Consider the following 72,089-nt stretch of genomic DNA (forward strand, 5'->3'; position numbering starts at 1 on the left):
CTGTATTTGGTTCCATCCATCTTCCATCAACTCTGCCCAGTTTATCTGCCTCTGATGAAGACAACCATTTCCACAGGATAACGCTGCCACCGCCATGCCTTTCATGGGAATGGTGACACATTACTTAGAAAGGTGAATGAGTTTAACATCTTCTACCAACTCAACAAAGAGAGTTTGTCCTGGCAAAACACAAATACACAGATCATAACAGCTCCAAAACTGTCTTTTATTAATTGATAGAGTATGACAGCTTTCAAATCATACAGCAAAAGATGCATTAGGCAATGAGTACTACAATTATTTCGTGTGATAAACAAAAAAAACAAAAAAAAAAAAAAAGAAATCACCAAGAGTTTGAAAATCAAAGTTTCTATGAGGTTAACAGAGTTTCAGGTATGGTAATGAGATAACAAGCAAAAACTTTAGTAGAGGCACCTGCATATCAGTAGCAATGCAGTTAATCCTGCAAATTAATATTAAAGTTTTCATTTGTCACATCAACTGATAAGATGTGTGGGCAGTGGCTTTACTAGAGTGCCAAATGTTCAGATGGTGTCATAAGTGTAACATTGGAGGGAAATGATATGAAATTTATAGGACCGGAACAGAAATAATAGAAATTTTTTAAAGCTGACATCAACAACCAAAAACAATTAAGACCGGTGCTCCCCTGTCTGATTGTCGACCTTTTCTTCTGTGCTTCTTCTATACAATGGGGATGTTGCTACAAGTTAAATAATAGCTTCTGACAAGTGGAAAAATATTTTTGTGGAACAAGTGTGTCTCAACTAATGCGTGTCACAGTGTGTGAAAAGGCAGCAGAGTACAAAGTCTTCACCACCCACTTCCCCCTCTGCTGGAGGAGGGGCCGCAGACAGAGACAGAGCTCCGGATAAAAATCTTGTTCCATCGCATCGCTCAGGAAGCGTCCAATTTTCTTCTGTAGCACCTCCACACTCTCAGTAAATAAGTGCCATATAGAGAGACAGGCAGAAAATGCCATCCAACCTGAAGCTTGCTTTTGCTGTGATCTCAGCACAGACTGGGGTTTTCTCTTTCCTGAGCGTCACATCTAAGTACAAGAGCTGCAATTTATTGGCTTATATATATTTTTGTTTTATTTTTATTTTAATTTTTTGCATAATGTCTTTCATTGGAAGCCACTCTGTGTTTCTCTTTGTCCTTTCGGTAGTTTGGATGGAATTCTAGAATTGTAAAAGGAAAAAATAAATAATGTTTCAGCAGTTCAAGCTGACAAAATATAGGGAGTCTAACAGCATATCCTTCAGTCTTGCATTAGCATTTCCCTCCAGTTGAAACTGTGATTGGGTCCATGTGTCAGAGGCAAGATGGGCGGGTCGACCAGCTGCCACACGCCTGTCTCCCCCAATTCTTCACAAGCACAAAAACCCAAGTAGGGAATCTGCAAGCAGGAGAAGACAGATGTGCATGTTATGAATGCACATCTAGAGGAGGGCACAGTAAGGGGATGAAAGCGACATGAGATAAAGCAGAACTGACCTTTCGGACAACTTGGACAAAGTCCTTTGAGTTTTGGGGGCTGAGGCCCTGTATTTGGCGAGTGCAGGCCTCCAGGGAGGAAGCATGAGCCACAATCAGGACCGTGTTTCCTGTGTGACAGAGGTAAAAAAAAAACAAAAAAAACAATACATATGGATGTACTGTAACTGGTAACCCTCTGGGCTTTTTCAAGTTTTGTCTTACAGAAAAACATCTATATTTTTCAGCAGTATTTTATCGGATACAGTAACAAGAACTGCTGCATAATTGTATAAAGTTTTGCACAAAAAAAATCATTGCAAAAAAAATATTAATTTCAAGTCTTTCAACTGACTTTAGGCCTGGACTTTAGCTGGGCCATTTTAAAATAAATCACCATGTTTTGACCTACTATAAGAGCTCTAACTGCATGTTTGGGTTCATCGTTTCCAAAGTCGGTCCTGCATGTTTTAATTCTCTCCCTGGTTCAACGCACCTGAATCAAATGATGACTAGTTAGCATACCTCTGCAGAACATTGACATGCTGAGGAGGTTGTTACAACCAAGGTGTTGAACTAAAGCATCTCCAAAGTTAAACCTCCACCCATCCTTTAGCAGCCTCTAACAGTTTTCCTTCATGATGGCTCTGTCTATAACTCCACCCATCTTCCTGTCAACTCTGACCAGCATCCAGGCCCAAGAATTTATTTAAGAATAATAGATGAAAGGGGCTTGAATAAAAATGCATGCCACACTTATTTTTACTTATAAAACATGTTGCCAACTATGTGTGATTGTCTTTTCTTCTCACATTTATGCATTACATTATGTTGGTGTATGAGACAAAACCTCTCCAAAAATAAAATGTGAAAAAGTTTAAAAGGTTTACCCAGACTTTTGCACTCTGTCAGAATCTCTCTGGTCACTTGGAAGCTCCTGCTGATGTAGGTGTCGTAGGACTCCGACACGGTCAGTTTGCTTACAGGATGATGAGGTCTGCAGCAAGAAAACCAATTAAAAAAAAAATGTCAAAGTTGATGAAGATTTAACCATACCGCAACATAAAATTTAAAATGATCCAACATCTGTGTTGCTTTGTACTTGTATGTTGTGTCCACACTCAGGTTTGCGGCCACTAGGTCAGCCGGGGGGATCCAAGCCGGGAGGCTGGTGCCGGAAACCCATTTGGTCCATTCAAACAAACCGGGCTCCACGCGGATTTTTGTCTTGGCCTCCAGCTGGAGACCTGAAACAGATTAAAACAGAGAATGTAGCTGAGAAGCAGAGAGGTTAATTAGACAAAATGTGTAATTTTTTTCATGCAGAAAAGACACCAAAACTCTCCAATGATTGAACAAGTTGATAAAAGCTTCACATTTTAACTCCTACTGAGTCTCTTGGCGCCAAGCAGTGTTGTCGTAACACACTGAAGCCATTCTCCAGTCTAACTTGTTTGATATAAGAGCCTGGAAAAAAAGATTTTAGACCCAACACTAAAACTCCCTCACCACCAGACAGTAACATTTATAAATACACGTAAAAAAATATCATCCAAAGTGCATGTTTATATGGTGTTTGACACCAGCCTGTGGCCAGTCTACTGACGAGTCGAATGAGGATGAGCTCCCACCTTGGAGGATGTGCTGAGCAGTCTGGATGCAGCGGAGAGAAGGAGAGCAGTAAACAAAGTCTATTGTTGTGTGGCTTTCCAACAGGGCTTCACCTGAGATGGGCCAAAACACACAGTCATCCATAATGAATCCTAACAACACCATGCATGTGTGAATAACTTGCAAATAACACACACACACAGACCTACTAGACGGGCCTGTGTGGAGCCAAACACAGTAATTGGACAGTCTTTTTCATAGTCCCGGTGACCTCCGCTCCTGCTTGGTAGGCTGCACGGCATGTTCAGATTAGAACGAACGTATCCACCTGTGCAGCACAGATGAAAGTCTTAGAAGAGAAGAAAACACTGGGATTTTAAAGATCGCCTCACAACTCTGCAACCCCCACCTTTGGAATCAAAACACTGGGCGACCCAGTGTTTGCCGAACACCACGTCCATCCTCTCGCCATGGCGACACACAAACAGCCTCATCTTGGACGAGGACGAGTGAGCGGTCGCCCTCGATACCTGAGATGAAAACGTTGTAGGCATTTACCGAGCTTTCCAAATGTGTTCCTCTCACTTCTTCACATTTTGCCACGTTGCATGCATAAACTAATGTATTATATTGGGATTTTTGTGACAGACTCACAAAAAGCACTAAATAACTGCAAAAGAGGAAAAAAAGTCATGTATGTTAAAAATCCATAAAATGTGGTATACATTTATATTCAGCCCTCTTTACTCTGTTTCCTCTATATAAATCCCAGTCCCAAGAGCTGACTTCAGAAGACATCCAATCTGAGTAAATTAATCTCAGTTTAAATCCAATTGTGCAGATCTACAGCTGGGTTTTTTTTCAGAATGCCAGTGATAAAGCACGGGAGTGGAAGCATTATGCTGTGGTCAACAAATAAAATAATTTAAGAAACTTTGAATGAGGTTGAATTCATAAATGTGCTACAGACAAACAAGCTAAGGTTGAGGTATTTTGCAAGAAAAACAGGTGAAAACATCAGTCTGGTGGATACATTTTGCAAAGGTTAGCATCCATAAGTACATTGATAGAAAATCTTTCCTTTTCTTTTCATTTGTGTTGACCTAATACAAACACTGAACTTTGTGGTTTTAATAGGACAAGATGTGGAAAAAGATCCAGGGGGATTATAAGTTATCTCAAACATATGGAAGTAAATATGTGCCATCAGAATTTGAATAAAAAATACCTCTGAAATTTGAATGTTGTATATTAGTGCTTACTTTTTCAGTATTAAAATAAATTCAGAATATATTTTTAACCTAAAAAAAAATTCAATGTCATTATTTTTGCAGTAAAAAAATTCGTGTAATTTTTTTACATGGTTGCAATAATAAAAGCCCTCCCATGAGGCTACCAGGGGCAGATGGAGAGGCACAATTGAGAAAGGAGTGAGACCTGTGAATCACACAAGAACAAACTCAGCTTTATTTATTCGCTGTACTTAGAAAATCACACAGCAAGTCTACAGCAGTATACTCGTCAGGAATGTGTACTTTTCCCATCCTTACCCATGGACAACCCACGTGTCTGACTCATCGGCACGGCTCACGTAGTTCTCAGGCAGCAGGCCGGACAACCCGGTGCCCAGCGAAGTGCCGTACAGCCAGCCCTCACTGGCTGTGCTCTGCTCCACTGGAGACATGAAGATGAAGTCCCCCTGCAGCAGCTCCAGCTCGTCGTCGTTCTGAGGCACATACGGGTACATGACTTGAAGCGTCTGCAGGAGGAGAAGAAGAGTCGTTGGGAGAGATACTTTCATCAGAGGAGCTACTGGCTTGGTGGACGGAGGGCTACCTCGTGGTTAGCAAAGCGAATATCCCTGGAGAGGAGCACAGCCAGCCAATCACAGCCTGCGGTCACCTCTATGCTTTTAGCCAACTTCTCCAGAACTGGAAGATGGCTGGCATTAAAGTGGTACGCCATGGTGACATGGAGCTGCTTTTTATGGGGCTCAACATGGACGTCTGTAAAAGAAAAACAAAAAACACACACACATTGATAAAATATCAAGAACGATACGATTTTCTCACGGATAGAAACTCATTTCCTCAATATTTATCTGTGCCTAAAAGTGATTTTAATGCTTCCTTTAACAAATTAGAATAGGTCTCTTGGCTATATTGAACATGTCGCAATTTTTTTTTCTCACAAAATTGTACTTAGGTGATGACATTTTAGCTTAGTTAGTACTGCATATTGTGAGATTCTATTAGAATGACATGTTTTAGGGAGTCCTGTCACTTTAAAACTAAATAAGCTTTATACTCGCACATAAAAATGGCTGCATACAGATGCACAATTATACAACCGTAAATCTTTGAAAAGCAAAAGTAGAGCCTCCTGCACAGTAAAACAAGAATGGAGTAAGTGATTTCCAAATGTGGAGTCAACAACAAAACACTTGTCTTTTCCAGCAGCCATTGTACAGAGCATACAGCAGTAAAACAAGCTGACCAAACGTGATGGTCTGCTGCCTTGCTAGCTTAAGTTGCTAGGTAATGGCACAGCATGTTACTTAACAATTGAAAGGTCATTGATGCAGCTCATTTTCCATACACCAAAACACATTGACTTATTGTTCAAAAACTGTCTTTTAAACTCTTTTTACAACACGTCAGACCCAATCGAAGTACAGAAATGTGTAAGATGTGAATTTACTCCCATAATAATTCTCCATTCAGTGATGATAACCTTTAGCACAGTATCTGCAACTTGGTACCAAAAGGACTTGATGAAGTGAAATCAACACAGTCAGTCGGGGCTGACGACTTAAGAGCCCCAATAAGAGCAACTTCACAGAGAAGGAATCAACGCTCTGCCCTCATCTGAAGGGACAAACCTGCTTTAGATGTCGCCTCGGTTGCAAAGTCAGCAGCGAAACTCTTCAGAACCTCAGCCATCTGCTCCTCCACAAAAAGCCCAATGAAGCTGGAGGAGATGTAGAGCTCCAGAGGCAGAGGCATGGGGATGCGACCTTTCCATTTGGCCACGGTGGTCTGCAGGGCGTCAGTCAGAGCCTCTACCTTCTCATCAGCACACTGATGGGTGCAGAAGAGTATTGGTGATCACAGAAGAAGAAAACGCAGGTAAAACGGCAACAGTAACTACAATGCCTTAAGCTTGATAGTTGTCTGCTTATTCTGAACTGGAAGGAAAATGATACAACACGATGTCAACACTTTTTACTAACAGCAACTTTCCTTATAGCAGAATTTAAAAATTGCATTTATTTGAACTGTATTCAGTCTTTCTACAGTCACATTTCACAGCAGAAACAGCTTTTCAGCTTCTATCAGTTTCACATATCAAGAGGCCGAATGGAGAGGATCTTGAACAACAATCTTCAAGATTTATCAAAGATTCTCAATTGGTTATATATATATATATCTATATATATATAGATATATATATTTCTTTTGCCTAGGTTTGTTTTTTCAGAAAGGAAATGGTCTCCAAGCAAATGTAGAGTCAGACAATCTGTCTCCACAAAAGAGGAACTTTGGTCTTAGGCTAAACTGAACACCAGGGGATTGAAGACAAAAAACATGAGGTTACAAGTTAATGTTAACAAAAAGTAAGCATAAAGTTACCATGAAGAACTGGCAGAGGGTGATGTGAGGGAAGATGTTGTGGGCCTTGTTCTTCCCGCAGGTGAGGCGGGACTGCTTCCAGAAGTGTGTGAGCTGCTGGAGCAGAGGTCCGCTGGGCCGCAGGTACAACACATACTCTCTGGGCAGAGGGTCATCCAGGAAAGGGTCGTCCAAATGGGAGAACAGCCTGAGAACAGCCAGAAACAAGGGGAGGACAGGAAGAACGGTTTCTATCCAGCAGAGGGCGGTAATGAGAAGCCGCAGAGATTCAAAACATTTTCTTTGAAGTAAGGACTGCAAATTTTTATCTCCAAAATATTTATTTTCCTGTTCTGTGCTAAACAGAACGTGGACAGATGCGTTTGGGTTGCTCTCACCAGTCGCAAGCCGCCTGGACGTTTTTGCCTCCAGTTGAAACCAGAGCTTTCAACCTGCAACGGGAACCAGAACAGAGGAGGGGATCAAAGGACGATCACAGAATCAATACTCTCTCTCCTGTGGGATCAGATGCATTCAGAGCAGCTTGTTTCATATCATTTATGACCCAACTTTAATGCTTAAAGCAGAGGGTTCATGAAACTAATGAAGCTATTCTGATTTAATAAACCTGCTTTGTTTTTTCTTAGGAAAGCGTTGTGGGGGTTTCATTGTCATAAAAGCAAACGTGTTGGTTTAATTCATGAAGCTCAGTCTATGAATAAGTAATGAGCACTTATGTGCTTGAGAATATTTAGGCCAAACCTTCTCTAAGTCTTGTTTAACAATTTATTTCCTCAGCTGCTTTATGTAATGCAATTTGCAAGCATGATTAATGGTTTTTGTTGTACACAAGATTCACTTTAAAATAGATTTCACTAGTGAAAGGCACAAGGGCCTCTGTGTATTTTTTTTATATGCTTCCAGTCATCGTCTTGTTGAAACTCCAGAGATCCTGTGCACCCTGGAAAAGGTTTCGACATCAATCCACATGGAGCCTTTCAAAGCATGACATTCATACCGAGTTTCACTTGGGATCCCGATTGCTCAGTCATTTCATCAGACCAGAGGCTTTTATTTGTGACGGCTTAAGAAGAAACTAAAGTAAGATATTATTCCTCGCTGAAAAGAACGTAGTGTGCTTTTAGTCACTCTTTAAGCCATAAAACATTTTTTTAAAAACTTTAGATTTTTGTAAAACAGAGTTTCTTGCGTGTTGATAATTAGACTTTTTGACAGTTATCCTCTCCGGTGTATCCTTGAATCCTGTTCACATTTTTTCCATTACTGCATCGCTGAGCTTTTATTGACTGACAGCGTCTCTCTGGTCACGCTCATAGGAAAGACCCGTGAGCGTGTCCCTTTAGAAGCCTCTACAAATTACTAACCCTGAATGGAATTTTTTAAAAATATGTGCTATTCTTATAACTTGCCCTTGCTGTTCTGGACAAATAAAACTTTTTTTGTTTTTAATTCTTGCTTTTTTGTGCTCCTTGAAGAGGAAAAGGGCAAAAAGCAGAAGTATGCACAACCCATGTATGAACACTTTTGGTCCATGAGGTCAGACTGGTAGTCAAAGTTCTTAACTAAACTTGTTAAGAATCAGCAAAAGTCTGAACACTAGGTTGGAGGTTGAATGGTCTAAATCAAAGCATATTCATACATTTGAATGGCCCAGTTAAAGTCTGGAGTTATGTCTTAACTGGCAAGATTAGAGATATATACCAGTAGTTTTATTGGAAAAAATATATTAATTTCTAACAGCCGTGCCTATGTGGTATGAATACTTTTGCAATAGAAAAACCAAGAGGTTCTCCTTTTACATTAAACCTCCACACACCACAGGGAAATTCTGGTCTGTGGGAAGGATTTGCTTGTTGGTGAAGATAACACAAGGTACCAAAATGTGACTTCATGTTATCTCATCAGGAAACCATTATCCATCGTATTTGCATCCATGCATGCAAACAACCAGCAACCTTCTGTTCTGTCACACTATTGCTGCTTGAATCCACCCAAACGAGCCGTACGGGACAGCATAATTCTCTTTCCCCCTTTCATCCATGATTCATATTTAGATTTTTTGCTTTTTATCCAGATGTGAGCGACTGCTAAATAACCAACGACAGTGATGAAGACTATAGCTAAACTCTAAGCCTTGTTACTCCATCTCCTTTCAGCCGGAGTTCTTTGTGCATTGTGTGAGAACAAGGCACGGGCCCAAGCCAATAAATGGCTTATTCATTGCATCAGCAAACAAGAACACAAAACGGTTGTAATACCGCCACGCTTTTAACTAAATGATAACTCCACTGTAACATAGACAGCACTGCTTTTTACCCCTCTGTGCAGACATTATGACCGTCTCTAAATACCAAATTAGTTTTCTGTGCCACTGCGAAGCCTTCTGACTTCTTTTTGGAACGTGATTCAGACTCGCTGCAGCTCCTCTGTGTGTGACGGCGCCGATGGTGCTTACTGTGCCCCCGTTTGTGTTCAAACTCAATGAGCTATTTTTATATTCGTCCCACAGAGAGGGTCCTAGATACGGCGACGTCCCCGGACCCTGAGGCAGAGCGCCCTGACACACGGCAGGGTGGGATGACCTGGTCGGCGGGGTCGTGAAAGACTGCCGGGTCCAAACGGTGCGCCCCCTTTACACACAACTTATGAGAACACATGCAGAGCAAAAACAAACCCCTGGACTGGTCTACCAGATCCACATACAACATTTCATCTAACTGACCCAGTTCCTGATAATACAAGCCATGGCTGGGTGGAGAAGGCTTAACACGCAGAGCCGTTTGTGTGCTACAATCGTCTTATACGAAGATTCCACCTGGTACTGTGTGGAGGAGGATTTTTGTTTTTTCCCCCCGTCTTTTTTTATTTCAGAAGGGATGATGGGATTACAAGCAGATGTGACTGAGGCTTCATAAAATCCAATCTGAGCTGGAACATAAGATTGCATGCTTCTCATCTTTGCACAAAGAGACCCCTCGTGACAAGAAATATTACTAAAGTTCTTATGCAGGTTTGCTGAGCAAATATACAAACATCGTGCAACACGGTGAATTTGACCTGTTCTTTTTTTAATGCTATAAAACCCTGTTGTGCGCATAAACATTAATATCGGTGGAAATATGTAGATAAATTTAACATAAAGTGTGATGCAGAAGAAAATAGTCCGAGAACAGCATAATTAGACGCAGCTCAAACCTACACAGAAAGAATAAATAAGATGTTTTCTTCTATCAGAGCAAAAGATCAGGTGCAGATTTTCACAAGCAGACTGCCAGTCACGCTTGCAGAGGATGCTGTGTTAGGGGGACACACGCTTCTCTGAATGCAGACCATCAATGTCAACATAATCTTTGATGTCTTGACAGCTGCAGAAAAAAGTGCATCAAGCAAAAAAAATCTAAGTGACGGAGAGCAACGGCAACCAAGTTAGGACTGCCGGCTACTGCATCCTGTCGCGCCTCGGAGGCTAGACTCAACCTTCTGCCGCCACTCTGCCTTTCAGACACAGAAGATCTCAAATCTGCCATTCTTAAAACGTTCAGTCATTTCACAAAATAGTGATGCATACCCATGACTTTATGCAACTTTAAATTGTTTACTTTCTCTAATGAGGCTTCACAAAGGAGGAAAAGGAATGCATATTTGTTTAGTGGTCAAAATGACCTTGTTTCTGTGAAATCGGTTGACATGTATCTATAATTAAATCATGTATCTTTTAACACTCGGCCACGTAAATGTAAAGATTTCCCTACAAACTAGCCCTGGTCCTTTTACAGCTTATGTGAGAATCACAAACCTCTGTGTTTTTGGTGGATTTCATAAACTGACACAAAACATAACTTGCCTTATATTTGTATTTAGCACCACTTAAATAAATTTGTTCATTTACTTGAGGTGGGGGAAAAAAACAACAAAATCTTTCAGGATATTTCATATACGTCAAAAGAACTCTTGTGGTATTTTCATAATTCCTTCGTTCTGCAGTATTTGCATATATATTTTATATTTTAGAAACCAGTCAAGGCAAAATTTCTGCCCAAAACAAAAACAAACAATTTTTTTAAAATCAGGGTTTTAAGTACAGAATGATGTCACCTTGATGTTGCAGAACAAGGAGAGACAACACATTTCTCTGTTCTTGCAGAATGTGTGACCTTCACATACAACTGGAACTACAATGAAGTAGTTTAACTTTTCAAATATTCATATGTGCAGATCAGTATTTAATTAAAAGTCAATGACAGACCTTACTATGCAGATCCCAAGCATTCTCCATCCAATCTCACTCACACTCTGACCTGAGAGTTGACAAATATTTTGGTCTCTAGATTTGCAAAGCTGGTGGAGACAGACACCCCCCCCCCAAAAACTCACACCGAATTCAAACAGCAGTGATTTGGAGGGGAAGTCACTATCTTTGTTCCAGTTCACAATTAGGCGTCATTTTTTTTAGCGTCTATAACATAAAATCACATCAAAAAACTCTGATTGTAATTGTAACAAAATGTGGAAAAATTCCAGTAGGAATATTTTTCATTGAATAATGTATAAAAGTTTTTCCGTACCGATATTAAAAAGTCAAAGCTTATTGAAAATGACCAATTACACCATTAACCAGAAAAAAACCTAAAGAAGAGATGAAGAAACTGCTCTGACTGAGTTACACTGAATACAAATGTGATCAAATCTGGACTCATTAAATAATGAGTCAAATACATCCAAGCAATTCACAGAAATCCTCATCAGAACTCATCCCTGTTAAACTCAATTTCAATGCTTTGGATGTTTTCTGTTGGAGTAAAACAACAAACTGTCCTCAACATTTAACTTGTTCTCATCAAACACTGAGCAAGTTATTTTTAAACTGAATTTGTTTTTGAAAGCCAAACAAAGATGAAAACGATTAAAGACGGTGCAAAAGTGAACTCTGCCCTGAGTAAGAGCTATTTCAAACCACCAATGGAAAGGTGATATCGTCAGATTTTTAATATATTTTTTCGCATGCACCTGTGTAGCAGGAAATATCAAAAATATCCCTGCAGTTTCCTCACATATGATAAGGCATTGCCGCAGTCTGGTTTCTCACATGTTTAAACATTTTTGGGCTGTTTATTACGTTCTAGTCATTTTCCAGTCTGCTTGGCAAGCTGGAAGTGACAAACCTCCACTATGTAAACATCATGCTTTTCATGCAGGCAAATTAACCATGAAAGAATAGCAGAAAAGATAAACTACATTACATGCAAATATAAACAAACGCTATAACATTTGCAGCTAGTTGCTCCCAAGGGCCCCTCCCCGACTCGACTCCACCAGCGAAACAGAATTTCCTGTTTATAAGCTGACGGCAAACAGACAGCTCCAAATACTTATCACACCAGCATTGCTGGGATCTCAGTTTGCTGCCTGACACTCAACTGCGCCCAAAGGAGAGCTTCCATCAGCTGAAAAAATATGCTCCACTTGCAACAGCATGTCCAGCTACATCCACAATCAGTCAGCCGGCAGCAAGGCAAGCATTCAATGAAATGGGAATTTACTTGTTTACAGACAAAATGTTATATTTACAGTACAGATAGTAGTTGTTATTCACTCCTAATTAGGCTTCATATGCATGAGAACACCATTGGTTAACTATCATTTTTATAATTTTTATCTGAAAAAAATGCCAGCACTCTGGGTTTGCACTGAATGAAGGGGGAAAAATGCAGTTTATAATTTGTGTAGAGAGCACTTTAGACTTGCTAACACATATACTTCTATTTGTGAAGTATGTGAAATAACTAGCTACTCCTGGAACATTTATCCTACATGGAATAATTTGCCTCCATCATTTAGTTGTACCGCCTCGTTTCATATTTTTAAACTGTCTTTGCTCCTGTATTCAGCAAGAACAAAGTATCATTTATTTACTCCTCACATGGACATGGACACATTTCTGTCTTATTTTGTGTCATGAAAATAAGACAATACACCATACAACTGGTATGGTACTACCATACCAGTTGTATGGCACTAGCAACTGTACCATACAGTTGCTAGTATGAATTTATATGTACATGTATTTTTTTATAAGCTAGCTTTAGATTAGGGGGAAGCATTGAGTATGCATGCTTGTGTTTAAATGTCTTGAATTATATTTTGGATTTACTCATTAAGATTTGCCTCAGCGTTGTTCATATGAAAAGGAGATGATCCAGATTTACTCATTAAGATTTGCCTCAGCGTTGTTCATATGAAAAGGAGATGATCCATCTCAAGGGATTATCTTTGAAAGTAACAAATAAAACATATTTATTCAGCTAGCTATTAGCTTAGCCAGCTGAGCTGTTAGCATGTCTCTTAAAATTGTCCAAAATTCACCTACAACTTGTTAGCCTTTTTTGAAAGGTTTGTTAATCTTATGTAAATGAGAATGATAAAAATTTTGTATTTTTTAATTAGGGTTTTTTTTTCTGTAACTAGCCAAAGTTCTAAGCTAACATGAAGAAACTGTAGCTTAAAGGGCCTCAAAGCCAAGCTGTCTCAAACTGTACAACATTTTTGTGTTTCAAATTTAAAAGTTGAAACACCTTTTTTTTTTTTTTTTTGCTTATATAACTCAATTAGAAATTTGCTACAATAATTCACAACATTTTGATAAGTATCTGATAGTTGTCGGTATCTTCATGCCTATTTCAGTTTGAATACTTTTTTCCAAACTGAACCTAACACTCCCCTTGGCTATGAATGTAACCTCCAATCATACACCCCAAGCCAAACACAAACTACATTTAGAAGATGTTGAATTACAGGGTTGGAATGTTATTTGCACATGCATTAACTGGAAAAGGAGAAAGACATGCTTTCCTCAGTGCAAAAAACCCAGAAGAACGACATCCATGAACAAGACGGGATCTTAGACTGTCCAGGCTTAGAGAGGGCGAAGGGTGTTGTGAGTCTGCAGGAAGTGGAAATTAAATTTTCCATCACTAAGTGTAACATTAGGAGTAAGTATCTGCTGTGTATTTACTACCAGATTGCAAATAATGTTAAGAAACTAGACGTATCCAGCACTATAGAAAGATTTTATATTTTAGCATTATATCTGTAATTCTAGGAAAAGACGGCAACACATCTGTCACAACTGCTGTGTAAACGTACGTATAACTCCAAACTTAGTGCAACTTTGTTGTCGTAAACATACAAGCAGTCTTTAGCTAATTTGCAATAAAAACATTTAACTATGCTAATTTCCATGTGTAGCCCCCTTACTTTCAACAGAGCCACACATGCCATACTTTTATGCATTTATGGTAAGCTGTGCTAATTTGCTAATTGCTCATTTAAATTAACCCCTAATTTGCCCTATGGGTTAGTGACATATTTGATTCACAGACAGGCCTGCTTTGGTGTTACATACTCACTTCATTCAGCAAACCAGGAACCGCAAATTGAACAAAAGTATCTGTGGACAGCTGAGGTTGTTTCTTACCGTCATTTATCCTAATGATATTGATGGGAGGTTCACCAGGTCAGACAGAGCAAATAAGAAATTGACTCAAGTAAAGTTGTGAAGGAGAGAAAAAGGTTTAAAAGGACGCCGTGGTTTTAGAGGGCTATTTTTAGTACTCTGACGTCAGTGAAACAAGTTAAAGTGTAAACAGAGCAAATTATTCACTGTGAATACTTTGTTTAAGGCCTGGTGCCAAAATCCTAATGCATCACTGCATTAGGAAAGTCCCACGGCTGCTATACAGGCAGCGGAAACAGAAAGTGCTTGGGAGTGGCGGCCATAGTTGGGTTGGCAGCCACATGCATGTTGTCTTAAGATGCATGATCAAAAGCGTCTGGCATTAATTAAGGCCACAAATTAAATTTAGATTTCACACAGGTCAGTTGAAAAGCTGCATATAAAGAGGATACACAAGGCCGGAGCCTTGACATTAGGGTTTTTGGAACATGCATTTGTCTTATCAGCTGAAAATTCACTTTTTGCCAAATGTAGGAATGATTTAAGGGAAAAAAAAAAATCACGATAGCTCACTGAGTACAGAACACCATCGCTCAGTACGACCGCAACCGACTCCTCGCTGCTTCAGCCTCCCTCCAACTACCAACTCAACAGTGCTCTGCAAAAGGTCACAAGCCACTTCCGGAAATGAGCGACTTCCTCTTGGCTGTCTTGAACACAGGCTCAGAGCTTGTTTTAGTTTGCACGCAGCGGCACTATTCCTGATATGTTAATACAGAAGTTATTTCGCTGTAATTCTGTCCGAGATTTGCCTACATATCAAATAATTTTACTTGATGTTATTTCACGTGTTGTACTAAAGCGGCATTCTGGGTAGGGAAGAGGTTTTGAAAGTGTGCTAGGTAAGGGGAACAATGTGCTGTATTCAGCGTGCACTCTGACTTCCTCCTACACTCAAAAAGACTTCACAGGCAGACAGGGTGGGGGAAAAAATGAAGTTAGAGCATATAATCTCCACACGGCTATAAGCGCAATGGCTCAGAAACCACGCTGGCTTTGATGTTGAGAAGTTGTCAGAGAACATGTTGCACAGGAGACATTTGTATCTGTAAAACGAATCTGACAAGAAAACAGAATAGAAGATGCAAAAATGGACAGGCCACCCAGAGAGGGGGAAGTTATCACTCCAAAAGCAACATAAAAACCAGGTTATAGTTTACAAATACGCCCGGGAACCAAAAATCCCACATTCTTTGTTCTGATAAAGCTAAAAATAAAGTGTTTGGTAACGAGGACCAGCGTTGGATCTTTTGGGGAAAAAATGGGAAGCTTTGCAGGTCTGAGCCATCCCAAATGTGAAGTATGTGAGTGGCAGTATCATCTTGTGAAGCCATCACTTTACAGAATATATGGCAAAACGATTAAATATTTACAGGAAATCTCAAGAAATGGATCAGGAAGTTAAAGCTGAGGGAAAATTGGGTCTTCCAAAAATGGGCAAAGACTGTAAACATGCCTTTAAATTTATTAAAAACTGACTTAAAGACAACAAAGTCACAGTTTTGGAGAGGTCAACACAGATACATGAAGGTTGTGTGGGCTGAGCTGAAAAGGTGTGTGCAAGCCTGACTCTCTAAATCCAGTTTCATCAGAAGAAACGAGCCAAATCTCCAGCTACTTATTTTTTTATAAGACGTTCCTTAGGGAAGAATACCCAAGATGTTTGTCCCAAACATACATTTTAAAAAGGCACTTATACTAAATAACAAAGTGGAAATTACAATGTAAACTTCGGAATATAAATATTTCTTTAAAATGTTTTCTCATTATTCTTGCAGTTAGCAAACAGAAATAATTTTGTTGATTCCTAACTTGCATAAAACTAAGTATATTAATAAACATGGGTTTTGATTGTGGTTTCGATACATATACCAAGAGATAATCTTGGTCTTTCGCAACTTCTCTGCACACAAGTAAATATGTTTTTAAAAAAGTACTGGAGCAAATGAACATTGTCAAGCGTCCTTAGCGTCGCTATAATTGATGCAAGGTTTGTACTTAAGCAAACTGCATATGATGGGGTGATGTATGGATCTAGAGGAGAGTGTTGGTCCTCGATGGAGCCTCCATGTTGCGATTCCTGAAATTTCCCTGTTTTCTCTTTAAATACGGCAATAAAGGCAACTAGTGCCATAAAAACGTAACATGAATATTCAAAGGTGCATCACAAAGTGTTCTTTTGCAACCAGTTTATTGTGCTTTTCGTACAGGTTGTGTGTCACATTAAAGGTGGAAAAAGAATTCAAAAGTGACTTACCAAGGATTTGAACAAGTTGTTTCTATATAGCTTTGAATTTTAGGCAATACAGATTTTAAAATTTCAAAGAACAATAGACTTAAGCCTAAATAGTCGTATAAAATGTAAAGCAGAAAGCATTTAATAAATTAGTGGAGGTATAAGTAGTACCTGTACTTGTTATCCATTAGGCAATCCTGAGCACATTCATTTAAAGGGAATCCATAATTCTTTAAAAAAAAAAAAAAGTTGGAGAACCAGCCCTCTGTCCAAGGATGGAAAGTAAAAAGTCAACACAGATGTCCAATCTCTCTGCAGTAGGACATGTCTTGTTTACGCTCACAGTTCAACACAGAGTAAGACCAGTTCTCTTCATGTCTGTCTTTGGACTTTATCACTGCAGTTATCATGATGTTTGTTTTTTTTTTATCTGCTTCCTGCCAACTCAGAAACTGCCACCTTCGTCTCAGGGTGGCTAACCAAAATGAAGTGGGGGGTATCTGACTACATTTCACATCACATCATTTATAAATCACCACTATTTATAGCTTCTTACTAATGTGAGGGGAAAAAAGATGGTTATTGGGATTTTAATGGCATAGCATGTCTGAATTCGCCTTGTCACTTTGTTACAAGTAAAATTAGCTTACTCTGATCCCTAACCCTGCTTCTGTGCTTAAATGTATGACAAAAGAAGTCTTAAGGTGTTTTTATTTTTTATTTTTTGCAGGCTGTTTTCAGACAGATCTGCTTTCGCTGAAATGTTTACTACAACGCAATAAAAATGCTGCCTTCAGAATATAACGGGACTTAGCCTCAAAATCTAAACAAACACACCATCATAGCTAAAAAAATTATTATTAATGGACTTTGAATGCCCTGGTTTGATTCCATATAGACATTATAAAAAGAAGAAAGGGCAATGTTTACCAGGAAATACAGGACAACAAGAAGTTAAAATTAACATTAAAGTGTTATAAGGAAGTGCTTCTAAAGAAGTTGGATGATTTACAAGTGTAGTACAGAAACAAAAGCAAACTACAGGATGCAACATGGAACAGAAAATGGTTCACCGAAGCTTTAAAAGACGGTTTTGGACTAAAACTAACAACTGACCATTTGATTTAGTCGCTTTCCAGCAACACTCATGTTTTCCTGAACCCATTTCTTCCACGTCCTACCAAACCTGTACGACAAAAATGGACAGCGACACGTCGCTGTCGTGTCTGCGCTGATGTGTCTGCTCATTCAGCCAGGGTCACGTCACATCTTTGCTTCCACACAATCAGGAGAGCAACAACCTTCCAGGCAGCTCCAAGCTGATTACTCAGGTCAAATCTGGATGAATCAGCACAAAAAAAAAAATCATTTTGTTTCACTTTAGTTGACTTTTCTTCATAACCATAACTTCTTGTTTCTCTGTTTCTCTTGACACACCCTTCAAAATGGAAAACAAAATAAAACACCACGGAGGCAAAAATGTTCGTTGGTCTCAGAAGATTTATTTGCCGAAACGTTCTGCTTCTGTGAGGCACAATAGTCGATGTGGCACAGAGGTAGATTTGTTTTAGTCACTCTTCAAAATGGGAAAGACAAGAAACTACGTTGTAAAAGTAAGGCAGAGGCTTGTTGACCTCAGACTTCTCTCTGTTTGCCAGTGGTAAGAAAGTGTGACAGAGGCACACTTATTTTGGCCACTAGCCTCCAGGCTGCGCAAGGAGCCATATTTACCTCACCACAACCTGCAGTGAGGAGGATGGTAAGACATGAAGAAAAACCCCAAATAGCTCTTTGTGAAAGAGCTGCAGCAAGAAGTGAAGGCTGACACATAGGATAGACAACTATGCACCCAACCAATTAACCTAACGAGCATTTCCTTATAAAGCACTAGAGCACAGCTTTACGTGGGGTACTAATAATTGCTGATGGAGGAGTTCCTGCTTGCAACAATAAAAAACTTTTGTTTTTCAGTTGCATTCTTTAGTTTTTGTTTCAGTTTTTGCAACCACACTAAAACTTGCTTAACTTGCCAAATCATCAACGAACAGAAAACAATCAAGCCAGAGTCGTGAGCACAAAACAACTGACCGCTTCACCGGAGTGGCAGTCAGAGGGCTCACTGGCGCGCGTTAATATTTAACAACAATATTAATTGTTACAGAGATCAATTATTAAATCAGAGCGACAATGGATGTCAGAGATAATGGATGTGCGTGTATGCAAACATACGAATCACAGTCACTTGACGGCGTTGGACAGAAAACCATCAAACCTTTGCCAGTTTTAAAAACCTAGCATTTAAAAAAAAATGTTTTCAAAAGGGAACAGCTCGACCCGGTGAAAAGAAAAGGCTATTCACCACTTTTAACCTCACTAGTCCGAGTCGCTGCTAAAATTTCTGCCTTCATTTTTTACAAAGGAAAATGGAATCTAATTACAACGTTCACGAGAGAATTGTTTCTTCGGTACCTGGGAGATAATTTTTGGGCACGTAGAAAAAAGGCCCTGTGTGGGACGGGACAGTTTCAACATGTTAGGTTAATAATTTATGTGGGAGTATCTGACAGTACTTACAATGAAAAAGGACAAAATAATAACACTTCCTGTGACAGGGAAGACATTGCACAGTGAGAGGAAGGAGAGAAATTAAGAAGCGCTCGTTCATGCTTACAATTAGATGTCATTATTTGGCAGAACAAAATTATAGCATGGCTCGTTAAGCTAATATATAAGATTCAATATTTAAACCTAAATGTAGTTTCGTTATCTGTAGTTTTATTATTTTATCTGTTTATATATATATATATATTGTAGTTATACTTAAATCACAATTCTGCTTCTAATGGATTTCTTCTGTTGTTTTGCATCTACTAATTGCAAACGGCAAATCATTTGTTTAAAAACCGTAAAACACATGCAGAGCACACGTTTTCATATTCTTAGCTAATCTAGAAACTACTGTCTGGAATCAATAATGCTTGTTTCCTGGCAACCGCTGTGCTTAAAGGATGAATGAAAAGACGTATTGACGGGCACAACCAGGAAACACCCATAAGATTATGTTGACACTGAGAGACAGTGAGAAACAAAGCCCTCCTCAGACTACATTGAGGAAACCATGATTAACCCTTAGCCAGCCCAAGGAATAAGCAAGCCAAGCTTCTCATGCAGAACATTTTTAAATCACTTCTACCAGTTTCCACATGAGAACATTTCAGCTTTTAAAATTTTTTAATGTAGTCAACATCTAAAACAACAATGTCTTCTTTCTTGTGGTACAAAGACGATCTTTAGAGTATAAGTGATGTTTACATCCATAACTTGAGAGCACTTTTCATCATGCTGCTGCTCATGAGAGTCGCGTTTCATTGAACTGAAACGTTCATTGAACAGCACTGGACTGTTTTGCATAAAACCCAATTGAGATAACCTGTCTTCCTGTCTCTGTGATCCGTACCGCTTAAGTCCACATTTCATTTAAAGCTCACACTCTAAAATGTTTCATCTTAAATAATATTTAAAGGATTTAAGACATAACACCTTCAAAGCTGCTAAAAAAAAAAGTTGTTTTAAAGTTTTTAAAGTTGTTGAAGTTCTTTAAAAGAGATGACGAATGCTATTCATGGGCTGTGTAGAGAATGGAGTAAAGAAGAGTAGCTTCTTCTTCTGCACTGGTCAAAAAGTATATATATAAATCAACATTATGTTCTAAATAAAACTGGATAATTTGTGTATGTAGGAAGACGCTACAATGTATAAATGCTCGTCTAAAAATGAACCCAAAATGAATATTACATTTATTTTTTCCCCTGCTGTGGGAAAACCCAGGTTGGAGACTGTTAAGCAAACACCTGAGTTTAAATAGGGTCATTATGAAAGACCCCAAGGGTGTAAGTTGACATCATCAGCAGCAAAGTTGCCAAGATTTATAAAAATTTGCAGATGAATATGAGAAAGTTTTTCACCAGAATACCAGAATTATTGGATACTGGCTGGTTCAACCTAGCTATAACTGCAGAACATTATTTTATTTTACATCAGTATGAATAATAGTTGTAATCTTGTTAGAATCTCAACCGGTCGTTAGGATTAAAAAGAAAAAGAAAACGTCGTTGGTGTTAAACTGGCTGTCGGGTTATGAAATTCTGAACTGGCTTTATATAATCTTGGGCTGGGTCTGGATTCTTTGGTGTTGGGCAAAAATAATTTTGAATTACTTGGCAATTTAACTCCTTTATTATAGTTTGAAGGTACTATATAATCAGTCTTAGTAGTGCAATGTAACCTTGATATTAACATGTATCTGGTACTTTTCTCACCAATGTAAAAAATTTTTAAAAAAAGCTCCAACTATTTAACAACTAGATCCAAAGTGCTTGAGTTTTCATACGTGTACAATTTGAAATGGACAGTTTAATATGTACTGTCAAATTCTAGCAAACACTTTAAAACAGTTATAAGTTGGCAACATGGACACACCAGAACCAAGCAGCATCAGCAGAAGAAATGCTGCAGAGATGAACGTAAATGAAACTTTTGACCAGGATACTAGAATTAGTGGAAGCAGCGTGGATTCAGCCTAGTTGTTACTGTGAGTGTGAGACAGAGTTGTGACAGAGCAGCCGTCCACTTACGCCCTGGTCCTGGGGAAGCCCATGGACAGCAGCACGTCCAAAGTAGAGCCATGTTTGATGGTGTTGGGTCGGTTCTGGCGCTGCCTTCGCGGTGTCACTTTGGCGTACAGGTCCTCCTTCGCTGCCATAACTCACAGCCCCATCGGTACGTCAGGTCCACAGCTCCGCTAGTGTGTTTTCATTTATCAGCAGATAAAAAAGAAGGGGAGAAAAAAGGAAGACGGAACCAGAGAACTATTTAACTCAGAGTGACTCGGTCTGGACGGAAGCACGTAAATATCACGAAACTCTGCGAGGAAACGAGCATGTTTGACTGTGAGCCTGAACGAGCTGCCTCCTCCTCCTCCGGCTGCTGCTCCTGACGGCTCGCAACATGAAGTCAAAACCATCAGCAGGGGGCTCGGCCATGGGAAGTCACTCCTGCGCTCTCAGCCGTGTCCCCGACAGCGGTGAACACATCTGGCTGCTGCCTGCCCCTCGCATCCGGTCCGCTGAGCGAAAAATCAGACACGACAGCACAAGTTTCCCCCTCCGAATGTTGTCTTATTCATGAATGGACCCTGATGAGCGAGCGGAGGATCGGCCGCGACCCCTTCAGTTAAAGAGACAGCATAGCAGCAGCATGCAGGAGGGGGACAGGAAGTCAATTTTAAAGCCTTTAAACCGAAGGCGTATTAAACTGTGACAGCGACACAGTCCGCCTACTCAGGGGCGCTGTTTGAACACGTAGACAGACTGTATGGAGAGCTGCTGTGATTATTTCAGTGACAGTCTCATGATGGAGGTGAATGGTGGAAAATGCTGCTCACACTTCCCGTCTGCGAGAAAAAGTTCGACATTACTGCGCGCATGCGCAGTGCGGGGGTATGAGGACGGTCCGTCATCCTCAGTTGTCATAGCAACATCGGCATTAATCCGTACATTTTTAATTTTTTACTCGGTTGTAAATATTTCACTGAAACTAGAACATTTTCCCAGCATATATTATTTAATAAGAAAATGTTCCAGTTAAAACTTTATACTTTAGTTTATTTATATATATATATATATATATATATATATATATATATATATATATATATATATATATATATATATGGCATAATCTTGCTGATAATAGGTTTTTGGTACATCAATTTGTAGTGTTATAGTTGTTTTCACCTTCACCAAATTAAAAATTTTGACCTCTTTAAGTAAGCTACTATCATCATATCACATCAGTGATAACCAAATCCTTCTACATTTTTTTTACTTGAATTGCAGACTCAAACCACCTGTATTTGTCAGGTGGTTTATTGAGTCTGACTTATGAGGAAAAAAAGAGAATAAACTATAAACCAGATGACAATTTATTAACTTTTATTTTATTCATAAACAGACAAATCGATAATTGCAAAATATCTAAATAAAAAACAAACAAAAACAAACTGTTCCCCTATACAAATATTGACTGTTGTGTGTTGACTGCCTTCAGATCACTTTTACTTCAAAACCTGAGTAGTATTAAAGCAAAACATTGTAATTTCAGTTTCCACAGATAGAAAATAATGAAATATAAATGTTCAATTTAAGTGACAGCTTTAGGTTAAACCGTGATCCATATACACAATGGTCAAAAATTAAAAGTGAGATAATTAAACCACAGGACAAACTAATGAACATTTTCTAGCTATAAACACAAAGCAGGTTTTGTAATTACTATAGAAATCTCTAATAAAAAGTATTGTTGCAGAAAAGTTGAGATGAAAATACAAAAACCCTAACAGCACAGCTACATTGTTATAATTTAGCAGTATTAAACAGTAATTGCCAGGAAATGTACTAAGGGAGTTCAGCTTATTTGTGAGTTTAAATAGACTCCAAGCCTTTGTTCTTTAATCAGTACGTGGTGATAGTTTAAAAGGAAAATTACTAATGGAAAAAAATAATTTAGTAGCTGGAAGATAAAAAGAACACAAACAGTAGCTTTAATCAGTAGCAGAAACATGCTGGCAGACAAAAAAAAAAAAGCAGATACAAACCACATTTAATCTAAAACTATAAATGTACAAAACACTTTCTTAAAAATCGCAAAATCTTACATGGGTGACAGCAAAATTATTATCTGAGGGGAATCAAGATGGTTCATAAAAACAGCACTGAAAGCACAAGTAAAAAAAAAAAAAAAAAAAAATTAACAAAGACAAATATTTAACAGAGGTTTCTGATTGCCACCTGCTACACCACAAACGATGACTTCTGTTTGAACTCCCCCTGCGGAACACAGCAAAACTCAATATACTTATTTTCATCCTGTGAAAATGACTTATTTTTAAAATAAAGATGAATTTTACTTACATCTTCTTCATCACCACCGCCACCATACATTGATGGAGGCTTGTAGGCCGCATTTTGCTGCTTGCTGCTGAGGGTAAACAAGAAAATGTAAAACAGAGGAATCAAATTAATAGTTGTGTTGGAATCTGAAGCTCAGTGTGGGGGGATAAAAATAAAAATATATATGAAATACATGAATTGTATAAAACTTTCTTAGAAAAAAACAACCTAAAGTCTAGCTGTACTTCGTATTCCATGCAGACATGGCATATGTCTGCATGGAATATGCCATGTAGACATATGGCATATTCTACATGGCATATGTAGAATATGCCATGTAGATAATGCAGTTGATTTGTGCGTTATCTCACACAAATCAACTGAACGGTTTTCTTCAAAATAGGGTCAAGTCATTTTCAGTGTCTTTCAAAAATATTCAGTGCCATCAACATTTTTATATTCTGTAACACTGCAACAGGAAAAAATTTGATTTACTGGGATTTCAAAAATGTACATGGGAAAGGACAGAGCATTGATTTCCAAGCTGTCCGTTGTGTTCAGAGGTTTTCATGACTAATATTCTCCAACAGACCTTAAACTGCACACACATTTATGGCATGCTGAGTCTGAATACGTCTGCATACCACTCTTATTTTTTTTTTTTTTATAAATAAATAAATGAAAAACATATTGTCTTTACAGTTGACAATTTGCAGTACTTGGTGGATGTGTTCAATAAAATCCCAATGACACACACTGAAGTTTGTAGTTGGAGTGTGAAAGAAAGTAAAAAGTTAAATCACTCTGGACACTTTTGCAAGGCACAATGTAGAGAACACATGTTCCTAAATGAGTAGTTTAAATCCAAATTGAACTGTAATTTTTTAAAATGTTCTGATCTCCCTTGACTCTATCATTAAAATATAATAGCCTAAAAACCAGACCAGTGTAGGTAACTGGTTTGCAGTAATTCAAACTAATAATTAACTGTCTGAAAATAGAAAACAGATGAAGAAAAATCTCTTACCTTTCACTTTTCACTGCAATAGAGGGAGGAAGGGTACAAAAGTCAATTTAGTAAAATACTTGGTAAATTATGAAAGCATAAATGTATAACCTGTGTTTCACAGACTACATCTAACATATACCATACCATACCATACCAGCTTTATTTATAAAGCACTTTAAAACAACCACAGTTGATACAAAGTGCTGTACAATCCAAAAACACAACAAAATAAGAATAATTATAATTAAAAGTAGTTTAAAAACAAAGACATACACTTTAAACTAGATCTCACTGGTGTTGAAAGCCAAGTTAAATAGATGGGTTTTAAGACGAGCTTTAAAAATGGACAGAGAAGGGGCCTCTCTGACCTGCAAAGGTAAGTCATTCCATAATTTGGGGCCCATAACAGAGAAAGCCCTGTCCCCTCTGAGCTTCCTTTTTGTTCTCGGTATGATAAGTTAATTACAACTGTGGCAAAAAGTGCGAAATGAAAACTCAACTCTAACTTGCTAAACTAAAAAGACACTTGTGTGTTTGTGTCAGCTGCTAATTTTGTTACTTTCCATTTCTGCTTAGGCATCTTCAGATATCCTCTTACTAATAAATAAACATAATAAACTTCTGAACACCAAAAGGTTTTAGATTAGAATATTACTGAAAACTTACTGGGAAGATATCCTTTCTTGTTGGCATACCAAAGGCCGGCTATCAAAAGGCCCAACAACAGAAGGCCAAAGATTACCCCGGCAACAATTCCTCCGGTGTTTATGTCACCTTGAAGAAAACATCACATTGAAAATCATTAAGATAAATACATTTTTGAAAAATGAGCTAACATTTCCACATTTTGCTGAATCACTTCACTGAACTTTCTAACTCTGTCGAACCAGAGCTACAGAGAAAGGGGAGAACTTACGGACTTCCATTTTTACACTTTGGCAGCGCTGGGAAGGACCGGCATCGTTGCTGACCTCGCAGGAGTATTCCCCAGTGTCCATCTTGGTAACAGAAGGAAACACCTACATCCACACAAGTCATTTCATTACACAGCAAGTCCACCAAAAGAATGTAAAAGATGGGCAAATGTAATGCAGCGTAATGGAGCAGAGCCGACCAGCATTCCTGTTTTCGAATCCAGCTTGTAGGTGGCGTTCTTGAAGGCAACATTCTTGCTCGGGTCAACAGGAAGGAGGGTGGTGCCTTTGTACCAGTTGTATGTTGGTGGTGGAGAACTGTCAGGATCATGGCAGGTAAGGATGACTTGTGAATTCGTTGTCACTGTTTGGGGGATTCCACACTTTGGTACAGATGGCGGCACTGCGAAATACCAAACAAAATAAATAAAATACAAAGACAGAGATGGAGCATTTTTATGTATTTTGCACGCTTGAGTTAAAACTGATAATGCTGGTAGTAATTTTCCAAATTAGCGATAATTTTTATCCTTGGTAGCTTATTGTGAGCCTACCTTCTGTTCTCAGTATGTTTTTGTATAGCATCTAGAATTTTGCAGAATTTTACTTTGATTCCTCTACATTTCAATAAAATGACATGAAACTAAGTTAAAATGTGTTTTTCCTCCTTACTGGATCAGCTGTAGTTCTCAGAAACATGCAATTTCTGGATCTTTCATTCTGTCACAATTTCAAAATTGTATTTGCCAAGTAAATCAAACTACATTGGAAGAATGTTGAAGCTGTAAAAAGACTGGATTTAAGCTAAATGGGATTATTAGAGATAAAACAGACGGTTTGTACAAATTTGCATAACTCCTTGTAGTAGCACAACGCAGTTTCAAAGTTCAGAAAAATGTAATTTACTAGGTAATATTTGACACTTTGTGGGGCACACTATTAGTTATTCCTGTCTTAGAAAACATGCAATGAGATTTAGAAATAAATGTAAAATAACTATGTTGAAGCAATGCTGTATTCTGTGTAAACTACACAATAAATCAATTAATCACATGATAAATTAAAACGAGTTCAGCTTCATTTAAAGGACAATCTTGTTTACAAAGACTTCATAATTTATTTCATTTGTTTATTTTGGATATTTAAATGTCTTCCAGTTCCAGTGTTAAATGTTCACATAGAATTTAAAGTTTGTTCATCTTTGAGAATGTGTTCTTGCATTATATTGCTTGAAAATTGTCTCAAAGCAACATTATTATTGTTTATCGCAGTAACTTCTGAGACAATTTATCATCCAGTGGAATTCGTTATTGTGACTGCTCAAAAACCTTGTCACTGTAACTAAAAATCAACAAATACATTTGCATCAATGAACAAAGTGCTACACCTATCATTTTATTTAGGATAATAATAATAATAAATCCATTTCGATAATTGATAACTAGTTCATTTCAACAGATTTCAAACTTCTGCACATTATATTTACTCCGCCTTGTGATTATTGTCTCCTAAACTAACGAAGTGAGGAAGGGCGTGGATTGAAATTAGAAAAGGGGACAAAATTATTAGTGCCTACAATAATGACACAAATGTGTTGTTTCAGGAATGCTTACCCAGAACAGTCAGAACCACCTTGGAATTCTTAGTCGGGCTACTGGAGCTGGACACATCGCAGAAATACTCGCCGTTATCCTGACGAGTCACTTTGCTGAATCTCAAATTTGTGTCACTGAATATATTTACGCGATTGGCATAAGTATCTGTGGAGAAGAAGCACAAGTACAGCCTTAAGAAACTGAATGCATTCATCAAAGCACTAGAGCGTAGGTTTCTTAGCTCCAATTTTAAGCTGAACTGGATCGATAAAAAATGCATTCATGTAAATTCTATGTCTCATCAATTTGTGACAATTTTTCATTAATTTTTCATTAATTTGTGAGATATATTCTTGTAGTTATCAATAAAATTATTCTTTTAGTACAATTATTTTTACTTTGAATACATGCAATGTTCAGGATTGTGTAAACAAAATTGATAAATTCAGTTAGTGTTGGTTTAAATAAAAAAATCTTTTTTAATAAATTGCATTAGTAAATAGTTGAATGTGACTATATGTATGCGTTGCTCACTGCAGCTGGCATTGGTAAAGTTTTCTAAATCCTACTGAGAGAAGTCAATCCACTTACCTGTTATTTTTTTGTCAAACAACACATAGTGTGTTGAGCCTTTTGAGTTTACGAATCTCCACTCCATCCTGACATCTGCACCGAAGTCTGCTGTGTAGGAGCAGGACATGTCCACACCTGGAAAAAAGAAAATTCACAAAACTAAAGCTGTGAAAGAAACAAATTGTGAAGCACAAGACTGGCTGTTTATGCTAAACCTAAGTCACTACTTTTATTATTTTCTAAAAATAATAATAATTTTAGAACTAAATACCGGTCTGAGAACAGCCAGGGAGAAAACAAAGATTTCTGAAGTGTTAAAACAACTCTAGTCTTCTTACATTTTATAAACCAGAAAGTCACCAAGAAGTTTACACTAAAAGGCTGTAATACTCAACACTGATTTTTCCAAGTGAAACATATTCAAAAAAGCTAAATTTAGTGAAACAAAAGCAATCAAAGATAAAGTCAACAGGGATTCTGATAACTCGACATCAACTGATGTAATTTTTTAACATATTGCTCCAATAAATAAACATGGCTGAGATTAAAAAGCACAGGATTATGTGATGTTTAGCAGAAGCAGAAAAACAGTGTGATTGCTTTCACACAGTGTGGCGTCACACACACATAAATATCAACCCCAGTTTTCATATCAGTATATCCCTAAAAAGATTTGCTTTTTTGCTTTGTTTGAATGTCTTGTACAATCCGTTTGTCCCACTGCTACTGTGACCTAAATCAGCATAGAAACATCAGTTCACCACCGATCCAAAGCAAACTAAGCAATTAACAACATGAGGTTTGGTCTGCTGCTTTTTATAAGTTACAACAGGAAACTGATTTGTGTCCCTCTGTTGGTGGTGGGAGGTATTGGGTCTTTAGAAAAGACCAACTATGTGTATGCATAGCTCACTAAAGCTGGTCAGTGAGCTAGTATCTTGATTTATACTATCAAAATAATGTCAAACATTATTTAAATGCAGCAATGAACTGAACATTATTGCTGAGTTTAGCATCAAGTCAAACAAAACTTGCTATGTGGTCGTAAAAGGCGACCGCATGGAGATTTTGTCACATTTAAAGCGGCAGTAACACGATGCAGTCAAGTGTATTCACAAATATATTTAGGCTCACCTTCATTTTCTTTTACTCTCAGAGTTGCAGGTTGAGTTGTGACCTCAAAACTGTTTCCACCTAGGCAGAAAAAGGTCAAATAATATTTAAAAAACATTACATCTGACATACACCTAAATGCAGACTGCAGACTAAAAAACTGCAATTTTGTTATGCTGTTCATTTAAAACATACAATTGTATGTTTTATTTGTATACAAGTACATAAGATACATTGCATCTTTGTGGTTGGGCTGCCAAGTACATAAGATACAAACATTTTGAAAAAGCAATAAATGAAATGCAAAGTGCAGAAATGCCTCCCTTTAAAGTTATTCAACACTATTCTATGTACTAAATGACAGACATTAATATACTTAACGAATATATGAAAAGAATCCTTATAAATTAATAAAATCTAAAAAATTGCAAGCAATACATTTTCTCTGGACAGTCATTGTAATGTTAAAAACCTCACTGTGACTCAACACTCCCTTTCCAATTCCCATTACAACTTTACATGCTGTTACAGAAACCAAACAATGCAATGAGGATGAAAGATCACACCCATGTACTTTTGGAGCATGCTCTGTGGCAGCCACGCTCCACCGGAAGAGAAAAAAAAATTTGAATCCCGTCATTCCTTTGTGCTGAGAGAGAAGCTTTCGGTGAAACCGTCAGCTGCCTGGGTGAAACTGGCTCCGTTCAGCCACGGATCTACTTCCAAGACAGCCAAGTTATGAATACTGATTAATACATCACTTTACTTTATATTAATACTATTACTTTAGGAAAGATTGTAAACATGTTCCAACTTCTTCACCGCAAACATGAAGCGCTCAGCTGAAACTGAGCGCTGCAGGACTCATTTACTTATTAACCAGGTGCAAATTGATGCTGCTCTCCTCAAATGAAAGGTATTAGGAGAGCAATTACAGTTTCATCCGCATCCTGGGTGTAGTATTTTGAATGTTACATCATGGATTTGCTATTGCTGGCATTTCAGCGGCAGACATCTTTGAAGCCTGCAGGCGCTCCTCACAGGGAGACTCGACTGAGATAATCGCACAGTCATAGTTTTGGTTTAGGGAGATAACGCTCCAAACAGAAACGACAGCAGCTCTCCCCCGCTTCCTTGTTTGTACAACTTGTGCGTTTCAGTGTGGGGACAATCTGTGTGTTTCAAAATAAAGCACAAAGAGTGCATTCAGGGTAGAGAGCAACCTAAAAGGCAGACATGATGAAACTGATTTAATAAGAGGCATGCAATCCTTCAATAGAGCAGACTTAAGGTCACTGGGTTTCAGGTTCAGACATACTGGATTGAATCATGTGAATTAGCCGGACACTCATTTTAGTGTTACAACAACAAACCACCTCGCGGCTCTGCCCGATTTTTAATAATAATAATAATTTATTGATCACATGAGTTGTAGAGGCTGCAGGACATGACAGTTCCTGGGCAGTTTGGTGAGAATTTGATTTAAGATTTATGAGAATAAATTGAGACATCGCTGCAAAACATGATACACTTTACAAGAAGTGTATTTTTTTTAAATGATGAAAGTTCCCAAATCTTTCAGAGTCCAGCCCACAAAACAACCAGTGAAAGAAACATGTTACCTTGACTATCAGCTGACAATACCAGAAATAATATACAAAATAACATCAAATACCAGATTACTATCTCTCTCTTGTGCTGTTTTTGTAATTTTCTTTTACATTTACAACATAAATAAAGACGAGAATTCATTCATTTTATTTGCTGGTGAATTTTCCACTCATTCATGTCATTTTGGTGAAAGTTGTCAGAATACTTAAGAGAATCTCAAGACCAAGTATTTGTTCATTGGTGATTAAAGGTAGAGTCCCTAAATCCTCAAGTTTGAGAACATGTGTAAAGAATTAAATGTCTTGTTCTGTTAACAATATGTCATTGTAAAAATATATATTTTTAATCTGTATTTTTACCAGAATTTTCTATTAAATCAGTTTAGTCCATAAATGGTGTAATGCTTGATATCATTCCAGTATTCATAAATATATTATCAAATTTTTTCTATTACGTTTACTACTATCTGATTTTATTTTTTACACTTACGTTTATTATTACCATGATCTTTAACACTGTTGACTTTATCATCCAAAAAATTTTCAGAGTTATCTTTTATTTTTACCAATGACGTCATTATGATCTTGTATATTTTTTTTTCTTCATCCTCAACTTAATTTTTTAATTTTTTCCCAATTTTGTTTAGGTTGTCATTTTAATTAGAATTGTAATTTTTACTTTTCTCATCATAAACATTGTTTTTCGATACACTTTTATTGAATTGCTTGATATTTGATAGCAAACGTCTCCACAACTCAAAAATTTTAAAACTTTTTTATCTTCTAATTTGTTTGCATTTATCTTATCTTCATATACTGAATAAATTTTACATCCATTTCTTCAACTTGTAAATTGATTATGATAATAATACCAGTTATCAGTTTTGAATCGTGTTTGTTTGTTTGATCAACTTTGCAACAACAAAAAAATAAGGAAAAAACAAAGCACTGTTTGGCGTTTGCCCATACATCTCAATAAGGGCGTTGGTTGTACACTTTCCAGAAATTGTTATTGGTACAAGCAACGCACTGTTATATTAAAGAGCATCCGCTTTTGGAATATACATTTCGACTTACCATCTACATAAATTAAACAAAAACTACTCTCAATGAAAGTGAAGGAAACAAAAACTGGACCTTTTTAGTACAATCGGCCAAGCTTTCGCTACTCTTTGTGTATTGTAGTAATACAGACAAGTTAGGGCCACCGCTTCACAATAAAACTTATTAACCCTCGACTAACTTTAAACCAGAAAAAGGCTGAAAGCAACTCACCTGTCGCGGCGCACAGAAGCAAAAGCAGTGAAGCGAGGCGTCCCATGTTTCTTCGCTGTTTTCTTTCACACACTCGGTCCTCTCCCGTATTTCCGCCTAAAATATGAAGCTAAAGTTCCACAAAATAATCTTCACGTCGAGTAAATAACTTAGTTTCGCTCTTTTGCTGTTTCTTTTCCAAGAACTTCACCAGCTCGAGCTGTTTGCCTCTCACCTGTAAGGTTCCTACCTAAGGTGACAACAAGAGCGCTCACTTCCGGGTTATCAGATCTCAACAGGTGACGTGACGACAGAGTGGAAAAACAGGTCAGGACTGAAACGAAGCCACCCCATTTACACACAGGGGCAGGGAAAAGAGAAGAGAGCAGGACGAAGAAGAAAAAGAGGAAGAAAACAGAATCCTGTTTGAATTGTCCAGCTGCGTGGCGTGGGGGGTTCACTTCCACTGAATTTTCTGTTTGTGTGTTGAAGGTGTGTAGCTTCCTTCCTTCCTCCCTTTCTCATTCTTGACACGATAGAGGTTGTTATTCTTTTTGTGAGGTTTCCTCTCCTCCAAAGTGATGTTTGATCCCACATGTGCACTGTTTGTGTCCACTAACATGTGGTGAAGGGTTTGTATTTGCATAACCTAGACACGACTTTTTCCATTAAGAGTTAAAAATTTCACAATACAGCCATGTCAGCTGAATACTGCTCATTCTCTCCGACTCCCTATATAATTCTAAATTGCAACAGTTTAATCTAAAATGAGCTAATTTTAAGAATTGTGTAACAATTTAACAGCTGTTTTCTAGAAACTGACATACTGCTACAATTAAAGCTCATACTAACCTTCTGCAGCTTACATAACCATGTTTATGTATGACAGCCTAGACTGAAACTGATTAGACCATTCTGTAGGGAGTGTACAGATTGCAGAGAAGAATAAAAAGCTAAACTCGCGCTACAATCTTTAAATCACTTGGTTACATCCATAATTGAGTTCAGTGTGGTGCAGCGCTGGACGGTGAATGTAACTCTGTGTCTATTCCATTTGTATGACACGTATGGCTTTTAACGTTTGATCATTTTTTGGCATAAAAGCCAGTTTTATATATATAACCAAATCTCATTATTTCTCAAGGTAATTTACACTGAGGGGTTCTGGTCGGGTCCCGAAACTGGTAAACAAACCCGGGTGGTGCACAAAGTCAAAAATAAATAAACTCCAACAAGTCGTGCCAATTTTTAAAATTAATATACATATTTTAGCACTCTATAAAGAGCCAGCTGTAGTTACACTGGATAAGATCAGCTTCACATTGAAATATTGGTTGCTCACCAATCACCCAAAATTAAGAAAATCAGGGTAGATTTATTGTTTAGCCTATTTACAGCTGCACCCTAGTTCAAGTCCATCCATTGGTACAAAGGTAAGGGGTCAACTGGTAGAGGTCAAAACGTAAGAAAAAGTTATGCCAAACTGAAAACTAATGTAACTTTCAGAATAATACAACATGGCGCTTTTCAGGGAGCACAAAATAGATTAACAATTTATTTATGTATTTCTACAAAAATGACAAGAAAAAGGCAATTAACAATAGAAGAGAGGCAGACCATCATACCACTTAAAATGTTGGCTTTTCCTACAAAGAAATGGCAAAGAAAGTCAAGATGTCATTGAGTTCCCTTCACCGTCAAAAAGCCAGTTCTGAGCCAGGGGACACGTTTCTGAGAAATTAAGTTTCTGAATACGCTGAAGTTTGTTGAGACGCGACAAAATGCGTAAGAGCTCAAGGGGTGTGAATGCTTTTCAAGTTCTTTTTGTTTACAGGGAAGTGAAAGAGTTGTTCCGATAAACATCATGGAATCCAGTGTGAGATATCTGAGGTGTGATGCAAAGGGAAGAAACAAGAGAGCAAGCTCCTCAAACCTGAATAGCAGCTTTTTTGATAGACATGAATGTTTAAGCAGCTCTCTGAGGGTTGCTTCATTCGTAATGCAGAGGCCTGCTAAATGTTTAATTGCACGTGTAGTGCATATTTAAGTAGTTCTGCTCTTTCCTCTTTTTCAAGACAATCATCTGTACCTGAGAACTACAGTGCTGCAATCTCTCTGGATTATCCAAAGTCCTGGGTTTTTTCCTATACATTCCTCTCTTCATATTACTACAAGTTTGCGGGAATAAGTTTTGGGGTAAAGCATGACCATGTAGGAAGGTTGATTTTGTGTATTTTGATATGTTTCTGTGCTGAATTGGCCACATGATATACTGTCCTATCTTACTTTTTTCTAAAACTTCCCCAAGTATTTAAAGGAGTTGTTATTGTAACAATGTTCACTACAAGAGTCTTTAGGAAAAAAAGACTCTTGTAGACCCACCACCACCCAGTGGACAGCTGTGTTTTTACACATCCTCATTGTTTCAGTCATGTTTGTTGAAAAAAATCTTAACTTTTGTTTTATCTGGCCAAAGCACACAAATCCACTGAAGTCTTTTTTAAAACATTTTTTTTTTAATCACATTATAAAATATGTTTGTAAACAGATAGAAAAGGCTTCATGTCAGCATCACTCTCAGTAGTTTGCATGGCAGCACATTTTGCTGCAGTCGTAGATTAGTAGTTGGGATTTTCTGAACTTATTTTTAATCGGGTAAACAATCCATTTAAAATATGCTAGTTACATTCATTTTTTGTGAACTTTTCTATTTCATGTTTACAGTAATTTCTGTTTACAAACAGGTTGAATTTTGGGGGGGGAAAAAAATTCAAAGAAACGTGTCCCACGTTTGCTCACAGGATTATAAAGTAATCAGTAACAGAATCAAATGTACTGAGATACTTTTGCAAAGCAGAGACTGTCATTCCTCTTTTTCACTTCAGTTTATTGTCAGTATACAGTTCATTGTACAATAGTGCTTTTCAGTGCATTGATATGATTGTGCTTTTGCTACACACCGCCTATTTAACTATACATGAGTAAAAACACTTTACATTATTAGTTCCTCTTAAATGAAATAACTGCTAATTAAACTTGTAGCATCTAAGTTGCATTCAACAAGCCTTGGCCAAACATGGGAGTCTCAGGCACAAATGTGAGGCAAAATAACAACCTACTTTTGGTTTTTCCTTGTAATCCCATTACAGAAGTCAACAGAACACCAGAGAGAAATTATTGCTCATGCATGCATATCTGTGCTCCAACACTAAAAGCCTCTGAAGTTCAGTTTTGATCTCCATCGGTGTTCTTTGTAGCCCTATTTCGATTCCTATCGACAAACAACTGCTCCCTCCCGGCTGCTTGACCTGCGTGGCTTGAGGTCACCACGGTCTGCCCTTGGTGTTTGACAGCCAGCCAAGAAGAGACACATGGGACAGATTTCCGTCAGCGGGATAAAGACGTTGCCTACCTTTAAAAGAGGTGAAACTCAGCAATAATTCATTATTGCGGAGCGCCAAGTTGCATAACTTTGGAGCTGGATAGGATTTTTAGCTGAGATATGGCATAGCTAAAGAAGTTGTCACACTTTGTTTAAAACCCCTGTATAACTGCGTCATAGATATAGATAAATATTATCTTAATAACAAGACTAGAGGCTAAAGCTTTATATCTTCCAGGTATAACTGCAGCTAAAACTGTTTTCAGATATTAAACAGGCTGAAATTTGGGTCGTATTCATGCATTTTGCTCAGTAAAGTCTCTCAGGACCTAATAAGCCCCATCACTCTCCTACACGTGAAAGTATTGTAGAGTACAAAGAGTATGCAGCAGTTTCTGTGCTTAGTATCGAGTGTATATAATGCAGAGGATACAGCCCTATGACAAAACCAACATTCGTTATACATACATTCAGTTTGAACTATTGCACTTTGTGCATACACACAACTTGAAGAGAGTCCAGTATTCGTCACCAAGTGATTGTGGAAGCAAGTGTTAGCATATGCAGCTGTATGGCGCCCGCTTCACAGCAGCGTAGGAAGAGTCATCAAGGTCAGCAGTAGGCCACTGCAGCTTTGTAACAGGACACTCCATGCTGAGCAGGGAAGCAGGAGCTCTGTAAAGTTTTAAAAAAAGGGGGGAAAATATTAACATTTCAGAAGAATGACGGCTTCCCTTGATTTTTTTTTTGCACGTAAAATAACAGGAAGCGCACAGCTGCAGAGAACAATGACCGTGACGGGCGAGCAGCTTACTTTTCTCCACCACTGAGGTTTTGGTGACTGCGGCTGAGTCGCCCAGCCTGATGTTGCAGGTGAAGTTGGACTTGCCTTTGGGCAGGTTCTTGAACAGCAGGCGGCAGACGTTGCCTGGAAAGATACGGGCTTTGGCGCGGTTCTTGTAGGGGGCGTGCTGCTCCTCGTCCGGGTCGGTGGTGTCGAGGAGCCTCTCGCCCTGCGTGTATTTGCAGAAGGGTTCCGGTGACTCAGCTGGAAGTGCGTACTTGCAGTCCATCCTGAGGTTGTTCTCGGCCACGGAGCAGTAGGACAACTGAACCACCTTCTGAGCCGACGCAAAGCCTGGCGCCAGAGGATGTTAGAAGACACGCTTTATGTGTACTTGGGAAAACTTGTAACGTCAGGAAAGGCACAATTTGCAGATCATCTTACCAAAGAGTAACACTGTGATCAGTAGGAACATTCTCCCAAGATTCCTGGAGAAACACACCAAATAAATCATCCAATTAAACCAGCGCAAACACACACATAATGCTTTTCTTTTTTGCTTTGGAGTCTCTGCATCAGAGATGCTCCAAACAAATAAAGCTGACTGTGCTGTAAAGATCAGATTCAAATACAGGAGGCATGAATATCACATTTCTTGTAGCTCTGCAGAAAAAGTACAGTAACACCCATCTGATCACAAAACAGCCTCACTGTTTACGCTGCAAAGACACGGAGCTGCAAACTTCACTGGTGAGTTGCCAATATTGACGCATTCCTTTGTCTAACCTCTGTGGACGGCACAGAATGATTATTCATCTATTCACACTGAATATATTAAGAACACACCCATACACACACACACGCAAGGCGGTTCAGCAACATTTAATTTGACTCACACAGACCTTGTCATTAAAAGAAAAAATGCTTCATTGCAGTTTGGAGCCAAACACTTTCATGCCGATGAACAGAATGAAAGAGGAGCAGCTCTGTGTAGCGCACCTCGGTAGATCTGATTGACATGACAGAGTATGAATCATGCTCACCTTCTCTGATGCATTTTGAGTCCTCCTCAGTGTTCTGCAGTGCGATGCCGGGGGTAGATACAGTAGAGGTCGGCTTATAGAAGAAACGGAGGGGAGAGGGAGGGGGACAAAAAAAGGGAGGAAGAGAGGGAGGAGAGGGGGAGAGAGTGCTGCTCCAGTGGACTTTCGGGACATTTCAGTGCTGTATGAGGTTCGCTATTGATTTTTTTATTTTTTTCGCCTCTGTTTTACCAAGGCACAGAGGATCATATGTCAATACTCAAACTTTATGCTCCAAATTCACAGACCCAGGCTGCTGAATCTGAGAGACATCTGGGATGTTATGACAAGTATTTACAGTGAGATTAAATTAGACTCAGGTGGACTCTGCTTACTTATTACACAACTTCAGCAGCATTTGGACTCTTTTTAGGGGTATGCAGTAAGTGTAAATAAAAGTGTATTCGAATATTTTTATTTGTGAAACAAATCCATAATAATGAACTGCTTTATAACAATTGCCAATTACAGACTAGCGTTTATCTTTGTAACAAGACAAATTATAAAAAAAAGATGTATGCATACAAGCACAAGAGTGTGACATGGTGGTGGCAGCATCATGCTGTGGTGATGCTTTTCTTAAACATTTCAGATCTAATTTGAACATAGATGAAGTTAATAAAGGGCAATCATGGAAGAAACCTGAGACTGGGAAAAAATGTCACCTTCTACTGGAACAGTATCATTAAAGACACCCTAACCTTTCCAGAAGGGGCAGCCCGACTAAAAATTACTCCATCAGCTTAACAACTCATCCAAAATAAAAATCACAAGATAACCTAGAACTACATCTGGAGCACTGCGCCCTTTCATTATGGTCAGTGTTCATGATTCAAGAAAACTGACATCCAAGGGAGCATCCCAAGGTTATGACCACTGGTGACCAACAAATATGTTTATTTGCCACAGTGCTAGCTAGAGTAGCTTCCATGTTGGGTTTCATTACGACGAGCTAACAGATTACCTGTTTGCTACTCTGCTAACACACATCTAGCAGAGTAGCACACATTAGCTGTTTGCTAGCAGAGTAGCACACATTAGCTGTTTGCTAGCAGAGTAGCACACATTAGCTGTTTGCTAGCAAAGTAGCACACATTAGCTGTTTGCTAGCAGAGTAGCACACATTAGCTGTTTGCTAGCAGAGTAGCACACATTAGCTGTTTGCTAGCAGAGTAGCACACATTAGCTGTTTGCTAGCAGAGTAGCACACATTAGCTGTTTGCTAGCAGAGTAGCACACATTAGCTGTTTGCTAGCAGAGTAGCACACAGCTAATCTGTTAGCTCGATGTAATGAACCCCAATAGAATCCACAGCTAAAGTGTCATCACTAACTTTCACGCTAACGGGAATTCTCCTACATGGTTAGTTTAGTTTTGATCTGTGTGGCATCAGTCACCTGGCAATATGCTCTTCCAAACATTTACCAGGGGTGTATATATTTATGGCTCCTATTTAGTGTAGAAACAAGATGAACTGCACCTTCACTACAGTCCATATTGTGTAATTCACTGAGTTAAACCTACAGTATCCTCTGCATCTCCTTCACACGGCTCATCCATTTTGTCAAGGTCCTTCCTGGACAGCCGGAGAACAACTGGCCCGCTGAAGCGATCTCACGGGACACAGACAGAAGTCTGAGAGCAGCACACAGCTCTCTGTGACACCGCATGCCACTTCTTCTTCTTCTTCTTCTCCTTCTTCTCCTTCTTCTTTATAGCAGTTGGCAAGCAACTTTTTGACACCGCATGCCACTTCCTTTATGTTGTCTTTTTATGTCACGCGTTAACACTTTTTCTTCTACTTTTTTTTTGTTCACATGTCTTATATGGTTTGAAAATATATATATATATTTATTGCTGAGAAAGCAGGTTGCGGGGATTCCTGCCAAGAGTATTCGACTGGGACTCTGGCTGTGATCCGGGCTGCTCCACTGGCTGCTGCTGCTGCTGCTGCTGCTACACTGCAGATGAAAGAAGAGCCTTCGCCTGTATTACTCACTCAATTAAACTATGCAACTGAGTGATTTGCTGCTTGCTACCCTGTTAGATGTTAATTAGATTTTACCCTTTCAGTTCAACACTGGCCAAAAATCTGTAACACATCGGAGAGAGTGGGATATCTAAGACACCGCATAGCCCACATCCTTCATTTTTTAATTTTTTAATTTTTGCAGAGGAGTCCGTGAGGAGTCATATGCTCAATATGAATGACCTGATAATTTGATAATGTTTTTAACATTTCCAGAATTCTGGAAAAAAAGCTAATGAAACAACACTTAATTATTTTTCTTCAATGGAAATGAGTCACAATCTAGATATATTCCAACAAATATATGAAAATATATGAGGAAGTGAAAAAAGCAAAAACAAACAAACTCCAGGGAAAAAGTATGTGGAAACAACACTCAGGCGTTTGTGCTCCACCAATTTGCAAACGATGCACAATTAGAACAAACATAATGGTGCCTTTATCATAACAGAGCCGTATGTTTCCCTGTTCAGAGCAACCTGACTGTTTCCATGTTTTATTTTTCAGCCTCTCCAGCTGAGTCTCTGTCCGTAGTGCCACAAACTGTCAACATGTGCACAGCTTGAACAGTGAAACCTGCTGATGACTCTGCAACCAATAGAACAGGAGTTTCCTGATATTACACAACCACCTTGCAGCTACTGGGAGGGTTGTTTACTGAAATAGAATAATACCTGGAAAAACATTCATAGGTCTTTAACTTTTCCACATTTTATCACAGTTTTCAATGTGTTTTATTGATATTTCAGTTCACTCACCAACACAGAGTAATACATTTTGTGAAGTTGAATGAAAATTATGCAAGATTTCATTTAGTTTTTTCTTTCTTTTTGTTACATAGTTTTGAAAGGATCAACTGGTGACTAATGTAGTCATGTCAACAGACCTGAGCTGTGGGTCTCTGCTGCTCCTCCAGAGTTGAACTGGGCTTCTTGCCAGGTTGTCTGAATAAAACTCATCTTGTCTAATCTCTGGGTTTTCTTAATTTAGGTCAGATCCTGTTATGTTTACAGGGAAATGATGCTCTTTCCATGTCAGATGATGGACTGAACTTTGCTCTGTGAGACGTTTAAAACTTGAGATATTGTTTTATGATACAACCGTGTATAAACTTCACAAAAACTTTATCCCTGACATGTCTGCTTGCTCACTAATGTTCTCTAGGAAATCTTCACAGAACAGCTCCATTTATAGTTAGATCATGTTCATTAACTAGATGAAAGCATCTGATTACAGGGGGTTTTAATTAGCAGCTTCAGCGTAAAGGAGGCTAAATACACATAGATTTTAGTTTCTCCTCTCTTTCATACTGTTGAATTGGGATGTAACATGAAATGCCAATACAATACACTGACATTTGTGCGTATAAAGTAACAAAACTGTAAAAGCTTCAATATATGTGAATACTTTTACAAAGCTGTCTAGAAACAGTTAAGTGGACTTAGAGTATACTCACTTTAACACATTTACTTACAATAAATACTTTTAATTTGTAACAATTTACAAAATTCTACTTAACTTGGTGTGGATTTTCAGTCATTTAGGACAGGATAATCATAAATGTTATAAATAAAGACCAGAGAAGTGCAGTTGCCTTCATTTATAACTCTCAAGAAATATGTTTATGATTTATGAAAGAAGGATTATAATGTATTTACAATAAACACATATAGTCTTCGATTCAAGAAGTTCTGGATTCAAAAAGAGGTTTTGGTGCTACAGGAAGTCATCTTAATCCATATAGGTATTCATAAAGAAGAAATACTTTTCTCTTGCTTTTCTTCAACACCAGATGTCACCCAAGTTGAACATTTTGTTTTGGTTTTGTTGGTAGAGGTCCTGTTTTTGTCCTGCAGGGGGAGCTCTTGTTGTAGGCACTGATGGGATCTGAGCATCTCCACCTTCCTTGATAAATAAATGTGCTTCTTCCGCACTTATGAAAGTAACATTTAGCAGAACATTTACTAAACTGGCCGTTTTTAATTACTTAAGTGTCTAAACATTTCACTTGTTATACTGAGAGTTTCGATACGCAGCAATCAAATACACTGACAAAAAAAACCGTGTGATTCAGAAAATAAGCTTAAGTAAATGCATGAAATGAATAAATTTGATCCCAGACTGTAGTGTGCCTGTGTGTTTAAGCGCAGGCTCGCTGCGCTTAAACACTGACTGACATACCCAGTCAGTCAGTCAGTCAGTCAGTGGATCCTGCTGATGCTGCTCCTGCTGCTGCTGCTGCTGCGCACAGCGGCGCATCAGCGCAGCAAAGCCCCACATGCCACTCGGGGACCAAACATCAGGTAAGAGCGGCGACTCTGTTTCTGGACAAAATCAATCAGACTCAGATTTTAGGAAACGTGTCATGTCACGGCGGCTTTGCAATGCGATGAAGGCGAGTTGCATGGCTGCCGGGGTGTTTCACCTGCAGAGGACAAACTGCGCATGGAGGGGGAGCTGTGCAGTTTGCTGCAGTGCAATGAGACCGCATAGGCGTAGTCCTGTCTGCATTTAGGCTGCAGGTGGAGCGGCACAGCCAGGCCCTTATTTTGGGATTTCAGTTTGACAATATGTAGGTTTATATGTTTGCTTTTAGCATCGCTGTTCAATTATTTTGTCATAATCATATACTGCATTGCATTGCGTGGCAACTTTCTCATGCTATGTCCCGTGTTAAACTTTGCCAGGCAGGTCTGTGGTGTGAAGGTCTGATCGGACAGAAACCCGTCGCCATGGAGCTGCATCTGCTGGTCACGGTTTGCCTCCTTTTTGGCAAAATAATGATTACTCATCAAACTCACAGTATGTCATTTTCTATTCTTTTTTTTCTTTTTTTTTCAACTTATCTTATATATTTCCAAAGGTTGAGGGGTTTGCAGGCCACGGTGTTTGCCTAATCGATCTAACATAATCTGTAAAAAGTAAAATAAATAATTAAAAACAGATATTTTAGAGCTTTATCTGTCACAAATCAGCTTAAAATTTAAAATTCTTTGAAAGAACAAAACTAATATTTTGACAGCTTTTTTATGCGGTTATGTAATTCTCATGTCAAAGCATCGAGCCTTACTCAGCAAAAACATTCAGCTGCAGCATCGGAGCATATAATTATTAGCAATAATGATGATATTCCCAGTTGTTTCTCCTGAATGTCACATTTTATCCTTCCTCTGCTGTCTAGGTTTTGGTTTTTGTTTGTGTTTATGTTTTAATAATGTCCTTGTTTTGTAGGTCTTGCTTTGTTCGGTTTATTTCTCAGCGTTCACTTCTGCTGGAAAAGCTTAGTATCTTTATTCTGGTGTTCTTGGTGCATTTGGGTTTATTTCTCTTAGATTTGTGAAAAAGTATCTTTAAGAAGACACTTAGTATAAATAAAGTGTGTGTTTCATCTACAGAATAGGTTAAAGAATCATGATGACAAAGAAACACCTCATAACCACAGTGGAATGTGGTGGTGGCAGCATGGTGCTGTGGGGATCGTTATCTTAAGGAAGAACTGTGAATGTGGTCAGAGCTAATAGAGAGATAGATGGAGCAAAAAAAAATAAAAAATACAACATTACTCTACTGCCGAGCTTTGTTTATTTTATTCTACCTCACTTTTGTGGCTAAAATTGAACCAGAATGGCTTTTTGAATTACATTAACCTTAACTGAACATGTACAGATTTATGAAATGGATTGAATGACGAGTTCAAAAAAATGTGCAAACGTAAACCACCTTTAAAAACTGTTCAAAAAGGAGCTTATTGGGAAATAATGTTGTATAGGACGGGTGCCTCGGAGACCAAAAATGATGCTGATGATATTAAAAATGTATAAATAATTGTACATTTAAGGATGAGAATGTGAGAAATAATCAAAGTCTATCTGGTGTCTGGAGTTTTAAATGTTTGTAGGTTGATGAGTATGAGAGAGGCAGGAAATCATAAGATGTTGCATCTTCTACCTGCTCCTTTTTGAGCAGATGATGAAAACAGGGGGGAAAAAAGTGATCTTGCTCGCCTCTGTTTCAGTGAGCTCCGTGTACACATATCTGTTCACGCCGCGCGGGCCCCAGATGTTTACGTGTTTGACGTACCTGGAGAGAAACGTCAGGGTCGATTGCGAGTTCCTGGCCAGCGACATGGTTCCCGGGCCCTACTGCGAGTATCGCCAGGACAGCCGGCTGGTGGGCTCCACCTACCCCAACGCCGTCATCTACGTGTCCACAGAGGACCGGAGGAGGAGCAACGTCAGCCTGGTGGCCCCCAATCTGTGCCGCCTGACCTGGGCCCCGCTGGCCGACGAGAAGCCCTACACCTACACCTGCAGGGTTTACCAGGGCAACGGCTGGAAGGAGAACAGCATGGCTGTTCATCACAGTAAGTTCTTCTTGCTTCACCTCTTCTTCTTCTTCTTCTTCCATCTGCAGAATCTGAACTTTTCCTCGGTTACAGGGCATCTCCTGATCTGTTCTGCAATCAGCGTCCTGTTCAAGTCGGCACCTTGGGTTTGGTCACTGGTGATGTCACTTCCTGTAGCTGTGGGGCTTCTAAGTCCATGAGCTTGCACTTTCACGCTCAGAGGACATTTCAGGATTGTTGCTGGTTGTTAGAAGCCTCAGTGTGGGAGGTTTTGATTTTATTTTTACGTATTATTTCTGACACAGCAGAGAAAAAAAAAACCCTTAAAAGTAGCATTTCTTTAACAAACCTCTCCGTCACCATTCTACCTTAAACCCCCGTGTTACTCAAAGATAAAGCAGGGGATGAAAACAAGAGAAGATTGAATAACAATATAAAGAAATTAATCATTTTCTCTCAAGATGATAAATATTAATTACATATTAATCAGTTTTAACTTTTAAGTCTGGTTATTAAATAAGTTCTATCAGATACAAATATTTTATTAGTAAAAAAAAGATAATTTTGTGTTTTTTGTAATTTGTAACTTAAAGAAATGCAGATGATACTTATTTTCTCCTATAGGTATGCTTACCATAAACGTCTAATTAAAACGCCTGATGTATAGTGTCACTGTTTATGTTCCTTATGTGTATAGATCTGTATAAAAAGGGAGTAGACCTATAACTTCTTGAGATAAAAAGTCATTACAAACTGAAAGTGATTCTTTTGTTGCTTAATATTAAATGCAATATCCAAGCCTCCTGTCTGTTCAGCTAGATGTTCTGGCTCGGAAATATCTGCTCAAACACTGCCTTTTCTGTTCGCATTAGGCTTCCGTTGGTGCTTCAGTAGTTTCTCTACTCTGGACTCTGACGTGAGGTTCTTCTGCTTACGATGCATCAATCCACATGCAGTGCCTTGCAAAGTTCACAGCCTCACATTTGTCCATGTTTTGAAATGCTACAACCACAAACTTGAATGCATTTAGCTGAGATTGTAGCGCTTTGTAGAACCATCTTTTGCTGCTGTCACAGCTGAGTCTTTCAGGAGTATGTCCTTACCAGTTCTGGACAACTATTATAGATGTTATTATTTCTAAAAATAAATATCTCAAGTTCTGTTGAATAGGATGAAGGGCATCTGGGAACAGGAGTTTTCGAGTCTTGCTACAGAATTTAGGTCTGGACTTTAACTATTCTGTAGCAATTCATCCACATGTTTTACTGTCATTATTGCTGGACATTGGCTAGACCTTCGTTTTGGTCTCAAGTCTTTTTCAGCCTCTAAATGATTTTCTCTCAGGATTGCAGTGAGTTCAGGCCAGCGTTTTTGTCCCTGCTGAAGAAAAGCATCCCCGCAGCATGGCCATGCCACCACCGTGTTTCACCGTGGCGATGATAAAGTCAAAATGATTAGTTTTTTTGTCGCATGGAGCACATTGCTTGGAGACCAATAACAGTTCAGTTTTGCAAAAGTGAGAAGTTTGGTCTCACTGTAAAAAAACACAACCATTCCTCCACATGAGTTGCGGATTTGTGCAGCCCCTCCAGAGTTATCGCTGGATCCTTGACCGTTTTTCTGCTTAACAGTCTCCTGAAAAAAACATGTCTTGGTTTATAGCTTTGCCATTATGACAAAAATGTTTCAGAAGTTCAAAGCTTAGGATGTTATTTTACACACTAAACCCAAGAACTTCATTTCTGACCTCTGACCTCTGACAGACAGAGCAGCTGGATTTATTCAGAGATTAAATCACACAATGTGAACAAATAAATTGGTTGCACTAGATTTCTTCAGAGGCACCACAGTGAAGAAAAAAGTGCTATTTAAAATTTTCTGTCCAAACTTTTGCTCATTTTTGAGTTATTCTATCACAGAAAAATCCTAAGAAAATACATAAAAGTTTGTGGTTGTTTTATAAATGTGGCAAAGATCAGGGGAGGTGAATTATTTTGCAGGGTACTGTAAGTGTTGATTTCTAGTCACCCTTTAAATTAATTGGAACAAAAAGTATTTATTTATCAGTTGAAAGGCACAATTTCTGTAGTCATTTTTCTTTTCCTTGTTTTTTGTTGATCTTGCTTTTTTACTCAGAGTTCTCTCACTTGTTAATTTTTAAGAACTGTATTTGTGTTTTCTTTGCTGGCCGCTTAGTTTTGTTACCTAGAAAAAAAAGATTGTTCCTGTATTTTTCTTTTGAGCTCATCAACTCGGATTATTTATTTAACCGCTACAGGTGCAGTATGTTGTAGAACCAAACTGTTACTAATAAAGGTTATCCACCTTCTTGTATGCACAAATATAGCAGTACCTCCAGTGAAGTTAAATCTGTCTGTTTTTTTTGAAGTCATTTCCTGTCTTATAAAAATTAACATGTTTTAATTACACGCTCTCTTGTCTTTCCCGTCTCAAAGAATCACTTGTGGAACCAGATACTCCAAGGAGGCAGGAAAAAATCTATGTAAAAAGAAGCTAAACACATCTATGCTATGAGAATTGCAAGGGATTTTAACAAAAATAGTCATTTTGTTAAAAGTAATTGGTTTTAAATGTGATACATTTTTTTTATCTTATAAAAAAATCACACTAAAGTTTGTGATTTCTAACAATGTTAATTTGAAGTTATGATACTTTATTTATTTACTTAAAAATGCCACAAAAAGCATCCAGCTTCATTTTAAGGCGGTGCTTACAGTCTTTGTCCTACAGAGGGAGCTCCTGAGTCACCGAGCAGCAGAGAAAACCCAAAGAAGCATGAAGTGTCCATATTTTAAGAGTAGAAAGCGTTAACATTAAAAGGTGTATAAGTTGACTATTTATATTCAGTTGTATTGCATTGCCTTTTAGTAGCTATTTAATCCCTCCATTACAGTTTACAGTGCCTACCTACGCTCTAGGTAGTTTAGAAGAAATGCTTTATATTTGTTTTATTAGACATCTGTGATTACAGTGTAGATAAATTGTACTATATAATTTATTACCATCAGGATAATGAGCATTAAATTGAACAGTAGACTCATCCTTGCCATGTCCTTTTCTGTTTTATCAGCATATGAAGATTTTCTTTTACTTTATATACAAACAAAATGATGACGTGTATTACTTTTATTCTGAAGCAAATACAGGACTCGGCACACATGGAAAGTAAAGGTTAGATTCACAATGGTGCCGAAACGAGACGTGTGGGCATGCACCATTGACGCAGGTGAACTAAATTTGCGGTGCATTAAAAGAGCCAACAAAAGCAGAGATGAAGAAGTGCATCACTTCCTGTCATAATGAGAATGCTGCAGCAAAAAAAAAAAAAAAAAGACGCCATGGAAATATTTTTTGCCACGAGTTTAGAGCAGAAATACTACGAAGAGAAACTCATCATCCAGTGCCTGGCACAGGTTCACTTACCTTAGTGGGAGACAGTCTGATGCTTTTTAACAGATTTATATTTTTGTGGACTCCAGGCTTCATAGAGGCCGATGCCCTCAGTGGACTGTGTGGCTGCATCAATTTTGAACAACTTTACAGAAAAAGAAAAAAAAAAACACAAAAAAATTATTTACTTTATTACACCTTTATACCTTAAATAATGTCTCATCTCATGCACGCTCTTGTTTTTTGTTATCTCTCAGCTTTATGGTTAAAGAGTATCACCAAGACGCTTCCTTGAATAAGAGCGTTCTATTGAAGTTGGGGGTTTTTTCGACATGCTGCCACCCACGATGCTGTCATCTTGAGTGGAGCTCCAGCCTTGAGTTATTACCAGAGGTACCAGAGCTGTCTGCAGCCACAACCTGATCTCCGCTGCTTCCTGCGCAAAGATCATGTGAACAGACGGATCAGCAGGCCGCTGCCATGCTCATCTTGTCACAAATGAATATTTACCTCAGACTCCTCTGGAGAGGTGGCGACATGATGCAACCGCATCTTTGATGCCGGGGTGTGCCAGCGCATCCGGTGATTTATATTAGTGACGATCCAATTGTCCAAAGCTCCTAATTTCCAGACTCTGTGCTCGGACCACATGGATGAATTAGCCCAAACCCGGCTTGGTGAGCGGCTCGCTCCAGGTAGTCGCTCCTGTTTTATGGAGAAACCATTACTGAAAAGGTTTATTTCATTTACACAGGAATATCGAGGCTAATCTGCATCAGTCATCATATAGGCCTACATCACAACATAAGTCATCGTCCACTAAATGCAGATAGCCTGTTTATAAAATCACTTGTAATTTTTTTTCATGAGTCGATGAGGAGGATGGAACAGCGCTGAGGCGCAGCGGGAATCATCTCTGCCATAAGATCAATTATGCGGAACAAATCCGTTAAATGGTGAAGTGTTTTACAGAGCAACATGTTTACCATAGGAGGCACAAGTTTGGAGCTTTGAACCTGTATTTTATTGGCGTTTTGTGCAATAGGCCAACATTAGTGAAGTGGAACAATTATTCATGCAAACCACAAATCTGGCCAAAAATAAATAAATAAAAAAGGAAAGAGTGGCAAGAAGAAAGAAATTCACTTACAAGGTGCCACATTTAAGCCACATGGGGGAGAACTGGAAACTGGAAGAAGGTGATCTGGTCAGATGAGACCAGAATCTAACCAAAAATGTAACGCCTTGTTCACCACAGACAGGGAAGCCGGTAAGGGCTAATGGAGGATATACATGCTGGTCAATCATGGAGGAAAACAAGAAACCAAACAGTGGTGTGGAGGCTCGCCCTCCAACAGGAGAACAACTCAAAACACACAACCAGAGCTACAGCGGGAAATTTAAGATCACACTATATTTATGTGCTAAAAATAGCTCAAAGTCCAGACCACTTTTAGCTTGCAGCAGGATGTAGCAGTTAATGTCGGTAAAGCTCTCCACCTTTGCTGCCTGAGCTTGAAGCATTCTGCAGAGAAGAACGAGATTTCGGTTTCTGTGTGTGCTGCTGGAGACATGCCCACCAAAGGCTTGCAGTAAACGCGTCTGATTCAGGGTGGCTAACGCACGACACCTTTCTGGTTTTAGAATGTGTTAGCTTTTGAAAACCTTCTTGTCATTTCGTTGGTCTAGCAAATGAGAACTCAGTGAAGATTTTGTGGTCATCGTGGGAGTCCAGGGAGTGTGAATACCTTTTGCTTTATGCTAATTTTGATTTTTCACCTACATTTTCAGTGAAGTAATCCACCCACAGATGTTAGATTTCATAGTTTACAGTTTTTATTCAGTTTTAAGTTTCAGTTTTGAGTTACGTTGCGCTGCTGCTGTTTCCAGGTAGATAAATCAGTTGTTTAATAGTCAGGTGCTTTACTTTGCTCAGTACATTTGCACCAGATTAAGCTGACTTTCTAAGGTGGAGGTACTCTACCCAGACACACACCTACAGCCCCGGCCTGCAGAAGCTGCAATGTGGCGTCATTTCAAACAGGAAACGAACCTGCTATCACAGGAACCATCAAGTTTCCCACGTCTTACAAAAGACAAAGTGAGAATAGATGTGTGACCTGATTTCCTCCCCGTTTTCCATTTGATCTTCGGAAGAAAATTAGACCTGAATTCTTCTGAAACTAAATTATCTAATTCTGACGATATGTTGCGGTCTTTACAAGATGATGGATGTACTTACCTTCTTTCCTGCGGCTGAAATCATCTTTGAGATGAGTTAAGGAGGGAATGTAGCTACTATTAATAAAATTTTAAAACAAAATAAGTCATAGCAGTGCACAGTAAGCTTAGCTGAAAAATTACACAGAGGACAAAAATGAGAAAAGAGGAACTCTTTTTATACAACGTCAAATTATCAACTTGATATGAAAATCCTGAACCTTCACTCATTTCATTATACAAAATCAACAAAACCGTTTTAAAGGTAGAGTTCAGTTTTATTCCTGATTTTTTTTTTTTGGAAACTAAGGTTTTGTTGGTTAGTAACTAGCTTACCCACAGCATGAACTCCAGCATCAGCAGGGCATCACCTGAATCAAATGAACGGCTCGACACCAGGCCTCTGCAGAGCTGAATGACTGGGAGCTGTTGAGTGGATTCAGTCAACAACATTCAAAACTACTTTATTAATCCCAAAGGGAAATTAAATGTTGTTGTAGCTCATTAATTTGGATTCTTCAAAGAGTTATTGAAGATGTTGATGACTGTTGGCAGGAAAGACTGTTGTAGCGATCTGTGTTACAACGAATCTGAAGAAGCCTCTGACTGAAGATACTCTGTTTTCTCAAGACAGTCTCATGAAGGGGCTGATCAAGGTTGTCCATAACTTTCTTGATTTTGTGTAATCATCTCCAGAGGTTCTATAGTTGTCCAAAGAACTATCAGGAAGCTTGAAGGGTCTTAGCTTCCTCAAGAAGTCCAATCTCCTCTTATAGACGGCTTCACTGTTGCGTCTCCAGGCCAGTCTCTTGTCCAGGCGAACACAGAGGTATTCACATTCCTCAGCCACCTCCACTTCTTCTCCCATGACGGAGATAGGGTTTGATCCAACTCTGCTCCTCCTGAAATCAACAATCATCTCCTTTGTTCATAGATGAGACGATTGTTCGCTTTACCGTCACTTTGACTTAGAGTGTTTTAGATGAGATCCCAGAGAAAGTGCTGGACTGACCTGAATTTTGACAAGATAATTAGCTCTCCACGTTATGTGACATTTGCCTTTTTACTCCTCTAGATGTTGGGAAAATGAGTAGACAAGAAAGCCGGAAAGTAGCTGTTTCATTTCATGTTGTTACATTGAGAGGAATGGTTTGTTCTACTGGACTGTTCTGATGTCAAACCTCCTGACCTACTAGCAAAAAGTGCTACAGCCACTTACTCTTCAACTTCTTTTCCAGTTAGTTAGCCAGAAATGCCAGCACATTTGTCAGTCATATCACCACTATTGAACATTTTGCCCCAAGGCAACTGCTGCTTGAATAAGAAACCTTCAAACCTTAGCATCCACAGAGGGGTCAGGCGCTGTGAAGGCCTCTCGGTATGACCCAGAGGAAGCGCTTGCCTGGTCAGCATGACACTTCACAGCAGTACAACATGGGGGCTGCAGCCAATACAATCAGACCACCAGATAAAAACTACGGGATTTTATCTCTTCCAGCCTTCCTGCAACTATTTCTGTTGCTTCTAATGCGTTCAATATGCAACAACACTACAAATCGACAATGGACAATAAAATGAATCAATAATCAGGACTGAGTAGTAGTAGAGTCTTTGCTTGATTGTGGGCTCATTATTTGGAAGTCAGTTCTGTGGTAATACGCAGCCAGACCGCACTCACAACCACTGTCGTTTGAGTGAAGCAACAGTTGTCTGATTGCAACAGCAGAAAAAAGTCACCCTTCCACTTTTCCCCTGTCACATATGAAACATATAACATGTGAAAAGCTTGTTTAATTCTATGTGGGGAACATTTTCCCGCGTGTTTCATATTTCGCAACCCAGTATAATTTCCTCGTCTGAAATAAGGCAGAAAATGTTTCACATGTGGAGACATGCAGTTTCCTCATGTGCAGCACATGCTTCCTCTAGCATACAGTAAACCAAAGTGTGCTCTGATTGCTTGATCTCATATGTGACTTTGCATGTCAGTTTCTTGTTTTTTTTCCACAAGAAAACTCACTTTGACTCCAGATCCCCAAGTAAAAATCTCACCTTTTTTTATACATCCAGCATTTTTAAGTGAGTCAGAATAGGAAGGAGTGGGAATGTTTCCTGACAGTGATCAAAATTCATGGAAGAGCCGAAACCTTTTCAGTCGCTGTGGGTTTGTACTTGTAACTATTGTAGATGAAGTATATTTTCTTTCTTTTAGTGAATCGATAATTAACTTACTGTACTTCATATGAACGCATAATGAGAGGTTAGTAAGGGTAAAAGTCTCATGACTCAGGTTTGCTTTCGCTGGAGACCCTCACCCACACGTGTTGTTCTGTGTTTAAGTTTGACAGAGCAGAAGAAAACTGTCCTTTTCTAACTGAGCTTGAATCAGCTCATTACTAAATCCTGTAGAGAGTAAAAAGGTCGAATGTCTCACATATTTTGGGGGAGAAAATAAGAAGGTTTAAGACATCTAAGAATAAAGGAGACGTTTTCCACACATTTTCTCTGTTTTTGTCATGGTCTTTCTTCTTTCTGGTGATTGATCTGGAGTTCCAGTTGCGGTTTTTGCCATCATCCTTCCGTGTCATTATGTAAATTCACAGCAAATATCTTGGGGTTGGTAAGAAAACCAGCGTGCCACATTTATAAATCAGGACTAGGGGGAAAAAAAATAAAAAAATCTTTTACACTCAAAATTCACCTTTTTTTTCCCACTGTGGAGACTGATTCGATGGTACACCAGAATAGCCTGAAGGTCAGTGACCTACAACCTGCGCACTGAACACTGGGAGGGAAAGGAGTCATGCAGAGAGGAAGTGCATATGCAAATATCACCTTTTTTTTTTTTCTTTTACAGCAAAGCGTAAAGCGACTGCATAGATTTCTACAGAATTAAATTTCCATGTCTTTCACTCCATTTTTGATCACTTTGTTGTACATCTAAGTAAAAATGATTTCTCCGGTTGTCAGGATGTAACTACTGAACCTGCAGAGACCAGCAACGTTTAGGAAGACGGACGGGTGGATGAGTTTACGAATATAACTTCAGACCGAAGAGGAAATGAAGTCTGCAAATAAATATATTCTCTTTCATATTTTGTGGATGCAGTGGTGCAAACAGACCGAGCGTAAACAGCATCAAAAGTGTTGTATGATAAAGAAAGACACACAGATTGGATTTTTCCATTTATTATCAAGTTTACCAAGTTTAAGTACTGAAGGATATAAACACAAACTGCAATGAAGATGATTGTAATAAAATGTTTACATTAATTGCGCCCAAATAAAGTAAATATAATATCATGAAATCTTTCCTTATTCTGTTGACTGTTTTCTCACGTTTTGTTAAATGGTTTCATATTTAACAGAACTATTGATTTCAAGCCAAATTATACTTAATGTTAATATAATAATATCTATTAAACGTTGATGGCTACAATCCTATATGGAGAATAAATATTGATATGACGCCTCACTGAAATGTAACTTAAATCTCATCAATGAAAAAAAAAGACAGAAAACCATGTAATTATGCAACACAATAAGTCAAAAATGAGTGCAAAATAAAAACCCGACTTATTGAGGAAAACAGCAGGAAAATCTCTTCGACATTTAAGAGGTAAAACATTTCGAGGTATGATGGTTCACATATGCATTTCTGTAGTTTAGACTGAAATATGTAAACAACCAGGTGTGATGCATCCTTAACTGTATTCTGGTTCAATTAGAAGTAAAGTTTCTTAAAATTTATAAACAAATTCGTAGAAGAGTCGATGTCTGTGAGACAGTGAAGGCACAGAGAAGCAATCACGTTCAGGTTTACTTGAGCAACTATTTGGCACAACATTTAATCAACAATCTGTCCTTAATGATGTTGACTGAACGTTGTTGGACCGTGTCTGATTCTATGAATGCTGCCTTCAACATCATAAACAATTTTTCTCACTGCATCAGAGAGAATAAATCAAACATTTCACCTTTTCAGTCTTTTTAAAATTTCTAAAAAAAAAACGTGTCGAAACAAGTTTACAAAAAAAATCACCTTTACCGTTTGTCTAAAATGACCTATTAACAAGAAAACCATTACTGACAAAACAACAATTATTTACTGCATAAAACATAATTACATATAAGAGAAAAAACAATCACAAATGATTGAAATATATGCAACTTCTTCAAAATATAATACATACATTATGTTGTTGAAAGAGGTTTGATATAAATGAAAAACAACAAAAGCACCTCTAATGCGATTCACCCTTTTGCACAGACAGCAGAATCACATGTATCTCCACACCAGTAAAACACAAAGGGGGAATCTATCATCTCTAAATATGAAATAAAGAATAAATACCTTCACTCAAAATGTACAAATGCTGGATTAATTTCAGAAATCCTGTTTTATGATGTCCACTGGAAAATAAGATGTTTTTTGATTTTCATGTAGAGCACTGAAAGCATTTTAAGTTAAAGACGTCACTAAAGTGTTCTGATGTTTGCAACCAGCTTTGTTTCCGTCCATGAAGGTTGGTTGACTGGCTGCAGGGGGTTCTCAAAATTTAGCGGCTTACGTAACGTAGCTTTGATTAAATAACGCTAAACCTTTGACTTTATTTGCGTCTGCTAGTGTAAAATGCATATTCTGCAGCAATGAGTCAATAATAATGTTACTTAATCGTTACGTGACATGATGTGCAGAAGCTCGGTCTGCGCTGGTGAAGATTTACTATTTGGTATGCCAAACTAGAGGAGACTCTGACTTATTTTTCTGAGTATTTCTGCTTCTTTGACCACTCAGAAACAACTTACGGACTGCATACAGTGAATCAGACTTTTGTCTCTAGATGGTCAGGGCGTTATCAGGCACTGAAGAAAAAGAACAAGAGAGTGAAATCTCAGCAAAGGCAACATACTATGTCCTTATGCAGTAGCAGACTAATATTTACATCCTTCATACCGATGCGCCTGCACTATACAGAACAGTAGTTCATGCTTCACGGTTGTGATGATTGATGTTTCGCAAAACGTGCATCATTTTTTTCGCATTTTGAGCCAAATGTCTAAATATCAGCAAACATGGAAAAATAAGAAACAGTGTGACAGCAGCTTGAGGGAGGAGATTATGGATTTAGAAACATTTCACTGTAATATTGTGTCTGGGCAGAGTGATGTTGGGTTACATCTTCCTAAGTCCAGTTTAACTTCATTTCTTTCGTTTTGTTATTTTCAAATTTTATTACTTTGATATTCTGGTGATTTCCCCTAAATTTCATGGTGCTAAAACTTCTTAAATATACTCTACACACATCTGGATCCTTAACTGCTAAACATTTATAGGTAAATTTCACCATCATCTATTGGTCAATAAAAGCCTGTCAAGAGTTTAGTAATATGTTTTTATGTAACTTTAAATTTTGAACTCTTGTGCTTTAAAGTCCCTCAAGTTCCTATTGATGGGCAAATGACAGCTAAACTTTTCTAAACCTCACTGTGGTGGTCAGAATGAAAAGTCTTCAGACTTTTTGTATGTTATAGTAAAAAAACAAAACTATATTTGTTTTCAATTTTAACAAAAAAATGTACACAAGTCTTATTTATTGGCTTATGCAGCAATGTCTTCCTAACAGTTCAGCATCTCATTTCATATTAGCTTTAATCTCTACAACAAGATGCTTATTATACAGTTTAGTCTTAAATATTATACAGTAGAGGGATGCTTTTCTTAATAATGTTATGTAGAGAAGAACGATTTCTATATTAACACATTCCCCTTGCATGCTACCATCCAAGGTGGCACTAATTCCTCCTCTTTTTCTTCCACTTACGAATCCTAACCAGACACCCAGCTGTGCGAGGTGCTCTTCACTCTTTGGGGAAATCCAGCTGCAGGGTCGAAATTAAAGTCTAGCGCCCCGCCGTCCATGAGGGTGTCATGGAGGACCGACTCCAGGTCACATTCCAACCTCTCTATGGGCATGTTGTCCAGGTCGCTGGGTAGCCGCTCCTGATGATGGCTGTGAGGGTGAACCAAGTTCAGTTCCTTGTAGCTGTTGGTGTAGCTCGCTGAAAAGTCATTAGTGTGTGCTAGATGTCCTTGCGGAGGCTGCATGCAAGTCCTCAGCCTGTTCAGTCGTTGGGGAGCCCCTGAGACAGTAGTCAGGCTAGCCAAGGGTATCATGTTGCAACTATTCAAGTCTCTTGAGGGAGCAGGACCTTGGCTATGTATAGATTGTGGGTTTACGTGTAGACCTGGGTGACTCTGAAGAGGGGTAATTATTTTAATACCAGGATGTCTCGCTATATGGTTGTGACTGCTGTAAGCGGACATGAGACTACTTACCCTTCCAGTGTCAGACACCCTTCTGTCACTGGAAGGCATTATGTCTCTACTGGAGCCTGCATCAGTGGTCAGTAGCTCTTTGAGGAGTCCGGCTGGACAGATGTACTGGTTCTCATAACCTCCAAATCCAGGCTTGTTCTGTGGAAGTGTCTGCATGGGAACGGGCGACAGAGAGTTCAGCCTCACCTGGCTGTACATGCACTTACTGTAGTCCTGGCTCATGCCAGCAGAGCCGTAGGAGCCGCTCTGAAGCCCGGCGTTGTTCGGGGAACGAGGCGAGTCTGAGCCATGCTGGGGGGCTTTAGGAGACAGCAGGTGGAGGTTATCCAGCAAGCTCTCCATGACTCTTTCAGAGCCGTGTTGGACCATGGGTCCAGACACCTCGGAGAGGCTGGGAAGGCTGGAAGTTATCTTGGTCCCAGATGTGGCGGGGAACAACATGTGTCCGTCAGACTCCACGAGATCCTCCTTCTCAGAAGGAAACGGAGAACGGCGTCCACTCAGAGTGCTGGCGTCGGAGCTGGTGCGGGTTCTGAAAGAGCTCCAGGCTTCAAAGTCCTCGCTGTTGTGGGAGTTTGGGCTTCCCAGCCAGTTACAGTACTGGGAGCCTGGGCTGCTTCCTTCCCCCTCCACGCCTTCCTGTAAAGACATCTGAGGACAGAAAAACGCATGAGAACCTCCCACAGGCCGTCTTAATAACAGAGTTTTGCTGTTTGTCAAAAACCTCATACCTTTTTCTTTGTGGCTCTTCCTTTACTCTTGATAAATTTATTGTTGTTGTCCATGGAGACGGCTCGGCGTCGAGGCGACTTTCCGTTCTTTCCTCCTTCAGGATTCAGCATCCACCAGGAGCTTTTCCCCGTCCCTTCATTCTGTATGCGCACGAAGCGGCTGTGCAGCGACAGGTTGTGTCGGATGGAGTTCTGGACAGAAAAAATACGAGAAACAAATTAAGCTCAGGAAAATTATTGATTGATATTTATATTGATATTTAGTTTTTGGTCAAAGAGTGCCAAACTGCCTGTCTAAATGACGTATTTATTTTCTTTGGAGGATCATAAAGCATTTTGAAGTGCCTGGTGCTGCAAACACAAATAAGATTTGTCATAAAAAGGAGACGTTTGCTGGAAGCCATGATGGTCGAAGCAGAAAAGAACAAAAATCAACGTAACACTGAAAGACAACAGACTGTTGATTAGCAGCTAAAGAAAACCATTTCCTCCACATGATGCCGAGATTTCATGGAAATATGTTAAGTTTGATATGAAGTGAAACATTTTTGTTGCACATTTTAAGCAAGCTTAAAAATGCATCATCTCCTTCCAGAGCACCTTCATCAATTTGTTTGCTCTGCCCAGAATTAGCTTGAGGCAATTTGCAAAAGACGTCTTATGACTTTTTTTTAACAATGATTTTCTTCCTATACTGCTCCGCACGTCTACTCATGACTTTCATCCGTTTTGTGACTTCTAACGGCAAATTGGCTGCACTGGATTTCATTAAGGGGTAAATTGGCTTAATACAAATGCACACCACACGTTTCTGATTTTTGACAATCAAACGTTTTGAACTGATGCCTTTTCCCTCCGTTTCATGATTATGAGCCACTTCCGATGGTTTAATGATGTGTTTGTTTTGCACGTCGTATCCCTCACTTATGTCTTCAGAAATAAACTGAAAAAGGAAGCTAATTTTAAGCTAAGAATACAAATCATATATCATATTTGTCAAACTTTGACAGGTAAAGCACGAATTCGGATTAGTTTGGAACAACTACGTCTCTTTCTTTGTATGTGGTCACATTTGTCTTTGTCAGAGCATCTACACAACTAAAGCCAACATTCAAATCCTTTTCTTTAATGTTATGTTAGGAGCCCTAAAAATGACTCAGATGATCCTCCTGTGGCAAAACTCAGTGAGTGAGTTGAAAGAGCGAAAGACAAGCAGCACAGCCCTCTGTAGACAAAACAGGGTCCCGATATGAAATCTTGACGCTCTGGACGGTGGGTGTAATGACAGACTAACATACAACACAACATGTACCAGCAGGGAATTTCCCCTAAATAACCATGTGAGCCTTTAGTAAAGCCAGATGTCGTCAACCGCAGCATTCAACAGGGATGCAAAAAGAATGGAGATAAAGTTGAACCTACAGGCGGGTTATTTGAATCTTGGTCCTACATAAGGTTCTAGTCAACATAACGACCCACATCTGATGATTTAAAAAAAAAAAAAAAACTTAAATTACGCGTTTGCAAAATATCAAAACTTTGTTTGAACGTTGTTAAATTCAGACTAATCCCCCAAGAACGGCGTTCAACGTCAACCTACGCATTCACCTAAAGAGGATTTAGGCACAATGGGGATTTCTACAGAGTAAGGAGAGGTTACAGAGTTCGCAGCGAAGATGGTGAGGGAGGGTGAAAAAGACACAGAATGTTTTCAGCCTGCAGAAGTGGGGTCACTGAGTTCGTTGTGCTGAACATGAGCTCCTCGGCCCAGCGCTGACTGAGACATGCAAACAGGTTGCATGGAAAAGCCGCAGAAAGGAGCAGAGTAGTCCGAAGGGTGGCGCGTTGACCTGTTTTGTGACTCACCGTGACAGCCCCGACGACCCCACCCCTTCTATTCCACGGACTCCTTTTTTGAAAAATAAGGCTTCCTGTGTCAGAGGACATCCTGCACACCAAAGGTGGAGTTCTCACTTTCTACACAGTCACAAAATGCAGAGCTAATTCTGACATTTGTTCGGTCCATTCGTGACCTTTTCTCCATTTTCTTCCCCTTTTTAGATGATCTCAATCTGTAACTGACGACAGGAAATGAGTCATTATTGGAGAACCTGAGATCTCAGCAGTTTGCAGCACGAAGTTAGTCTGCACACTGACTTTCATTCTATCAACCAGGAGGCATGTGTTGCTGAACCAGGGCTGAGATCTGTGGCCCCTGTAGATCATGGGCTGCATGACTGCACACCTCAGAGGGGCTCCCTTGGCCAGGGATAATCCTCGTCCTTGACAGACCTCACCTCAGCCCTTTGAGAACAAAAGACATCCTCACTGCTCCACTAATTCAAGAGCGCCGCACACAAATTATGAAAGGCTGACCTGAGGTGGCCGGTTTTATTGTTGCCACACATCTCTCTAATCATGTGGGCCTCATTTTTAATGGACTTTGAGATATGCACCGTTCACAGAGCGGAATATTTACCTGAATGTAAGCCAAGTTTGTCTGATTAGAGCCCTGAATTCCAACCTGATTTATTTAGACTTTATGTGACAGACCAACAGGAAGCAAAGGAAAAAGGCAATTTTTTCAACAAATTAAAATCTGAAAAGTGCGGTCTCCATATATGTTCCTGTCTCCTTTACTCTGTTTACCCTTAAATAAAAAACTGCAACCAACTCCCTTTATGTTTCATAGCATGTCATAGACACAACTAGAAGGAAGAGGTCACCATGGTGACGTGAGGCCAAAATGTAATTTTTGGCCAAATACAAAATGGGGCTTGTGCTAAAATATTAAAACTGCACATCGGATTTAAATCCCCATCACAACTATAAAACGCAGTGGAGGCAGAATGATGCTGTAGAGATGTAGAGATGCTTTTCTTGAGTAGGCGCAGATGGAGACAACTGCTGGGCAATCTTGGGAAAAGACTCATCAGAGGCTTCAGAGGACTCAGACAGAGATTCACTCTAAACCAGGATAACAACAACAAAGGCCCAGTGGTTTGGATCCACGTACATTTATATGTCAGAATGATCCAGTCAAAGTCCAGCCCTATTTCCAATTTACAAGTCAGGATAACATCTAAAGCACTGCAGGTCTTACTTACTAGCCTCAGTTATGATCTTAGTTCTTGATTCTCCAACAGGACAACTCTACAAAAATACTTAGCCAAAGTCCAGCCCCATTTCCAATTAAAAATCTGTGCCAAGATATAAGTTTTCTATTGACATGCTCTCCTTAGAAACTGTCCAAAGTTTCTAAGGAGTTATTTATAATAAAGTTATTATTGTAATTAACCAGTTGTGCAAACTATGCAAAGGAGTTTCAGTTGTAGCTTCAGCAAAAGGTGGCGATAGAAAGTGTTCATTTATTGGGGGGACAAATACTAATTTATTTCATATTTTCACGTTTTTATTTGGGTACAAATAATTTCAAACTATTTTTTTATTTTTACTTTCAATTTCAGTCCAGAGCTCTCTGACCTCAAAGCCACCCAGTGACCCCTGCATCATCTGCGATCAGATATTGTCAGGTGGAGCTGCTCCTGCATCAAAGGATTCCTCACGCTGGACTTCAAAACAACCCAAGTGACACAGCTGCTGTTTCTTGTGTAGCGAAGCATGAGGCTTGCAGTAACGGTCACAGGATAAGTACACAAACAGGGCCCAGTTGCAGCAACAGGTGCAACCACAGTGAAAGTGGCCTCACTTGCAATTAATCCAAACATGCTACAGAACACCAGAACCAAACCACAGACAGGACAGAGGAGTTCTCAGGGGACGGACTGCTGGAGAGCTGCAGCCTCTCAAATTAGGAAGTTGGTTTTGTGTATATGATGGGGGCTTTTACTTAATTATTCATAACAGAAAACAGGTGAAATCTTCTGTAGCTAGCTCCGTAGCTAGCTCCGTAGCTAGCTGTTGTTATGAATCTATACATATATAGATATAAATATATATAGACCTATTACAATGAGTAATTTAAGTATAAATCGTATAATTTAAGTATAAGTATAATTTAAGCAATAAATTGCCCCATAAGTTATTATGATAAACCATAATATTGTTGTGAGTAGGGTGACCAGACGTCCTCTTTTTCCCGGACATGTCCTACTTTTCAGACCTAAAAAAATGTCCCCGTTGGCGCATGTTTGTCCGCCGATTCTACCCCCCGCCCCCACTGCAAACAAAGCTGAACTTCCAAAAAAGGGCTAGTTGAGATCAAATAGCAAGACTGAAGATTTTTGCAATCTAGTTTTTGGTAGCAAGAGAGAAAAGAAGAAAACTATAAATCATGCAAATGGGAATTATTGAGCTAGTTTCAATTTATCATGTGATTAGTTTATTTACTGCTCATTGCAGCAGCCCTGGTCATATAGCTATAGATAGCTAACTAGCTAACTATCAAGCTAAGACAAACAAACATGTAGTTGTGCCACTTCCCTTTTATCTTACGCTCTTGCAGCCTTTTCTTTCAATACTTTATTGTTTTATGTCAACAATGCGTGCATTATGTACTTTACAGTTTTTGACTAAAAACTGCCAATCAACAGTTCTAGAAAATGAGGAAATGGTGAACGATTGTTCATGTTTCAAATGCAAAGCACCGGTGAATTAATGAAGTAGAGAAGTAGACTGGATTCAGAACTTATGAGTTGGTAGGGAAAATTGGTTGACTAAGGTGTTACTGATACAGTAATAATTGCCTATAACTGTAAAATTGATGCTTGACCGTGCAGAGATCTTCATTTATGGTAAAGGAATCAATAAATTACCTAAATAGGATTGGCAATATGACTAAAAGATCTCAAAATGTTACACAGTATGCTCCACTCAAAAGAAACTCAAGCACACAGAGACCAATGTCATTTAAGTGCATGTTTCTGGAAAGGGTTAGAAAGCCTTTTCTTTTCTGTTACAGCAATAAGATCTAAGAAATAACATCCATGACGGACGTAAATGCCCGTCTTGCATTTGTCAAAACCATCGTATTGAATCCTAATACTTTTGTGACAACATCTGGTGCTGCTTTGCGTACCTGGACGACTTGCTTTAGCTGATGGAACAATGAATACTGCTCTCTACCAGTTATCATCAGAATCGTGATCTGTTCACTTGGGTTAAGCAGAAGGAAAATGGTCCAAAGTACAGATCTGAATGCCTCAAAAAGAACAAAATGATGGTTTGGGCATGTCCTAGTCAAAGTCCTGGCCTAGGCCAGGGCCGAGATGCTGTGGCATGAGCTCTTCACACTGCACATTTAGTAGTTATTTTTGTATTTATTTGTCTGATATAAAAATTTGTGATCATCTAAAACGTGACAAAAAAAAGATCTGTAGGAGGAAAAATACTTTTTTTACACCACTGCATCCTTTTTTTTATAACATGTTGCATAAACAAACGCATTGGACCAAAAAATAAATAAATTTTATAAATCTAATTTGTAAAAAGTTGCTGTTTTGCGTCAGTACTCTGTTGATTTAAGGCGGAAATGTGCTGAATCAGAGCCATCTTGTAGCATCTACCGGCCACTACAAAGCTTCCAGAAATCTGAGGCAAATAAAAGAATAGTAAAGCACAAAACGTGACGATTACAGTGAAAGGACAAGCCACTTCCTGACACAGTCTTCCTGTGCACCCCACCCCCTTCTCTCCTCTGACCCCGGATGCGTAAGCGTGGGACCTGAGTTGTCTGTTGCAGGGCGGTAAAAAAAATAAAAAAGCTTGCTGAAGCGAGAGAGCAGCCCGTCGCGTTCTGACAACTCCAAGGACAAAAGCAGACGGCTTCATTAACACCGAGCATCAAAAGGAGTGACCTGTTTCCTCAGACAAATGGTATAAAAGAACGAAGAGCTTCATATTTTGAGTTCAACTACTGATAAAGAAGAGGCAGACAAAGGAGATCTTCTTTAAGATATGACCACAATCTTGGTAACAAAGGGCAACAAAACCCAAACAACTTCTGGATCCATGCATTTCACCGACACAGTACATTTAAGGCCAAGTTTGTTTTGCTAAAAACAGAGAACACAGTAGGGGATTGTCATCCCGTACAGGCTGGATGACAATGTAAAGATCCACATACCACAGATTTCTCCGACTCACACGTGTAGACAGTGAGTTTGGTTAGAGACGAGTCAGCTGACTGCTCCTTTTTCTCCTCCCAAGTTAAACTCACTCCTCTTTAAAAGTCTTCAAGACCGAGAGCTGTTCTCATCTTTTTTTTAATCTGTTTATGTTGGTGATATAGTTTTGTTGGAGGTCTTAAGAAGGGTTTTATGTGATAGACCAACATAAAGTAGTGCAGAAGTAGTTTAATTATGTAGTGGAAGGGGGAAAAAAAAGTGAATCGCTTGCAAACTTTTTCTAAATGAAAATCTGCTGTGTGCATTTGCCACTTTGGTGTGAAAAAGGTGAATCTTCACCTCAGTGTCTTTTACAGCCTGCAGCAGGTTTTCCTTCCATCTATCCATTAACTCTGACTACCTTCCCCACAGCATGATGCAACCACTACCATAACTGATGGTGTAGTTGGGTGGTGCTGTCACTCATCATGTTCCTGATGTAATTTGATCAGAGAACCTTCTTCCAAATGTTTGCTTTTTTCCCCTACAGAACTCATGGTAAACTGAAAATAAGACTTCTTATGGTTTTCTTTGGACAATGGCTGAGCTTCTGTGCTAAAAGATATTGGCCTGTCAACAACGGATTATCCTGCCTAATGGATTTGAAGAGCGCTCCACAAACATGTAGAATATTGTTTTATATCATAACCTTGCTTCAAACGTCTCTGCACTCTACTTACTAATTGGCTGACCTCTGAAGACAATTCAGGGTTTCCCCCAGTGTATTATAAGCCTGGCGGGCCACCAGGCTTTACTTGTGCCTCCGCCCCCCAATTTTTTTTTTTTTATGTTTGCATTTTTAAGATTTTATAGTTGATGTTCAGATATTAATCTTCCAGTCTTCCATTAACACATAATTATCAAGTGATATTTTCAAGTTTCTTAGCAGGGGGCCGCTGGATGAATGTCTCCCTGAGGGCCCTCAACTCAGGGCTTAGCAACCTTTCTGGGGGAAACCTTGCAATTAGTTGGACTGGATTTTATTCATGGCTATCAGACAAAAGCGTGCTGACACCAGAATTATGCCATAATTATCAAGGTGCTTTTTTAATGCGTAGCTATGTATCAGTGTCTTTCCACTTCACAATGTTGCTTTTTTGGTATTCCATCACATAAAATCCCAGTAAAATAAACTGAAACCTGTGGTTGCAGTGGAAATGCTATTGTTACTGGAATGTATATTCATAGAGTAAACTTGCTATGAAGGTTAATTTAAATACACGAATATTTTCCATTGAAGCAGAGCTTCAGATTTCCCTTAAACTGAAAACACTGTTCAGGTTTTGCTAACTTTTGCAAAGCCAGTAAAAGCTGCTTTCATCAGCTGTAGCTTGTTTATGTATGGGGTGTTGTTAAAAAGTGGAGCTTTTCCACTGGGTAACTCACCTCTTCCTGAATAAATACTTTCAGGCTTATCTACCATTAGTTTCCACAGCAAGTGTACGCAAATATTTGGCACCAGACAGCACAGATCTGTAGTTGAGGGGCCCTCTTGACGCCTATGCCAGATGAGAGATAAACTATTTCATAACACATTCTGCAAGCTGCCACCAAATCCATGTAGGGATTTATCCTCATTCCTCTGCTGCCGCTAATCCAAACCGGCATAAAAAAAATTTAAAAAAAGTTTGAGGAACTACGTATAGAAAAAAATGCTTCGATTAAAAACAAACGGGTGCCTGTTGAACTCAAGGGTGCCACTTCCTTTTCCATCAACGTCACAGTTCGTTGAGAAAAACAGTACCAGTGAAGCGCTCAACGTCTGCTGCATGCTGAACCCGGGCACCTCACAGAGCCGCCGACATCCCAGGGGAAGCCCACCTCCCCCCTCCACCGCCCGCCTGCGAGGTCCCTGGGGCCGTCGCTTGTGGCAAAGGTATCGCGATCGCTTAGCTGCCGCAGCAATTTTTAGAAAGAAAACAAAGAAATCTCCATGACAGGAGAGCGAGGTGGGGGGGGACAGGAAGCTGTAAAGGCACCGGCATCGCCCGCGTCCTGCGCTCCACCCATCGCCAGTTTAGATTGGGTTAATCACAGGGGCTAAAAACCTGACGCCCTCCACCCACCCTGAGGTCACTGGCTTTTCTCCATCCGCCACCACAGGGGATTCATCGGGAGACGCAGCAGGCCAGACATTTCTTTAAGTGTGTGTAAAGAAAAGGGACACGGAATAAAACGAACAAATGGCCTGAAAACACGTTTGTTTTAATATGCACAGTGCCTCATAATATCGCATAATTGTGGAGAGGATATGAAGTGGATGTGCTTTCACCATTCTCTAATCTTAAGAATCTGGAAAGTGTGGCACACCAATATTTACCCCCCCCTTTATTAGGTGTGGGATTTTATCATATCATTTAATATTCGTCAAATTCATTGTTATCTTGATAAACTCCAATTATAACGATGTTCAATAAAAAACGAAGCTGACTATTTTATTTTAAATGTTACTTTCACAATTTCGCCCATTTTTTGTGCAACAAGAGCATCAATAGATAACAGTGAATAAAACATATGATTAGATGTGCTGAATGTGCAGCTTACTGATATAAATTACCCTTCGTTTAGTAAGTGGCGTCCTGAAGAAGCCTGTTTCAAAAGTTTATGTTTTTCAAACGCAGTATGTTTACAGAGCTATGAATGCTGTGCACAGTTTCCTAAGACAATTTGTAATGAATAGATTTTTTTTTATCACAACTTATCATTATCACAGTAGCACCATAAAAATATTCCATAAAATTCAACATCTTTATCACCCACATCAACCCTTTACAGTTATACCCCTAATTAAAAGTGCGAAAATCAAAATTAATCTATTTATCAACAAGATTTCAGCTGTGTAGCATATTTGAAGAAATAAAAATTCAGTTTTTGGTTAACATGCAAAAGACTGTGTTGCAGTAACCGAAAAAAAAAAAAAACCCAAAAATTAAAACCCCAATAAAATACATGCAGATGTATGGATGAAATGTGAAAAATGTGAGCGACTTCAAAGCGTACATGCAAGGCGCTACACGCTCCATCTGATCCCCTTTGTTTTGTCCAGCAGTGGTGCTCATGTTTTGCCGGCTTGGAGACGTTAACACATGGCCCTGTTTTCCATCCACTCACCAGGAAATGCATCATAGTTCATTGTGGGGGGACTTTAGTGTTTTTTTAACAGGGAAGTGCAAAAATAACTATCAGCCTGTGGTTCCTAAGCCTGCCGGGAGTGCCAAGATTCAGGAATGCAGAGACTGAAAGAAAGATGTGTTGATTTGACATTAAACAGGTAGGCTTGGAGGGGGGGGGGTTGTTCTTGATAAAAAAAAATACAAATTAAAAATCCCTTCCAGATTTATCTTTTAGTTTTTAAGGGAGTGTGAAACATGATTCAAGTTCAATTTTTTTCTTCAAAATACAGAGGAAAACATTCTATGGACGAAGAAAATTATTCACTGGTAGATAAGAGGGGGGAAAAAAAACATGCAGTGGAGATGAAGAGTAAACCACAAAGCCACAATGAAATAAAAGGAAGCCATGGAATTAAGAGGGGGGATCCCTTTATCCAAGCTTTAGCATCCGCTGAGGAAACTCTAGAAGACACGGACGCAGAGATATGAGTGCACAACTCAGGAATGGAGGATGTTTGACGTCGTTCCCAGCATCCCCTCCTTTCCCCTGCCTCTTCCCCTCTGACACACTCCACAAGGCTGATTGAGTTGTTTGCATCGCCTCCTGTTATTGCCAAGGGAACTTCTAATAGAACCAAAAAAAAAAAAGGAAGAAGAAGAAAAAAATCTACATTCCCATCAGTCAGTTCACCTTTACATCTACAAAGGTGCAGATTGAGACAAGGAGGAGAAAGAAGCTGTTGGGGAGCCATAAGTCATAGCATGAGAGGCGATCAAGTTTTTCACATGCGGGTGCTAAACAATGGAGACTATATTTGCTTGAGGTTTCCCAAAGGCATTTCCTGACAGCTTTGAAATTACATCTCACTCGATTGCAAGAAGGTTGCGGGAAGCGCTGTGAGGCCAGAACGTAAATTTGACTCACGGTTTGATTGCAGGCTTTAACACGCCTCATCATTTTTGCCCACCTTCGACTTTCGTCTGCTGGTTCATTTCTATCTCGTTATCATTGCTGAGTAATTTCCTCACCAGGAGGGACAGTATTAAAAACATAATAATAATGGATGTTTGTGCAGACAAGTTGACATGCCTGCCTTCCAGGTTTTTTTCGGAGGGCAACAGGTTTTCCATACATGTGGAAACCAGATTTCATCAAGTCCTCCTCCCACCAACTCTGACCTACTTCAGAAGAAAAGCGTCTCAACAGCACGATGCTGCTGCTGCTGCCTCCAGGTTTCACCCTGGGTAATGTGTATCATGTAGATATGATGGTTTTTTTGAAAGAGCTTTTTGCTACCAAAAAGTAAAATTCTGGCAGAAAGCTAAATTCCAACGGGATCTCTTTTAGATTTCTTCATGGCTTTCTTCTGCTCTTTCACAAAAGCTGGATTTCTGAAGAGCATAACAAATAGACATGTTCGCCCACCTGAGAAGTGAATGTCTGCAGCTCCTCCAGATCTGCAATGAGCTGCTTCTTTATACTATCTGCTCTTTTTAAATTTCACAGATAAACTCTGTTTTCTGAAAGCTGCTGAGTGATTTTACTTTGAGGTCCCAAAGTAAACGGGGGTAAAGACAAATATATGACACTTAACTATTTACAGTTTCAAACTCTTTATTCTGTCTACCACTCATTTATGCCCTACTTTAATGATCTAGCACATAAAATACCAAATATACAAATACATAAGTTAAAGTGTGAAAGAGTTGAATGTGGTGAGAATATTTTAACAAGGAAGATAACAACACTGATTTTTTTCATGGCTTTGGTTAGTCGGTAATCAATCTAGATGCGCTCCTGTTAAAACCTCTGCTGTCAGCATCACTAAAGCTCGTCCGTCATAAAGACGTCTCAGCTCTCACACACGCGGTAATAATCTCACCTTCCAGCCCGCAGAGCTGTTGCTGTCTCCCTTATCCTTGAAGTAGGGCACACTCTTCACCATCCAGTCGTAGATCTGAGACAGGGTCAGCCTCTTCTCGGGTGAACTGTCTATGGCTTTGGTGATGAGGTCAGCGTAGGACATGTTACCCCAGGCGTTGCGACGGGACGAGCTGATCTTCCTCTGACCGGAGGAGCCCAAGGGTGGGACCCCTGAAGGAGACACCTGTTGCTGAGGCGGCAGCTGGGGACCCGGCAGCAGCTGCTGCTGCTGCTGCTGCTGCTGCTGCTGCAGATGATGATGAGGATGGTGGTGGTGAAAAACATGGCAATGTGCTTTATCCTCTGCGTATTCTTCATAGTTCTCTTCCAACAAGCCGAGGCTGCTGATGAACTCCGCATTTCCTCCGGGCTCCTGCTGCACCGACGGCGCCGGGGAGGATGTGTTGGACCCGGCGGGGTCGACGAGCTCCGGGCGGTGCAGGGGCCAGGTGCAGGACCGCGGGCGGGGCAGGGGCTCAAAGTCCGGGTCAATATCGACAGGCTGTACCTGTGGTGGGGGCGCCTCAGCCATGTCTGGGTCACACGGGTGCTGCCCTTCACATCAACGTTCACATATAAAAGTATAGAAAAAGGAAAACATAGGACTTACAAATTGAAAAGTGGATGCTGCGTCCACTGGTGGAATCACAGAAGTAAATAGAAGTGTCCAGTTTATCCGATAGAGATATTGCTCTAGCTTTTGACAGAAGTTCACACCTTCCTGCATCGGTAACTCTGAACTCTGCCGCTCTGTCACGATTAACAAGTAGCCTGGCAGAAGAGTTTTGTGATGCCTTCACGGTCCACTCGCAGGCTCGATATTTACATTTCCGCAGCTTGAGATGCCTTCTTATGGTGATTGTTGATGAACCACGTTTAAATCGGACCTTTGTTTTTAGATTTATATATTCATGAGACATAAAAAATGTGAACTATGTAATAAAGCGGGGGTTAGTTAATTTCCATTTTCAACGCGTTTCAAAATCTGAGCAATTTTGAGACGCATTTACAGACTTTTTAAAACTCGTGGAAATTGTAAGGTTTCTGAAGTTTTACAGATTCCCTTTTTTTTATTTAATTTAACAGAATAACACGATTATCTCTACAAAAAAACATGTATTTCTGCATTAAAAATCAATCAAAAGACTCACATGACAAATATACACTGCTGTACAGCTACAGTACCTTTCAAACACATCATTGTGCCTTGCAAATTTTTTCTACTTTGTCACTTTATAGCCACAAAAATAAATTTACGTAATCTGACACAATGCACGAAATAATTGTAAAATGACTCTTCACAATCCTTTTACTCTGATACCCCTAAATAAGGTTGTACAACCTTCAGAGCTCATCTGATTCTGATAACAGAATCACTTAATCTCAGTTTTAATCCAGGTGTTTATAATGGTCACAGATGTCCGTCAGAGAACATTAGTGAACAAACAGCACCATGGAGACTCAGGAACACAGCAGACAGGTCAGGGAAACAAATGTGTAGATGATTAAAGTGGAGTTGGGTTATTAAAAAAATCTAAACCTTTGAACATATCATGGAACATTTTTTAACCCATCTTCTGAAATTTGAAAAACTATGAGACCATTAATAAGAGAACCAACCATTATGCCCATTGTAGCTCTGCAGCAATCACAGTGAAATCATGTCTCAGCAGACATTTGTCGTGTAATTTGGCCTCTATCATCACAAAAAGAAGTCTGCTGTTTAACAAAAGTCATGTAAGCCTTATCATAGAGCTGAGACATTCAAACACATGGAAGAAGGACTTCTGGTCAGATGAGAAATTAGGCCAACATACAAAATACTACGTGCAACAGAAAACTACCATCCCCATTGAGAAACATGGTAGGGACAGTATCATGCCATGGGGATATTTTTCCTTTGAAAGGCCAGGGAAGTCAGTCGGGATTAATGGGAAACTGCTAGAGCTAAATTCAGGGCAAACGTTCACTACCTAGCAGGTAAAATCTAAACCTACAACTGGAACAACACAAAACGTCAAAAGGTTTCATTAGTCTGCAAGGAACCAGTAATATCTCCATTCAGTGTTGAATTAGCCTCGAATATGACAGCACTTAAATCAAACAAACATGCATGAAAAAGCCTTTCAATTATTTCTGTCCATTTCAGTTGAATGTCAACAGTTGTACTTTTTGAAGAGGTAACCCAGTTTTATTCACAATCATTTCAAGGATATCAACAAAATAACAGCTTATATCGATATCAAAAACTAATTGAACCATATAAAATAGAAAAAAAATGCTCAAATTTTTTACTTGGATGTAATTTCTTACTTAGATGAAAAGTTTTTTAGTTTTTTTTTAATATGGCAGCTTGTTTGTAGGAAACAGCATCACCAGTCAGTATCGCCATCTAGTGGCCAATCGGAGCCTTTTCAACGCAAACCCTTTTTCTTACATTACACACAGCTCACACAAACAGAAATAAGGCGCTGGTGCCAACATCCTATCATGCCTTTCACGCCGTTTGAGGAAACGTGAACAAAAAGTGGAAATGGGGTACTTTTAAACATCAACTTGTCATGCACCACTTTGTCAGACAATAGAGTGAGCAAAGTGTTTTTAGTACAGAAGGAATCTGTGAGATTGTTGAGAGCTTGTTTAACTCTAAAAAGCACTTCCCGTACAAAGAATACAAGGTTCAAGGACTCATAATGTTCTTACTGTAAACTGAGGCCCAGAGTACGGGCACACAGGTTTGAGGTTTGGACCGAAGATCTGGAAAAACATTAGTAATCACTTTTGTAGGCGTTCGTGTGAACTCAGACACTTAGAAAATACAAAAATATTTACCTCAGCATATTCTTTCTTTAAAAGATCTCTGAAACTCCATTGAGGATATCAGTCATTGCTGAGTAGTACCCGGGATTGAACAATCAAAAACTAGGGACAGAGATTTGAAAACAGTATCTCAAAATCTGTAGTCTTTCAATTGTGTCACTAAGTTAAACGTGTTGAACTCGTAAGTAGCATTAAACTCTAATGACTGGTAACTGATCGGATCCTGGAAAACGACATTGATCAAAATTACATCATCGAATCAGTCATTGACTAGCTGAGAACAAAATGAAGAGCACCGGGCCTAGTCAAAGTCTGGTGACCTGCAAATGAACCTTCAAAATATCTCAGAGCTGAAAGAGAGAAGTGGGACAAAACTTTGCTCAGACTGAAATCAGTTTGATAGATGGTTACAGCTATCTGAATTAACAATCTTATTATTTTCCAAATATGTGCTAAAAAAAAATCCGGTTCAATATTTGAAATTCTTTGTGGGTGTATTGTACATTCTATATTTAAATAGAATGCACTATTTTTCACAATAGTACATTCTGGTGGAGATCAGAGCTAAAATCTCATGATGTTATGGAAACTACCACCACCAATCAGCCAGAGAAAAATCTGGTTACCATGGAGACTGAACAAAGGCTGGTGGAGATAAATTACTGACTCTCAGCTTCCCAAAAGAAAGCCCACCACCCCTATCCTCCCACAAAGAAAACACAATGTGGTTTCATGACATATTTTAATAGGACACGACATGACAAATTTAACAAAAATAAGGTAAAAATTAAGAGTTGTACGCAGCTATTTCAAAAGATGTTGCATGAGTCAACACTAACTGCTCTTCAGAGAAAAGCTTGTAATTTTTTGTTTAGAACCTGTGAATGTACACAAGTCCAAGGATGAACAAAGGCAGTAAAGCCCCGTTGAGAACAATGATGTCCCATTTTTGAATGTTTATGTCCAGCAAACATGGGAAACGTCTTTAACCCTCTTGGGTTTAGTTTAGATACACATCAGCTTCATTAAGAACCTCCTCCTTTTGATGAAAATAGTCTCTAAACCAGGAAATGTGCTCCTTCTTCTGCTCAACGGTCAAGTAGGGGTTTTTAGCCAGACCAGCCACAACCAGCTCCATGAAGTGACGCACAGGCCCTTGACGGGGGAAGCCGTCCTCTAAGTGTTTCTCTAAGAAGACGTGCTCATGGAACGGGACACTGGCTTCATCTTCAAGGCCTAATAGAAAGAAATGACAACATCATAGTGATTAGGAGACAATATTGTATCTGTTTGGTCTCGTAAAAGTGCTTTTTTCTGATTTTGCCACTTTACAGCCACAAATTACAATTGGATGTGAAAACTTAACACTCCTCTAGAGACAGATGTAGTCAAAGCTTCTGTTGTGAACATAATTTCCAGCTACAGGTGCCTCGTCAAAGTTTAAAGGGAGTTGAAACCATTTTTCCCCAGATTATTATTAGAAAGACATTTTGAAAATTAGCTCTCATTTTTGTTCCAACTCAAAGTTGTGCGCTTCTTTATGTTGGTCTGAATGCAGTTTGTGGTTGTGAAATGAAAAAAATAAAATAAAATTAAGACGTATTCTGTCACTCACCAATTTCATTGTTAATCGGGTACTGCCACAGTTTTCCCTCTTTGGTCCACTGGATCATTTCCTCAAACCCGTTACGTGGCATTTGGTTGGTTAACAGAGATAACTCATTGGCAAAATCTATGTCCCACAGGGTCGGCTTAGCTGGAGATAAGACACCAGTGTTATGAGCAATGTCCCATAAAATAACAAAAACTAATTTCTTATTTGACAACAAATTTATTACTATAGCACAGCTCTTTATATAACACCGAGTTGCAGCAGGACAGCTTATTGACTTGTCTGGCAACAGCCAAATTTGGATACCTAAGCTGTTCTACTGCATGCAATTTCTATATTAGATGCACTAATGGTGTAAGAGATAAAAATAGCCAAACGTATACAAGAAGTTAATATTACCAAGTGCTGATTCATCTTCCCGTTCATCAGTGGTTCGAGAGAAGATGTTAAGTCTTTTTGCTGGGAAAATATTCCTCCTAGAAATAATATTTAATTTTTAAAAAAACCACACACGTTCACTTTATTTCTATTGTTAACTGACAGTGTTATGAATGTGCTTACCTCTTCCGAACATTGGCCAGCTCACTGGTAATTCCTCTGTCGCGTACGTATCCTTGTCCATCATCGTCAAATCGGATCTGATTAGCAGGCCAAGCATTCT

General features: G+C 39.1%; 4 protein-coding genes across 5 annotated transcripts in view; all 4 read right to left on the reverse strand.

Moving 5' to 3' along the window:
- Positions 1-205: 205 nt before the first annotated feature.
- Positions 206-21,848, reverse strand: ubash3ba (ubiquitin associated and SH3 domain containing Ba). The gene is given in 14 exon segments (XM_044140936.1): positions 206-1,423; positions 1,522-1,631; positions 2,391-2,497; positions 2,603-2,747; positions 3,132-3,224; positions 3,317-3,439; positions 3,521-3,691; positions 4,472-4,548; positions 4,662-4,870; positions 4,948-5,117; positions 5,993-6,191; positions 6,744-6,930; positions 7,121-7,174; positions 21,127-21,848. Coding segments are annotated over 14 exon segments (1,911 nt in total). The 5' UTR covers positions 21,255-21,848; the 3' UTR covers positions 206-1,285.
- A 611-nt stretch (positions 21,849-22,459) lies between these two features.
- On the reverse strand, positions 22,460-31,976 carry f11r.1 (F11 receptor, tandem duplicate 1). Of its 2 annotated transcripts, none has more exons than XM_044141773.1 (10): positions 31,532-31,976; positions 28,668-28,727; positions 27,552-27,668; positions 26,979-27,125; positions 25,566-25,768; positions 25,368-25,470; positions 25,118-25,225; positions 24,470-24,482; positions 23,464-23,530; positions 22,460-23,379 (listed from the first exon to the last, which is right to left on the reverse strand). In XM_044141773.1, exons 1-10 carry the CDS (start codon positions 31,575-31,577, stop codon positions 23,344-23,346), a joined length of 900 nt encoding a protein of 299 aa, XP_043997708.1. In that variant the 5' UTR covers positions 31,578-31,976; the 3' UTR covers positions 22,460-23,343. The 2 variants fall into 2 exon arrangements, with proteins under 2 accessions (XP_043997708.1, XP_043997709.1); XM_044141774.1 differs by having other exon boundaries at positions 23,464-23,527; positions 31,532-31,974.
- A 19,960-nt stretch (positions 31,977-51,936) lies between these two features.
- On the reverse strand, positions 51,937-67,751 carry LOC122845145 (forkhead box protein O1-B-like). The gene is made up of 3 exons (XM_044141225.1): positions 66,956-67,751; positions 55,835-56,026; positions 51,937-55,754 (listed from the first exon to the last, which is right to left on the reverse strand). Exons 1-3 carry the CDS (start codon positions 67,526-67,528, stop codon positions 54,594-54,596), a joined length of 1,926 nt encoding a protein of 641 aa, XP_043997160.1. The 5' UTR covers positions 67,529-67,751; the 3' UTR covers positions 51,937-54,593.
- A 2,790-nt stretch (positions 67,752-70,541) lies between these two features.
- mrps31 (mitochondrial ribosomal protein S31) overlaps positions 70,542-72,089 on the reverse strand; it is a 4,037-nt gene continuing 2,489 nt past the window's right edge. Inside the window, exons 4-7 of the mRNA XM_044140435.1 lie at positions 71,990-72,089; positions 71,828-71,904; positions 71,432-71,572; positions 70,542-71,052 (exon numbers count right to left, since the gene is read on the reverse strand). The exon at positions 71,990-72,089 is cut by the window's right edge and continues 44 nt beyond it. Coding sequence (XP_043996370.1) covers positions 70,817-71,052; positions 71,432-71,572; positions 71,828-71,904; positions 71,990-72,089 — 554 coding nt within the window. The 3' untranslated portion in view covers positions 70,542-70,816. The remainder of the gene's footprint in view (positions 71,053-71,431; positions 71,573-71,827; positions 71,905-71,989) is intronic.

The sequence above is a fragment of the Gambusia affinis genome, linkage group LG15 (assembly GCF_019740435.1).
Source record: "Gambusia affinis linkage group LG15, SWU_Gaff_1.0, whole genome shotgun sequence".
Taxonomy (NCBI): Eukaryota; Metazoa; Chordata; class Actinopteri; order Cyprinodontiformes; family Poeciliidae; genus Gambusia; species Gambusia affinis.

Excerpts from the sequence above, each read along its gene's own strand:
- f11r.1 (XM_044141773.1), bottom strand. The coding sequence starts at position 31,577 with ATGGGACGCCTCGCTTCACTGCTTTTGCTTCTGTGCGCCGCGACAG. Across the intron at positions 27,126-27,551 it reads GTTTGACAAAAAAATAACAG|ATACTTATGCCAATCGCGTA; the intron begins GTAAGTGGATTG and ends TCTTCTCCACAG. Across the intron at positions 25,769-26,978 it reads GGTGGTTCTGACTGTTCTGG|TGCCGCCATCTGTACCAAAG; the intron begins GTAAGCATTCCT and ends GGTATTTCGCAG.
- LOC122845145 (XM_044141225.1), bottom strand. The coding sequence starts at position 67,528 with ATGGCTGAGGCGCCCCCACCACAGGTACAGCCTGTCGATATTGACCCG. Across the intron at positions 56,027-66,955 it reads ACAGCTCTGCGGGCTGGAAG|AACTCCATCCGACACAACCT; the intron begins GTGAGATTATTA and ends TTTTCTGTCCAG. Across the intron at positions 55,755-55,834 it reads GAAGAGCCACAAAGAAAAAG|ATGTCTTTACAGGAAGGCGT; the intron begins GTATGAGGTTTT and ends TTCTGTCCTCAG.